Source organism: Taurulus bubalis (assembly GCF_910589615.1).
Source record: "Taurulus bubalis genome assembly, chromosome: 14".
NCBI classification, from domain to species: Eukaryota; Metazoa; Chordata; class Actinopteri; order Perciformes; family Cottidae; genus Taurulus; species Taurulus bubalis.
The window spans coordinates 26,044,941-26,104,940 of NC_136602.1; the positions used below are offsets into that span (position 1 = coordinate 26,044,941).

A 60,000-nucleotide genomic window follows, 5' to 3' on the forward strand; every position below is an offset into this window, starting at 1 on the left:
TGTACCTCAACCAACTGCAGTATTAAAATGCTGCTTACATGTGTTGTCTACTTTCTGATATAATCTGAGGGAATAAAACAGACATGAATGTTACAAAAAAGTGGCCAGTATTGTGGTATGATCTTTATATTTGAACAATTTTCCACTTTGGGACAATATCAATATAAACCTTTAAAAAAAATCGTATTAATGAATTCACTGTATGCATAATACATGAGCAAAATTGAAATGCAGAACTCTCAGAAACTATACTAATACTATTATTTACAACCACATCATATTATTTCCAAAGAAAACACAACTCAAAAGGCAGTGAAAAGCCAGTCAAACTCTCTGCCCTGCTGTCTTCCACCCCTCCCCCACAGACAAGCTCGCCGCCGTTTTTCTATACCATTACCGTAATGGACCGCATGGCACTGGAAAGCTAAGCTTCTTAGCATTCAGAATCAGTTGGAATTACGCCGATGGCGTAAATATTTGAGGAGTTACGGTAATCTTAGTTTTGCATCCTGTTTGCATGTTACTTCCTGTGACGGCTCCTGTCGCCGGCGACAGAGAGTTGCGCTCTTTTTTTTTTTTACGTGTGATAAGTGACTGACAGGCTTGTCTGTCCAGGACGGGCCCAGCCGAGTCCGAGGGCGGGCCCGGCCCCCCAAGGCCCGCCCATAGCACGGGTCTGTATATATGACTAAATCATAGCGCCAGTTAGACTATTATTACTATATTATTACTATATTATTGTGATGTTCATTCTCTCTAACTGGACTTGAATACCTCTGCTGTAGACCTCGTTAAGCCATAAAAGCAAATACAGGCCTTTCACCCTGGTACTTATGTTACATGGTTTACGTATTTATTTATTTACCTAAACATAACAACGTGGTTTTGCTTCCTAAACCTAAGCAACTATTTAGTTTGAATTGACTTTACTGCTCCCCGAGCAAAGCGCCATAGTTCGACTCGCTCGGCGACCCAGTGTGTTAGAAAGGCCAGACTGCATCGGTCTGGATTTCCCCAATCCTACATTCCAGTTGGCAGCCTGAAGGCATCAGAATGTGGTTTGCCAGGAGTTCAACGCCATTTGGCAGTTTTTGCATTTGTGGGACGACAAATGAAATAGATGTGTCGGATCTCCTTGGACAAGCTCTCTTCAAAACAAAGCGCCAACTTGACTTCTTCTTCTTCTTCTTCTTCTTCTTCTTCTTCTTCTAAACCAACTGAAGGTAGAGCTGCTTACGCCACCAAGTGGACTGGAGTGTGGAACAAAAAGGCTGTTGGCACCTGCTATGTAGTATGTGTATGTGTACAGTATGTGTACAGTATGTGTACTTGTACAGTAAGTGTACAGTATGTGTATGTGTACAGTAAGTGTATGTGTACAGTATGTGTACTTGTACAGTATGTGTATGTGTACAGTAAGTGTATGTGTACAGTATGTGTACTTGTACAGTATGTGTATGTGTACAGTATGTGTATGTGTACAGTATGTGTACTTGTACAGTAGACCTGGGCAGATGATGACATTTACTGAAAGTGTGATCTGACTTTCATCAAAAAAATAACAGATCTACGTGGAAAGTCTGAACTTTAGTGGAAAGTCTAAACTTTAGTGGAAAGTCTGAACTTTAGTGGAAAGTCTAAACTTTAGTGGAAAGTCTGAACTTTAGTGGAAAGTCTGACCTGTAGTAGAAAGTCTGACCTGTAGTAGAAAGTCTGACCTGTAGTAGAAAGTCTAAACTTGAGTGGAAAGTCTGACCTGTAGTAGAAAGTCTGACCTGTAGTAGAAAGTCTGACCTGTAGTAGAGCCGCTCCCTCCAGCGGCTGTAGGAGATGCAGCTTCACGTGTCCTTCTATGTGAGCACAGATTGCCTTTAATCTCTGAAACAAGGAAACCTCTCCTCCCTTTTTCTCATGATTCCCTCCTCAAGCTGCAACAGAAGCGTGTTTGCGTTTCCCCGTTAGCTGCCTCTTTTCCTCTCTCCTCCCCTCTGACCTCTGCCTCTCAGATCTGCGGCCGTGTAAATGTTCTGGCAGATAGCCGATGAATGTGGCACTTCTCTGCTACGGGCTGAGTGTTTTGTCCCAGAGCGTTACGACTGGGCCGGCCGTCCTTCATGCTTTAGCACCGCGCTGCCACACAGACACACATATGTGAAGCATTTGAATGCCGCTGCCTCACTTCAGCACTTCCTCCTGCATGTTTACCTTCAGACTGGACCTCTACACACTGCGGCGGCGGGGCAATGAAGGAAACCTTTAAAGGTTGTATAACAGCGTGGACCCACCACGGTGAGATAAACCTGAGAGGTGGCAAGATGATAAAACAGATTGGGGAGGCTTTTCTCAGACTTTTCTCAAAATGATACAACCTTTGACTGAATGCACAGCCACAGGAACGCCACTAAAGCAGGTGTTTACTGGTTATGAACCAGTCTCGACGGAAACCGGAGCCTCTATATGACCTACGTAAGTTAGCGAGACCCTCAGCAAGAAGATTGGCTTTTTCTACATCGTCATCAACCGAAGAACAAGAGACCGCTCAAAAACACGTTTTCCAACTGATGTCGCCGCTTTATGTTGTTCAGAGGTTTTTCTGTGGACGGATTGTTTTGTCTGACAGCCGCAGACCACGTGTAGAGCAGCGGTCAAGTCACGTACATTTGATTTACATATTTTACATCACATATATAAAAATCGCCAGGACCCCGTCGGCCCACACCACCTTCAACAGGGAGAAATGGAGCAGATTGTGTGTACAGAATAGCAATGTAATAAAAGTATAGACAATCCAAATGAGAGAAATGATGCACAGAGTACGTTTTGTCCGATCACTGTTTTTGAGGAGTGAATGTTTGACAAACAATGTGTTTTGTAATCTAATGATGATGGGGAAAATACTGCAGGAATAGTTTTAATTCTGGAAAGCCGGATGATCGCGAGGTAAGCGGTAGATATACAGCGTTCAAGCTACAATTTTATTGGCCAACCAGATGAAGGAGAAGCCAGCTGTTGTTGTTTTGTTTGCTGGTCGGTTCAAATGAACAGAAGGGCCCTGGCTGCTGGCGGTCTGGACGTTGCCATAAGGACCCACAGCTCCAGTAGGTGCTTTAGCAGCTGCATCAATAGCGGACGCCTATGACTTCTCATTTTGAACACAAATATTAAACACAGAATGACTAAAGCTGTGCTATTTCAATGAGTTTCATTTAACAGCAAATACATCAACAGTGACAGGGTCACAGTTACAGTATTTTCATGCATATTAAATGACACTAACAGACACGTTTGAAACCCTTGACAACATGTTTTTACAGTATAGTTTGTTTTTTTTCCCCAAAAATCTCACCGCCCTGTTTTGTGTTATTGAAAGCTGGATGTCTACGAGAATGTATGAAGTAGTTAAATGTTGACCTCTGTCAGACGGCAGTGAGTAACGCAGAAATGATATGTACTAAATCTCAAAGAAACTAATAAACGTCTCCCATAATGTCGCTGGTGGGGTAAGAGGTGGACGGGCTGGTGGGGGTGGTTGGGGGTGGGGGGTCCCGGGCCTGTTTTAAATGTAAATCACTATTGCCTTGCCCCAGGGGCCACAGACACGGCCACAGATGCCGGTATGCTAACGGCGCCCGGCCAATAAGCATCCGAGGCCGCTCCCAGAGTGAGGCGGGTTTCTGCCGACCGCTCCGCTACTCACATGTTTATTCTCCCACATCATTAAAGCCAGTCACATGTTGATTCGGCCTTTCAGGCCTCAATGTGTGTTAGGGCGTTTTTTCCACCTGTTGGGCTTTGATGTGGAGAAGCAGTGTGCGCGTGGTGCTAAGTGGAAATGAAAGGCCATTGGCCCACGGGGTCAAAGGTTAATGATTAACCATTTGATAGTATCCTAACTAAACTGACATGCATCCAAGGACATTCTTTTTTTATTAATAATTTTGCTGGAGACGTTTTGGGTTTGTTCCAGCAGAAAATGTTATAAACATGAACAATGAAGGGATTTTACAAATAATCACTTTAACAAATGTTGTTTTTAAATGACTGGCGAGAGGATAAGCATATGCATTCACTGCATTACTTAAAAGATGAAAGGATTTGAAGACACATCCCTGATGTATCTAACAAGCATAGTGTGTGTGTGTGTGTGTGGCTCAGCCTGCTGTATCGTCTTCCTCTGTGACAAGAAGCTCCATTAGAAACATATCAATGTCACACATTGTGCGCGTTGTGCTGCACCAACACATAATCTATTTCCTCTTGTTTGAGTAACGGGAGCAAAGAAATACGTGTGAGCTGTTTTTATTAATTTTTAAGATTTGCATCGTCAGTAGGAACCAATTAGCTTGGAGTTGAGAGCCACAGAAGTAGTAAAAAGTCAGAAAGTATTGAAAGCATTGAAAGAAAGATCGACACATGATTGCTTTGGATCTTTAATCTCTTCTTCGCTTGATTGATCTATTCTTGAAAAGCCTGTATTATATAAGGAAACAGCAAAAACAAAGGAAGGCAGGAAGTAGGCCGACCTGGAGTTGTGAGCATAATCTATTAATATTACTATTATTCATTATTCTGCTTGTTTCTGGTCCTGTACCCGTATTTCCTTTGCCCTTCCTTTCTTGTTCATTTTCTTTTGTGGGTCGCTTGTCTGGGCTTCTGCAGACATCTGTGCTTTTTGCTGCACGTTTTATAAAATATATATATATATATATTCTTTAAATGGTCAAACAATTTCTTGGGCAATTAATGGTTATTGTAAGGAGACAGTAGATTATTGAATTTAGTTCGTCCACTGGCCTGCACTTGACAGAAGGCGCCACTAGAGGACACTACTGATGTATTGAAACCTGCCTCTTGACACAGAAGACAACAGCAGGTGGAAGTAGGACATAATGTGGTAAACCAGTTCACTCGGACTGTGGGCCCAATGCAGACCCTCAGACTGGCCCGGGGCTCCCGTGCAGCTTCCCTCTACTTGATTTCAAAACACCGCTCTGCGGGGTCACAAAAACATCACCCCGGCCCTCCTCCAATTCACTGGCAAACGTGGCACGGACATGTCATTACTCCGCTCATTTACGACTCTACCAAAACCCCGGAAAACAACAAATCACCAATACGCGGCTCAATACGCATGGTGGCCCTCAGTGTCTGTGACCTGATGGGCCCGAGCCCTTCCATTGTGCGAAAGGGAGTTTACCTTGAAACTCTTATTTGAAGTCATTGTAACTTGCAGCGGTCATTGTGTTATAGGCCCTCATCTCGACAAGTAGCGACAGTTCGCAACTACCTGTAATGGCGGATCCCCCCCAACAGCGCTCAAAAGGGAGCCCAGAGTGTCTGCCTCTACGAATAACAATACAACTGTTTCCCAGTTGTGGGACCTCTGTGCTCGGTCCCTGGGATCCCACAGCGGGTCTATTGGGCCCTGTGAAGCCTCTTTACGGTCACTAATACACAAAACACAACAATAGCAGCCCATTCCAGATGACACCATGATTGGCTGAGCTGTGACTTGAGCCCGGCTGTAAAAATACCATCAGCTCTTTGGGGCTTCGGAGAGCTGAATGGCAGTTTGATTGGGTGTTAATAGCGGTTAGGTTACTCAAAGTGCATGTTTGAGCTAATTGTTGAGAAAGGACTAAGCTGTGCTTTGTTGATTAGATGGCTGGGACTTTCTGAGTGGTCGGGATTAACATGTGTGTTTATTGTCGCACCACTAAAAGCCTCTCAAGTCAGCTACCAGCCACAGAGTTCACAGTTGTTGCTGCAGGATGACGACATGTTAACGTTGACGGTCAGTGTTGGACAGAGCCGAGCTTTCATGTCCAGCTCCCACAATCAAAGAGATTCTTCCTCTAGTGAGTCAAAAGAAAGCCACAACTTCTGTTTTTATTGTGAAGAGTGGGATCCTCCTCATAGATGACATCCTGATACAACCCTTAAACAATCTGACATAAAATAAAGTGTTCTCTTAAGAAGGCCTTTAGTGTCTCCCACAGTAATGTGGACGCATTACTTTGGGCCTTGTTGTTTCTCTCAAGGATATATTAATGTGAGCTTATATATATTCACAAAACACAGTAAGCAACGTCTTTGTTGCTGAGATGTGTTGCACAAGTGGTGTTTAGTGTCATTCAGACTATATTGTAGTTTTCAGCACAGCCTTCACTTATCCATAGTTTTTTCATTAACAACAATATCAGTCATGCCAGTAGACAATTATCAATTTCTAATTATATAGTCCAGGCTAGCAGCTAACCACCCACCCCCAATCATGGAAAGGTATGATTATTTTGCAGATGTATTCCATCCTCTACCTACATAGGGAGCGGGTTCAGTCTACACACAGTCCAGAACAGACAAACCAAAATACTGGCTCTAGAGCGGGCCATTTGCATTTCTTTGTTGCCTGAAGGCCACCGTAGTTCTCCGATACACTCGCAAAGGGGGGGGGGGGGGGGAGCGGAGGGGTATTCAGTTGGTTGCAATCTGCAACCTCACCACTAGATGTCATTCAATCTTGCACGCAGCTCCTTTAAAGCTAAAAAGTTGGCGTGGGAACATGGCAAAGTTTTTCGGAAACCAATGAATCATTTGTTGGGTTCAAACCATACAAAGCTTTGTTGCTGACACTCAAAAATCTGCCTCTATGCTCCTGAAGTCGCAGAGAAAAGATGTATATATTTTCTCCACTGACAGGTGACTCAGTAAACAAGAGTGTATCACAGACGCAAAGACGTGTTGTGTTTTAACAAAGGATGCAGGTCTACTGGGAACTTGGAAACCTCCTGTGGTGAAAGAAGTATTAAGATCCTTTACTGCAGAAAAAGTAATGATAGCACACTGAAAATACTCAACTAGTAAAATCCCGGCATTCTAAACCTAATGCCTAAGTAAAAGTATGTAAGTATTACAGCTAGAGTGGAATTATTCATCAGTAAAGTGCAGACAACATTACTACAATATGTTTGCAAAGAAGATTTCAGCAGTCAAATATGAACTCTTGTGCATAAATGTTTCTCAGAAGCATTTGCTCTGTACAGGAGCTCGGCCAAGGTGATCATGAGCTGGACAGTGCTTGGCCACGGGGAGCTGTGGTCACAAGGTGGACCTCGGTCCATGCGGAGAGCCCAGCACACACTGAACATCTATAACCTGGGATTTCAGCACATTCTGGACCAGGCCCGGAAGATCTGTGAGGTTGACCCAGGTCAACTTTTTACGTTTGAACACTTGTGTTGCACTCCCATCCAACTTACAGTATGCAGCCTGCCTAACCAAGCAGAGCATTTCAAGTAGGCGAGAACGCGTCTGACACCGAGATCTTCTAATGTGAGCTACATGTGTGAAAGGGAAACTGATGCTCTGGACATTGTCCCGAGTTGGGTTTTAGTTTATGTCCAGCAAATGACGATCGCAAAGTTCTCAATGATGACACCGAAGAAAGTCCATTAAATTAAAGACAAAGGGTTCAGCCAAATGACAAAACACACAAAGAGAGGCTTTCCCCCAAACTGATTCTTCTAGCAACACAGCAGCCCTGTCGGCCGGATCATCCAGAAGACCGACTGAGTTAGCGAGCACCTGCAGACATCTTGTGTATTCACAACTGATATGAAGTCTCAGTCAAAGACTCGCAAGTCTTGGCAGCAATTAACAAAACCATAGAGGTGTCGAGAGCAGACATGCAGATCTTTCATCAATACACCTATGGTGGGCTTTTTTTTCATGGTAATGCAGGAAGAAACTACGCTCCTAATCAATCTTCATCAATCTTTGGTTTCATTGTAAGATACTGGAGCAGGTTGGATAGCAGGCCTACATATTCTGTGGAGGCTAAATAATCAACGATAATATGATTGTCTGAGATTAGATGGAGCACTGTGAAAATGGTGGGGAAACAGTATAACACCTTTTTTGTTATTCCAGAAACTGTTCTAGTCTTAATGTGAGATGTTATTTAGCTGTAACTGCCAGCAATGAAGGCTCTGCAGACATTTTTCCAGCGTTTTGAAGAGCAGGTGAATCGGTGCTCACTCAGTTGCTACTGACGATGGTCTGTATGGGAAACACAGAAACTCAGAATAACATGGAATTAGCACATTAGCATTGCTGACCTTTACAATTCAACCGACTGACACCAGTTGTCCAGGGAAGCTAACTCCATCAAAAACCAATAATTATAGACCGGAATCATTTCTGACCAGACTACAATTTACACTTCAGGTTGCAGCTACATACATCGTTTTGACATTGTGATTGTTTGGCAGAGGTTCATGGAGAGGACCATGGAATGCATCTGGCCCGTGGAGTGGGTGGGGTGCAAAAGCATTTGGAGTGGGTGGGGCTCATATGCATTGCCACAGACAAAGGCCAATACCACAGAACACTTGTTTGGTCTGACACCAGAATGAAGAGACTGAGGGAAGATTAACTAAATTAATTGATTTAACCATGCAATAGCCTCAGAATGGTTAAGTAACAGCATGCACGTTACACACATATTTCTTGTAATTATGAATGATTATACGTCAAATCAGCAGGGGATAGCATGTTCATGTCAAATTGTATAGCAGCGGTAATTGGGAGAGGGCGTTGGTGACAGACATTGTTTGGCTCGTTTTAAGTTAAAGTTTTGTGGAAAAATAGACAATTGACCCTTTGCTAAGTCACGAAAGACCAAAACAGACCAATCATGGCATAGCATGGCATTCAGATTGTCTTCATTTTCTCTGCAGTTAGTGACAGTGTGGGCTCCATGGTGGCTCTGACAGCTGGATGGAGTAGCAGCACGCTGCAGGGCTTTGAGAAGAGTCAATTCAGGCTGTCATTCATACCAATATTATATCAGAATCCCCCTCCTGCTTTAGCGGTCTATGGACAGTACGCACAGATGCACATTTAAAAACATGTTTTACCTCACATTAAAGGGTGAACGTATTATATACTGCAGCGTTCTGTCAAACTCACCACATTTGCATACAACATACATACAGACATACAACAACCACAGGAGTTCATGCTTAAAATACATCACATCCCCCATCATTCACTGACATAAGAGAATATCTCTCCTCCCTTTTCTTGTCCATGTTCTTTTTTCCTGATCCAGCTCCATGTGTCCAACCAGTGTTTTTCACTGTTGGTGAAAACACTGTTTCACTGTTCACCCCAGACTTATAATGAATATTATTGCTGAAGGCAAGTGGTGGGAATACATATAATACATATCTGTGCTACAAATTCAGGGATTCCTTTTATGTTGATGATTGTATTGTATTCACAAGGTAATAAAGTGGCCCTTTACTGATTTTACATAAAGGTTAGTTTGCTTGTCACGAGGAGTACTAAGCACGTCAGAACATGTCATGTGATCTCATTGTGACATCATCAAGGTTACCAAGCCCGGTTTCCAATACGGTGTTATGACAGAAGCCTGAGCTACAAACTGGGCGTGTGCATTTTGAGGGATCAGGCAGAACATGGCAGTATGAAGAGCACCGGAAACAGACTTGGCCGCATCCACAGCCAAGTCGCCAGGAAAAATGTTGGCATAATACAATTTGGCCCAGAATATGTTGAACGTGGACGTTTTTGGCGTTCGGTTGTATTACAATGAGCGTGACCATGATATATTTTCTATCCAAAACCAAGTTATGGGATCCGAACCAATCGTTTTAAGACGTTAATCACGTGGCGTTCACGAGTTTCTGCAAGAGATATCAGGCTGATGTGAAACACCTTTCTGGTACCCGTTTGTACCCGTTTGTTTGCAGAAAAGTATAATGCCAAACTGTGTTTCCATCCATGGGCCAGCAGAGAACTCCTTTAACCCCAACTGTCCCTCGCTCTCTGGCTCATTCACATGAATGGAAGCATGGAGCTATTAGCTTAATGTATTACTTAGCCTTAATAATTTAGGACCGAAAGATTTTAACTTAATGACATAATGATATGTAGCCCTTTAAGCCCTAACCCTAATAACCATAACCATAACCCCTAATCCTATTTATTGTTTGAGTTGTATTGTTTGTTGGTTGTACATCAGGATTATATATTATTGTAGCCCTGATTTTTATGTTTAATTTGATACCTAACATGTTTGTTTTTTTGGGGGGGAGGGATTTATACCATGATTTTTTCTAGATTTTCCTGATATAAAGGGCTCAACAGGTCTCAACAGGTTAAGCGTTCATACTGGGAAGTCGATTTAACAAAAAATCAAATGATCTGCAGAGTTACTGACATCTCTTTCTCAATGTGAGTCAATAGGAACAAGTATTTTGGGGCTGCATGGCATCCCATAATGGTCCCAGAAGCTGTATGGTTGAGCCACTATGTAAAATGTGCTTCTTTCTTTTAAACGTTGTCTCGTATGATGCTTCCATTATCCCATTTCAACTTCAATTATGTAAATGATTTTGTTCTTTGTAAAAACCAGCAGCAGCTGATGCTCGGGGACAATGCAGTCCGCCACGCTGTCCACACAGAGACGTGTAAGTGTGTGTAACGTCAGTGTGTGTTACTTTAAACGCTATCGCCAGCGTTGGTGCTTTTATTCCTCAATATTGATACATGACGATACAATAAGGCAAAATGTGAATAAGACAGCATTACATGTTTACTCAAAAATGAAAATACATACAACCAATGTTCTAGTGGAGATTTAAAAAAATAAAGTTTGCTTTAAGTTGTAAATATCAAAAGAGGCGGTGAGTGAAGCTGAAGAGCCACAGGTACAGAGGAGGAGGAGGAGGAAGAGGAGGAAGAGGAGGAGGAGGAGGAGGAGGAGGAGGAAGAGGAGGAGGAGGAAGAGGAGGAGGAAGAGGAGGAGGAAGAGGAAGAGGAGGAGGGACACAACCCGGACACAGAGGGAGAAGAAGCCGGTTGGTGTCTGGAGGAGCTCCACAAACCTCAACACAAACACATGAACACACACACACACACACACACACACTCACACACACACACACACACGCACACTCCCTCACACGCTCACACCCACACTCACTCACGCACACACACACCCTCTCACTGCTATTTCATGATATCTCTCTCTCTCTAAATACAGGTCTGTGTTCGCAGTAACTGTCCAGTTTCTGCTTAATACACACATGCGATCTCACTTCAAAATAAACATGTCCTCTCCCTCCTGCCCCTTGTGGACTCTCTCGCTTGTATTACTCTTTATTATACCGTGCAACTCTCAATAACGGCCTCTCCATACACAGCACCACTTGCTCTGTGCTCAACTTGTCCGTGGTTTGTAGAAACGTACGATGCCGACATCATTTTCCAGGCAACCAGGCTGAATATATCTTGGAGAGTTTTTATGATAATTATCTGGTGATTACAATATGAAGGTGGAAGTACGTTTCCAATTTTGGTATCATATTTAAACTCAAAAGTCCATTCAGATTAAGGCGTTATAATTCCACCAGGAACGTAGCACTCACATGAATAAAAATTTCAAAGTACGAAAAAGTCTGAGAATTCTTCAAAATGTAAATCAGTCACAAATGTGTTCCGTGCAGCGAACAGCGGATAACCGCATCAGATGTATGAATTCATCAGAAATCACAACGCGCGTTCATTGGCTGGTTCGTCCATCGATCCCAAAAAAACCCACTTTCCTGACAGCAGCGGCTGAAGTGTGTGTGTTGTGTGACGCAGTGACTCCTCCTCATTAGCATACAGCTCCAGCGATGGATGGATTGTTCCCTCTGTTGGTCTCATCCTACAGGTGATTGATCTGTTAACAACTATTTCCCTTACAGACCTTTGATTGAGTGCTGCCTGTCTTTTCGCCTGAAAGGGCCGAGTGTGTGTGTGTGTGTGTGTGTGTGTGTGTGTGTGTGTGTGTGTGTGTGTGTGTGTGTGTGTGTGTGTGTGTGTGTGTGTGTGTGTGTGTGAGGCTGGAGGCCGGCCCGGAGCGGCCTCAGCTGGGTGTCTTTCAGCTCTCTATTTATGAGCTCTTCTTTACATATTCATTCCGCTACTGTTAAACAAAGGCCACACATTGCCTTTCTCCCTCCGTGACTGTAGTGCAGTGTGTGAGTGTTGGGCGACAGAGAAGAATGAGGAGGAAAGAGGGAAGACAAACAGACTTTTTTGTCGCTTTTCCTTCCATCATTCATTTTGTCGGTCAACGGATACAGTCAGGGGATCCGATCCGGGATTTATGTTGGAGATGATATTTTGGAGCGTAGATTTAATATCCTTTAATATCAGATCTTTGTCAATTCCTCAAAAAGCATTTGAAGTGAACGGTCAGGCTTTCTGAGGCGGGTTGTCAGCTTGTTAGGTGGGATTCACTGCAGGTTTTGTTCAATGAGGATGTTGTGGAGAGATTTATTTGACAAGGCCAATAAAAACCAACTGATTCATGCAAAAAGCAGCGCATGCTGAGCACACTCCGACTTTAAAATAACAAAACACTCCACATTAACGTGTCCGTGCTCTGTAGAAACGTACAATGCCGCCATTTTCCCCCCTGACAACCAGGCTGAATAAATCTTGGAGAGCAGTCATGAAAATGATCTGGTGATTACAATATGAAGGTGGAAGATAAATAAAGACAATGACATTTCTGTTTGTGTCATGTATCAATATGAAGAGGGACGCACCCTTTTGGATCTCTTCAGTAGAGCTACAATGCTCCTTATAGATCATCACCGTGACACATTTTTCAATGTTATGTCTACTTTTTTAAACTTCAGGTGCTTTCTTAGTTTTCACACTTCAGTTTAAACTGCAACACTTCAAAACTGCGGCGCATGCTAATGAGTTTCAGGTAACGCACTTTTTGAATGCAACATTGGAAAATGTTAACTCAATGTCTACATACTTGCTTGTTTTTGAAAATGTTGGCCACATCTTATGGTCTTCGTCAGCGAATGGAGTTTTTTTCATTGCAAAGCAATTTCTTTTTTCATGTCTTAGTGTTCTTACCATCAGCTCCGGGACAGTTGTTGTCTTTAATTTACAAATTTAGGCTTAAAAACTGAAGACAATTTGGTTGGGATTCTCAACTGGAACATAATTGAGGGATCAATCAGCTTCGTGGATTCATTCATAACTCATTCTTCACGCTGGTATCTTGGGAGTCTCTCGTCTGATATAATAAGAGCTGAAATGATGCGCTGTTTCTCTGCACATTTACCTGTCACATCATGATCTGCGTTTTGTTTCTGGAGCTTTTCTACCATCTAAGTGAATCCTATATTTGCATCCTTCTCCATGTTGGTTGTGTCATCCCATCCAGGTCCAAACTCATGGAGGTAGAGAGAGAGAGAGAAAGAGCTGACAGCTGTGAAGATAACAGGGCCCTGGTTGCCGTGGTGAGGGGATTTGATTGGCGGGTGGGGAGGGGGGGTTGATGGATAAGGACCCCCCTGCTATTCCAGTGACAGCTCCTGTCAGAGGGCCAGCTCGTCTCACATCAGATGTATCAACTGGTCCGGCCCGCTCCCACCCCCAACACCCTAAACACACTCAACATGCAGCTCACCCACCCCTCACTCCTGCCACTTCATGCAAGAGATTGAGGAGTATTGATAGTTCACTTTTCACTTTAGCGTAAACTTACATACAGAGAATGTGTGTAACTGTGCTGGAAGTATTCTGTGTTTTCCCCCCAACTAATAAGAGTTCAAGTACAGCATTTAGACCGGCGTGGGAAACTCAAACTGTCCATGAAAACAAAGGCTATCACGACGGTATTAGAGCCGTCTGCTACAGGGGACCCGTCATACTGAGGAGGACAATGTCACACATCCCTACATTTTTAATCGATTGAACAATTCAGTGCTGAGCAAAGGATTTGAGAAATCAAACGTTTTCCATATTTCCTAGATGGCTTTAGGGGTGGAGGTGAGGAGGGCTAGCTCAGTCATTGGAAGCTGATGGTAGTGACTGACGTCCAAAAAAAAAGGAGAATACATTTTCCCCAAACGTCCAGCACACATTGGATGAGCTTTTAGATCCAGATAGGCCAGGTGTCAGACTGAGCTCCTGCTGGCTATTTCAGTCTGCTGATAGGCACAGATGCGGGCGGAGGGTCCGACGATGTATTCTGGAGAGGTGAAGAGAGTTCACTGTCCAAATTAGAACGACGAGGCTGAACACAGACTCAGTCCCACTTAGGCTGAGTTCATACTCGCCGTAGTGAAACCGGTGCGAGGCAAGCGTGCCTGAGAATGATGTAATCACGGCCAGCGGCGTACTGGTCACACACACGCAGGCCGTTGTGGTCGTGCCCCTCTCCATTCTGTCGGATGAATAATAGATACGAGTTCACAGATATTTACAATCCCTCCTCGGCATTGTGGAGGTTGGTTTATGCCGTTTTGCCGGTTACATCTACGGTCTACGGGCGTATCTATGAGCTACACTCGCTGTCTTGTTGCATTCTTTACGGTTCATTGTGTTTGGTCGCCCTCTGGGGTTTTGGAGAGTAATGCAGCGCCGAGAGCGTAAACAGCTCCGTTAATGCTCGGAGGTCTGCGGAGGTGCTAAGCCAAGTGCCAAGCTCGAGTATAAACACAGCTTTAGTCAACGATCACTTAACTCACATTCCAAATCTCTTTGGTCCAGTATTGATTCAGGATGATCGTGATCAGTCGTGTGCGACCAGGACACACTAGGACCAGGTTGTTAGCTAGCTAGCTTTAGCTTCGCACTCACCTTAGGGTTCTATCCTCTAACCTCAAGGTTCTATGCTCTGACCTTAGGGTTCTATGCTCTGATCCCAAGGTACTATGCTCTGACCTTAGGGTAGGGTTCTCTGATCTCAGGGTTCTATCCTCTGACCTCAAGGTTCTCTGATCTCAGGGTTCTATCCTCTGACCTCAAGGTTCTCTGATCTCAGGGTTCTATCATCTGACCTCAAGGTTCTCTGATCTCAGGGTTCTATCCTCTGACCTCAAGGTTCTATGCTCTGATCTCACAGTTCTATGCTCTGACTTTAGGGTTCTCTGACCTCAAGGTTCTATGCTCTGATCTCACAGTTCTATGGTCTGACCTCAAGGTTCTCTGACCTCAAGGTTCTATGCTCTGACTTCAGGGTTCTCTGACCTCAAGGTTCTATGCTCTGACCTCAAGGTTCTCTGACCTCAAGGTTCTCTGACCTCAAGGTTCTATGTTCTGATCTCAGGGCTCTATACTCTGACCTCAGGGTTGTCTGACCCCAGGGTTCTCTGATCTCAGGGTTCTATGTTCTGACCTCAAGGTTCTATGCTCTAACCTCCGAGTTCTATGCTCTAACCTCAGGGTTCTATGCTCTTTTACTGAGTACGGAAGTTACTTGCTGAATAAGTCAACGTTGACAGCTGAGGACGGGTCCCAAAATTTCGGTTCTTTTAGGCCTCTGAGGCTGAACTTGAAAGCAGTGGTGCTTTGATGCTCGCGGTGATACATGAATGCTAATTAAGGATCATGCTTATGAGAAACCTTAACATCGATCATTAATAGTTTCCAGCAGGGTGGTCACATACTCATTCAAATACGACACTATACTAAAATAGATATATGTTCTCTTTTTGAGCTAAAACGCATTCCTTAAATAAGATGCCAATTAAAATGTATTTAGTTCAAACAACAGTTTGGGTCCTGTATGCTGACGTCTCCATGAACAAAGGACAATTTAAAACAAACGGACACCTGCTGTGTGTATCCATCCATTAGCTACACCTGCTTATCCTGTTGCAGAGTCGCAGGGGGCGGATCCCAGCTGGCATTGGGCGTGAGGAGGGGACACCCCTCAGGTAGCCGGCCAATCACAGGGCTGATACATTCACACCTACGGGCAACACGGAACCTACTTAAGCTACTAACTATCTATTTATTAAACTATCTGCACACAAACATTTTGCTCCACTTGCTCATTCTTATTAAACAGCATACCTATGCCCTGTCTTCAATAACTCTTATTTGGATACAAATGGATCTCTTTTTTTTATTAATAAAAAAAAGAAGCAAACATCATTTAATGATGTTCAATTGCGCAATAGGAATGCAACTTTGCTTTACTCCAAATCGTATTTGCCCTTATAAAAAACAACTTTTTGCATACAACATAAATGTATTCATAACATATATTACACGTATCCAAGGCCCACTTTGCTGCTTATCCCATTCAGATATTTGTTTGGATTGCCGAGTGCCAACCACATCAATAGACGTGTTCCATAACATGTCAATACTTCCACTGAGGGTTCCAAGCCCATATCTCCTGTCCTGTTGCTAGAATTCCAGCAAATCTATTAAGGCCCACAAGGTCAACAATGCCATATAATTGGGTTGAATTGTCTAAATCGGCTCTCAAATAAACTTTCCCAAACAGTTGCCATGCATCGTAGATAGAAACTGTCGCAATACGTTAATTTAAAAAGCGATAAAATTGAACGTAAATAGAAATGCTACCACTGAACATATTGATTGCATTGAAGACATTGAAGACACGGTTTCAGCATGACATTCGTATCTTCAAAATACGAAATATCTGCTTGAACCTTCTAAAACCAAACAGCTCGGCGTAGACTTCCTTTCAGTTCGAGCTCTCCCACATGGAAGAGGAGAGAAAGACGAGAAGGTGTGTGAAGAAGGACTGATTGCAGTCAGTCCGTCTAGCTGGACAGCAAAGGTCTCCGCTCAGTGGGTCCTCGGGGTTATCAGCCCTTCTCAGATATGAGCGACCTTCTCTGTCGCCACCCAGGGGTGATAGGCCCGCTGACAGGGCGGAGCGGAGATAATGCATCCGATTGACAGCCTCGTCTTCCCCCGCGTGACTGTGAGCCCTCCTGCCCCATGAACCCTCCCACACCCTTCAGGCATCCCCGTCCCACCACAGAACATTCCACCGGGGCTCCAGTGCCTAAATACGGACTGGTGACTGAAGTGGGCATTTGAAGGCAAGGCGAAAATGATTTTAAATACGCCGTGCAGTATATATTCTGATGGATATGGCACCTCAGTTTGCTGAGGGTCACACCACCATGTAGGGGTCAAAGGTCAAGGTTGTGCAGGACACTGATAGGGCACGTCATCGGCACCCTAATAATGTATTTTAAGTAGAATAAATCATTAAGCATTTAGCAAACATCACGTTCATCACAACAGAGAGAGCTTGTGCAAAATGAGATGCTGAAATGTGAATATTAAAATGTCTTCAATAGAATGTTCAACTACAATTTTTCTATTTGCATGCGATTAAAGCAAAACAGTGAAAGAAGAAAATTTAAACCTTGAACGTAAATGAATGAAAAGTTGAATTAATGACCAATAAAAGACTCTCAGGGGTGTTGACCAGTAGTTTATGTATAACAAACAGAACTGGATATGTCCTCAGTAATACTATTGTTTAGCCTGCAACAGAAAAACAGCATCAGCATACATGTGAGCCAGAATCGGAACCCGGAATCAATTCTGACAATTGAACACACAACAACCAGACATTTTGATGCTGTTGATATTTAAAGCTTGCTAACTCGTCTGGATGGCCAACACAACCCCGTTACACACGCATATTTGGGGATTTTTTTTTTTTTATGACCGACTGTAAAAAGGTCCATCAAAATGGCGCCTAAATCAAAAATACAAGGAAGCTCTATTAACCTGTTCAGCCCTAGGGCCCCCTGTTCAGGTGGCCCTTTTATATCAGGAAAATCAATAAATAAATCATGGTATAAATCCCCCCCCCCCCCCCAATAAAAACATGTTAGTATCAAATTAAAAATAATAATATATAATCCCCATGTACAACCTCTAAAGACAACTCAAAAAATAAATAGGATTAGGGGTTAGGGTTAGGGTGTGGGCTTAAAGGGCTAAATCAGCTTCAATGTCCACCATGATCTTTTGTCCCGGAAGCAGTTTGATTTTTTAATGAACACCTTTAGTTGTGGTTTTTGGATTTAGATTTAGCATCTTCTATGTCGGTCACGTGTCTTGTTTCATATGGCATTTTCTGGTGTTTGCTCTTTGTAATGTGTTTGTCTGCTGTGATCTGTGAACCTTGTCTGTTGTTGTCTGTTTGACTGTTTGACCTTGGTGACAAATGAGTTTCCCCAACGGGGGATTAATAAAAGTTTTCTATCTATCTATCTATGATCAACAAGATAATACACGGTTTGATATAAAACATTGTACCTTCAGATTCAGCATCTACCATTCCTCAGCCAGGAACACCAGCATGGCCAACCAAGATCTCTCAGCCTCAACTTCTGACTTAATGAACACCTCTTCCTCCAACATCTTGTTTCAATGTTCCTATAGAGTTTAGTAGTCGCATAACTGTTGTCATGGAAGACACAAAAGTAAGTTTTAGCATATGAAAAGGGTTAGACATATGCACAGTAGACATGTATCATCATAGCTCATATTTCCGACACAAAAGCGAGAAGAATTACATCTTTAGTTCAACTACTCTCTGAACAAGTTTGGAATTATATTAAAGAATTTGCTGCATGTGCATATATGAGTCCTGTGATGTACCATAACTCATAAGAAATACCACTCAGAACACAGTGTGCACTGTGCAGCGGGGGTTTAAACTCCATAGCGTTCAATTCCCCCGGGGACAATAAACCGTCTGCGCTGTGGGTATCAAGTCCTTCCATTGGCTGCAGATTCCCCAAACCCGTTGCGTCGCACCTTGTCAGCTCCTCGCTGCCGTCCTTCTTGAGCACGCACTCGATTCCAGGGGTCTTCCAGACCCTCTGTCATCGGCAGGTTCACCTGGAGTGCCACGCAGCCCCGCTCCTCCAGGTACGGCTGCAGCTCCAGCCCCTCAGAGCAGCGGATGGTAAAGCCATCAGGACCCGGCGTCCCCTTTGAAGAGGGGAACCGAAAGAAACACAACAGCTCTGAGCACGATGCCTGCCGCGGCTCCCCTTTCCACCGGCTCGCTTTTTTTCTTCTTCTTCTTCTTTTTTTTTTACTTTTCCTCTTCAACAAAATTCCAGCAAGACGCTGTATTACTTTCTGCTTTTTCAATTTATTTCCCCTCTTGCTCGCTGCCTGATCGCCTCCTCCCTATCGGGCTCTCACTCATTCACTTAACCCTAACCTGCCTATTGGTTCTGCTCTCGTTCGGTCTGGGTACCTTTCTATGTCAACACATCACTGGAACATTTGGACACTGTATTTGCCATAAAATCATCTCACAGCGTCGCTGTAAAACACTGTAAATGAATTTGTTCCTCCAGATGTACTGGAGCAGAAACTGGAACTGGAATCAAAGTCAGAATGCTCCATCGGAGCAACTTTCATTCCCAAATAACTCAAGTGATTGTCGTCCCGTCGTGAAACATATCTCCAGTGTGTGTGTGTGTGTGTGTGTGTGTGTGTGTGTGCCTGGTGCGTCTGTCAGAGGTGTCACACATGCTGCTCCACTCAGCATCGGGCCCATTTGGTGGTCGTCCTCTCAGGAATGTGAAGCCTGCAGTCAGCCCTGTGAGCTCATCATGTCACCGTCATGGCATGCCGCTCACTAGGGGACTCATACCTGTCAATAAGGTTAATACGTCTGTAACAGTGTGAAGGATTGTTGAAATTCACTGTGTTGGAATTAGCAAGCGTGTTTTATGCCAAGAAATCATTATGTATTTAAAACGTCAAACTATTGACACTGATTGTGAAAAATGAATGCTTTTGAAGTGGAGGCAGAACTCAATGCACCCAAAACCACCTGCTTGGACTTTCTATCGTTCTGTATGTATTACACAGGCGACGCAGCGCAAAAAAGTTCAGAGCCGAAAAATTCAGATAAAAATACACAAATGATTTACCATGATGCACCTCAGCAACTCCCTACAAGCGTTCCCTTTAGTCCCGCCTCCCTCGGTCTCATTCACAGGAACGCAGGAAGGAAAGTAACTCTGGAATTGGCTATTAGTGCACTTTACAGCTTTTATGACGTAATGATTTATATAAGGGATATCAAAGTGTTGGTGTTGCAGATGTCTCTTTCAGAATGTAAGTGTATGGGAGAAAGTGTTTTTGGGCCAGTGGACCTGACGGACACGGAAGTTGTAATTTACGCTGTTCGACTAGGATGAAAATGTGCTTCAACACCTGGAGTTCTTCCTGTGGGGCTTTGCATAAACGGATGTAATCCTTGACAAACCTTTTTAAATATTAAGTAAGAAGCAGTCCAACTAAAAGTGGGAGAAATCTGGGTGAACAGCTCTCATCAGGATGGATTGTATAAAACATCCCCCGGCTCCACGTGACGTTACTCCTCTCGATGCAGACCGTGTTATCAAAATGAATTCCATCTTCACAGGAAGCAGCTTAGTTCGGTTCAGGCAAAAGAAAAGATGGTCCGTGTTAGAATAACTACGGTAGTGTAATTAAGAACGGCACATACATCGCTTCTCAGGAGGCGCTAACAGTCAGATGGATGCAAGACCATCTTCTGACCGTCACACACACACACACACACACACACACACACACACACACACACACACACACACACACACGTTTGGCCCTCCACCTTTGTGCTTGGCAGGACTGACCATCCCATCGTGGGCAGACGACTGTAACCGTGGGACTTTCCTCTCTGTCCTCTTTTATGTCGTAAGGACGTGATGTCACACACACACACACACACACACACACACACACACACACACGCGTGTGACGATGCCATGTGGGGTGTCCTCTCTCCTGGACACGCTGCAATCTGCTTTCATACACAGGAGTGTATTAATATATATTAATCTGCAACCCAATTATCAGTGTCCTGCTCCCACAAAGAGCCACTGAATCCATTCCACTCTCAGAGTTGTGCGTTGATCAGAAACATATTTCTCTCTGTAACCCACCTCTCACACACACACACACACACACACACACACACACACACACACACACACACACAATGTGTCCATCAGTGTGAACGGAGCAGCTTCCGCCTTAAACCCACGCTGCTGTACTCACCAACTGTGGGAACAGTTTCCCACGCTGGTTTAGACTCGTCTACCTCACCGCCTCGCCCACGCCTGCACGTGTGTGTGTGTGTGTGTGTGTGTGTGTGTGTGTGTGTGTGTGTTTTGATTGAACCCCAAGTATCTGTGTGCATTCATTATTTCGTATTTGTGTGTTATGTACAACTTGTGTAAAAACTGTGTATATGCATTGTGATTCATATGTACATTTGTAAGTATATTATGTCATTATTATTATTATCTATATATATATATAGATAATAATGTAAGAGTTTACGAGTGTCTTTGGTGCATTTGAGTCTGAGACTGTGCACGTTAATGTTTTGGAGGGTCTTTTCTTATGCAGGTTCATTTGTTTCCACACATGTGCTCCTATATACTATATATGGCATTCATGTAAGTGTGTGTGTGTGTGTGTGTGTGTGTGTGTGTGTGTGTGTGTGTGTGTGGGGGGGGGGGGGGGGGGGGGGGGGGCAGACAACATGGCCAAGCCTGAAGCAGATCCAGAGCCATTCCCAAACGTGATCTTACAGAAGAAAACAACTCCTCCTCACTCCCAAGGGCGTCCAATACAGCCGCTTGGCCACGCCCCCTCGGCGTCTGACACCAACGCTCAGATCTCGTGTTCATGAGTATTAAATGTAATAATAATAAAGCAAAGGTTCAAAGGTTTAATATCCAAATCCATCTTATTTGACTGGAGGAATATTTCCCACAAATGGATTTTTTTACGATATAATGAGTTACGTCTTCATAATTCATTATTTAACTTCTGGATTTAAGTTATTTTCCTTTATCATAGAGTGGCAGTCATGTCTGATATTTTTGTGACACAAAAGGTCTACGTTGATGTATCAGTCACGTAACTTGAATACTTCATTTATGGCACTTCCGTAGTTATTCTAACCCAAACCACAATCTTTTCCTCAACCTCAGTAATAGTTTTGTGGCCGATCCTAACCAAATATTTCACAACTTTTTCCTAACGCATGAAAAGGTGACTTATCGTAAGATGTCATACAAACCGTTGTGTAGGGATACTTTGTACAAATCCAATGGAAAGTCAATTTGGATCATGAATTCCCAGGTTCAATATGAATATAATTTATTTGATCAAAGTCCACATGGGGAGGAGATGGAAGTCGGGTGGATGGATGGTCAAACACAGGACTTTCACCCAGGAGACTGGTGTCCGTGTCCTGTGTGAAACCAGAGGTTATGTTAAGCTAGTTTAAATTGTGTAGGCTAGGCTAGCAATGAATTTAACCCAAACCTATATATTTTCACCCTAAACATATCAAAATACTTTTGTTATATTATACAAGACCACGTTGACTCTGACAGTAGCAGAAAGGTAAGCTAACATTAAGCTACCGCTGTCATTTTAACAGCAATGTTAATGCTTCTTTCAAGCGGCTACCGTCCACATAGAGATGCTACCAGTAGGAATGAGGGCGGGACGAATGTCATCAACCAACTAAATCTTCCTTAAATTTAATTTGTGTGTTCTGGTCACGGACCGCAGACACCGAGGTCATCTGCTCCTCTTGTGGGCTCTCAGGGCCAACAGCTCAAGTCATGAAGCACATGTGAGCTCTCTGTAGAGACTCTTGACCTCTGCATCAACATGATCCTGTGCCACCAGGTCAGAGTCACAGTCCAGCTTTGGCTCTGTTAAAACCCCATGTGTGTGTGCGTGTGTGTGTGTGTGTGTGTCAAAGGACAGCCTCCATTTGAGGCCAGTGTGCAGGTCTGGGTGTGTAATTAAATGAGTGTGTGTGTGTGTGTGTGTGTGTGTCGGAGTCACCGTGGTGGTCCTTGACCCTCCCAGCAGGAACAAGATGACACCCACAGACTGGAAGAGCTTCACAAACGCTTCAACATGCATTTTTTCCATTAACAAGTTGCCAACACTGACTACGTTTGCATGCGCCGAATATTCCGGGTTTTTTCAGTTATTCCCAAATAAACTGGGCATTTTAAAATTAATATTCCACTTATATTCTTGTTTATGCATTTTCCAATGACTTAGCCAAACAAACCAGCTGGATACTAGTCGTCTCTTTCCCTAATCCCACGTTGACGCCAGCCTCGGCTGTGTTGGATGGTCGTTTAAAGTGGAGAGGCTGCAGCCGCTGGAAGACATTCATCTTCTCTGCGTCAAAATGTCTTTCTTTCAAAGTTTTTCCAATTGCCCAGTGGTCAACAACATGGATGCAAACTTGACCAACACAATCTCACTCCCAACTTGTTCAATACAAGGATTGCTTAGTGGCCCTACGCTTCAACTATGACACATCCCATGAATAATGTCTTTTCATAAGAAACTTCCAAAGTAGGTTTACTTGCTCTCTAGGTTTTCCCAGAACTAGTTGGTTTGGTTGCTTTGGCTTCAAATAAGCATGTTTATTCAAAAGTAAGTGTGTTGCGTAACGTTTTTTAATAAAGTTTCACGTAGCCTGTTTGTTACCTGACTGGTATAAATAGTAAAGTATGTAAGTTATGTAACAAAACTAAAGTAAAATAATATGTTTGTTATGTAAAGTAAGTCTGTTTGTTATATTACTGCCGTTAGTAAAGTACATAAGTTAGGTAACAGAACTAAAGTAAAATAACATGTTCCGTAAAGAAGGTCCATTTGTTACTTAAGTTCCATAACAAAATAAAGTATAATTATATGTTTATTACATACAATTAAGTCTATTTGTTAGCCTCTCTGCTACCGGCCTTATCTATTTTGCAAGAACACGACCAAGACAATTGCGATTGTTTGAATGAAATAAAAGCTGACTACCTCCAGACCAACAACAGACCTCCTGCATCCCGACAACAAGGCCGCACTACTTGAGAGGACACATTCCCAGGTGGCTGAACACTTTGGATGGAGATGATCTGCGGGGTCGTCTTCTAGCGAACATGGCTGGCTTCCCTGTCGGGGCTGAACAGATCCAGGTGTCAGAGCGGAGGCAGAACAGGGGTTCTGCGCTGGCTTTAAATGCTCATATGGAATGGGTATTAACTCACATGTGCGCCTTGAGGAGGGTGGATCGGTCCAACCCAGCAGGGCAATCAAAGACGCGCTGGATTTTGGGACTGGAAATGTCTGTAAGTTCATAAATGCCAGGCTCTCTCTCTCTTTCTCTCCATCCAGATGGATAACCAGTTGAAGGCACACACACACACACACACACACACACACACACACACACACACACACACACACACACACACACACACACACACCCTAGTGCCTGCGGCCTGAGAAAGTGACTGGAGGACCACAGAATTACTCGAGACTCCCGACTCGGCCCTGTCTATTACTTGGATGGTTTTAATGGTTTTTGAGGGTCAGACACAGAAAAGAACACAACGTTGGATCGTTGGTTTGGGATTCTGCTGACACGATATATATATATATATATATATATATATATATATATATATATATATATATATATATATATATATATATATATATATACACACATACATATACATATGTATAGATATACATACATATACAGACAGAGTAAAAATATAACTATGATTATGAACAGTGTATTAATATTAATATTGCACTGGTTGAAGTGATTAAAGTGTTTGAAGTGTTATTTGTGGTCTCCTGCCAGCTCAGCTGGTTGTGCAGCCTGGCAGCAGCAGGAAGGAAGGCCTTGCGGTTCCTCCCCTTCACACAGCGGGGATGAATCAGCCGGTGGCCGAAGGAGCATGAAGCACGAGTTATGAAGTGTATCTGTACCTCAAAGATCGCTGTCTTTCACGGTCTCGTCTTTGACACTGAAGAACATGATGCAGGAGTTCGGTGGCATCCACTAATCTTGTTTCCTTACGTTAATGAGAATATTCTTGAAATTATTTCATGTTAAATTGAACTTTTAATGTATTTCCGGTTCCCGTCGTGGGAGGTGTTGCTCTTTAGCTAAGCAACGGTGACGTAAGCAAGGTAGGTTGGCCGGGTAACGGAGGCATCCGCATGGACCCCACTGATCAACACAAAGCAATGCTCAGCCCTAATTATTCTCTTGTGGATGCGAGCAATCTGCTTCCGAAGGCCCTGGATGATGCATGTCAAAACACTTTGGACATACACTCCTGCTGGTGTCTACCCGCCATTAAGCAACACTTTGACCACGCATCCCCCCTGGGTCGTCACCTTGACTATTTAGAGGCTGCTCGGCCTGCTCCCTCCATGTATTTGCATGAGATGTTGGCGAGAGAGTCTGGTGTACGGCGTGGTGTAAGGCACACTGCGACCAGGTAGAAGCACTCCAGACGTGGCTGGATGGACGCGTTCATTTGAAGCTCACCTCGGCTTAGTGAGGCGTAGGGAGAGAGAGCGAGTGATGATCGGAGGGAGGATGACGAGCAAGAGGGAGGAGGGGAGATGGCAGATGGCCGCATGTTGGAAAGAGAGGTGAGCAGGTAGTGATCTGAAGGAAGGGGGACATCGAGGGGAAAGGTAGAGAGAGATCCACGAGCAATGGGAAACTTCTGTGTGAACTCATTTTGACTGGCATTTCTTTCGACCCAGTCGCCAAATAAAAATGTTGGCATTGTGGAAATTGACATTTCAAAAAATCTGAATCATAGATCTGTTTCATATCAGCCTCATATCACGCTTGCAGAAACACACAATGCCACATGGTTAACACTGAGACACAATTGGTAAGGTGGCAACATGGTTATGGTGGGAAAAAACATAGTTTTTAATTAATGTAACTTAACAATGGGTAACCACATAACAAAGTAACAATGTAAAAATGCAACAATGTAACAGTATGACAATTTAATGTAGCGTCAACAGCATTAATAAATCACAGCCTCCCTTTGTGGATTTTCTTAACCCTCCCGTTGTCTTGGGGTCAAAGTGACCCATCAACACATATACTTATACACGGGTCATTTTGACCCCAAGACAATGCGAGTAACACACGGGACACGAACAGTGGTCTCCTGGGTGAAGGTCCTGTGTTTGAGTGACAATTTAACGTAGCATCACAACCTAACGTGGTAACGTAAAGCAACATTGTAACACAACGACGTAGCATTATAACAACGCAACATAGCAACGCAATGCAACAATGTAACAATGCAACGTGAACAAAACAACATCATAACCTAACGCAGTTACCTAAAGACATAACCTAGCTACGCTACGAGACGATGGAACAGTGAGATGTCCGCACTGTAACAACGTAGCAGACGGCCTTTTGAGTGGCGTCCATCAGAATCAGTCACATTACCGTTGTGTCCTGCAGTCTCCAGTGCCGATGCTACACAACCATCAAGCAGATATGATGGTAACAGTTATGGATGACTTAACTCAAGACAGTTTCAATTTACCGCAATGTGACTGGAGAGATTATTAAAACGAAAGGACTCCAATGGATGCCAATGTTAGGTAATGAAAAGCACAGATAGTTCAACCCTCTGGTCTCTTAACGGTATGTTTAGTGGTGTCCCATGATGCACTGCATGTCGACATTATAATTCTGGAGGTAACACAACAATACTGAACATAAATATGTTCAAATATGATTATTTCTTTTCGAAATATGTGAAAATATGCTTTCCATAAGCCCACGCTGGTGGTGAGTGGAGGAGAGGAGAGAGAGAGGCGGAGGAACAGAGGGGGAGGGGTGTTTGCCCCCCGCAGAGCTGCTGATGGATGCAGGGCTCCTGGGGTTAAGGGGAGGGCAGCAGGGCCCTGAGCCAGGGCCCAGAGTGTCAGCTACCTGCCGCTTATCACACACACACACACACGCACACACACACACACACACACACACACACACACACACACACACACACACACGCACACGCACGCACACACACACACACATATTTTAACTAGCAGTTTTTAGTAAGAAAAAAAAACTCTTGTGCACCTCACCTTACACACACTGACCCACTTCCATGAGGAACTTTTATCCTCACACACACACACACACACACACACACACACACACACACACACACACACACACACACACACACACACACACACACACACACACACACACACACACACAAACACACACACACACACACACACACACACATATTTCAACTAGCAGTTTTTAGTAAGAAAAAAACAAACTCCCACACACATTCACAGCTCCTGTGTTTGATAACTGTCACATTACACCATCAGGGACGCCCCATGGAGCGCCCACTAGTGGCTGTACCCGGCATGACATGAGCCAGTCTTCACTGCTTGAGTCTAGATGAGCTCTAACGCGCCTTATAAAGATGCATCAAGGTCAATACTCACATCCTGCAGCTGTCTACGTCACCAGAGAGGCTCCTGGTCGTCCTGGTCCTGGAGTATCCTCAACTCTGCAGACTATTCCTTTTTTTTGTTTTGTTTTCTTTTTTGACACTACAAACAGCCTCTCCTGCTAATGTAACGACATTAATGGCGTCCTATCAATCAGACCGCGCTGAGTTTCTGTGTCCTGTATTGGCCGATACCGATCGGGTCTAATTAATGGCCAAAGCGATCAATAGTCTTAACTGATAACGATCGCGCTTACTCTGTAATAATAAAAAGGGGCGTGGTTTGCGGGTAATTAATTAATGTGGCGCATCTCTCTCAAACTAAACGGTCCCGTGTCCACGTCATGAACCGGGGCTCCTGCACGTGCACCGCCGCTGCAGAGCTCCATCCTGTCAGAGGATGAAGGGGTGAAGACGTCTTCTTCTTTTCTTTAAGCCTGTGTGTCTCTGCCGTTCACTTCTCTTTAAATTCAGGGAGGAGGGGGTTAAAAAAAAAGAAGCGCTAATCGCCTGTAATCCTTTTAATATGTCTCACACTTTGCTCTGTCAATACACAAAGATGACCCCCACCCTCCTTCCCTCCCTCCCTCCAATCTCACGAGCACTGAGGAGAGGGATGAGCAGGAGGTAGATGTATACTGCATTCATCCCCGAGGGGAAATTCGTTTGTCATAGTAGCAAGCAACTTATATATGAGACACAACAAATTAAATACAAAATATATACAAAAAAAATGTGAAAAAACTAATAAAATTAAAAAAAATGTGAAAATATCACAAAAAAATTATATAATAATAATCAATATATACAACAAAGCGTAAAGCGTGTTAATTTAGGAATTGAAACAATAAAGAAAGTGCAACAATGCAAAGTATGTGCAGTGTTACCATCATATGTGTATGAAATATATATATATATATATATATATATATATATATATATATACTTTTTTCTATCATATATATTACAGACTGTGGTGGTATCGTGCGCGTGCGGGGCAGCAGGCTCCTCCCCCTTCACCAGGCGTATAGGGCCGCTCCTCAGGTAGAGATGTTTTAAATCAAGAGGGAGGGGAGAGCGCTTTTGTTCCGCAAAGGGAGAGAAAGGAGGGGGGGGGGGGCGTGTAGAGAGAGAGAGAGACAGGCCAGCGGTGTGTGGGATGAGAGAGAGAGAGAGAGAGAGAGAGAGAGAGAGAGAGAGAGAGAGAGAGAGAGAGAGAGAGAGAAGCAGCGTCCAGCCCCTGCAGTCCTGCCACAAGCGAGCAGAGGAAGCAGCAGCAGCATCTCTCACGCGCACCTGAGGGCCGCGGAGGATTACAAACGACGAGGAATAGTCTGACAGCCCGGGACCAGCTTCTTACAATTATTATTATTATATATATACATATATATATATATATATTAAGTATAGGAAGCCCTATATTTATATTTTTTTATATATATATGTAATATAGGGAACAAAACCCTGCAGCGCTTTCAGAGGAAACAGCCTCCAGAGCCCTCAGACTCTGACAGAAGCTTCAGTATCACTGCTGTTTGAGCTGTTATGGACATTCATTTGACGAGGAGTGTGCGCGCTGCGCATGCATGAGCCCTCTGTCAGACCTTTGTGTGTGTGTGTGTGTGTGCGTGTGTGTGTCTCTGTGTGTGTCTGTGAGTGTGTGTGTTGTGGATTCCGGTGAATTCTTTGGACTTGAGTGTTTGTCTTACGGCTGCTGAGACTTTACTGGAAGAGCCTTTCTTCATCCAACATGAGACCCATCGCATCCCGGCTCAGCTATCTGTGTGTGTCTCTCTCTCTCTCTCTCTCTCTCTCTCTCTCTCTCTCTCTCTCTCTCTCTCCTCCTGCACCTTTACGCACCGCTCCGCCACTAACGTACCGTGTCCTTTCCTTCCTTGCAGGTGTCTCCACTTGTTTGCGTTCTGCTACTACGCTCAGGTATGTCACTGCCTTCTCCTCAATATGTCAATATTGTTGTCGTTATTATTTCATGTTGAAGTGGTGAAACGCGGATTACAGCATGCAGGAATCAACCATTAAAAAAATTTGGTGATAAAAGCGCGTCGCAGGGGAAACATATATAGGTGAAGGGTTGATCGCAACATTATGGGATACCACCAACGAGGGCGCGCGGCCCGCTTGGCACACCGGGGCCCTGGCACGGGGCGCGTGGGCAGAAGGGGACACGCGTGAGGGGTTTAAAAGTGAGCAGGGCCGACGTGTTGGGTCGGCGGAGAGTCATTCCATCACAGACAGGAGACCCACGCGCACAGCCTGTAATCACACGCGCGTCTGTTTTATTTTAGAAGTTGTTACACTTGTCAGTCGGGGAGGTAAACAACAACAAGCTGTTGTTGCGTTAAGGATTAATTACAGTAACCCAAACTCCATTTAGTATTTTTTTTTGTCAGTAAAATACATATATTTAGGGGGGGGGAATGATAAGACAATTTAAAATAAAAAGACGAATGAACACGTACTGATGATTGTGATGACGTCTAATTTCTGACAGGTAACCAATCAGTCCCCGCCTAATTTCACGCAGCATGTAAGCGAGCAGAGCAAAGTGACGGACCGCGTGAGCCGCAGGTTGATCCGGGTCTACCAGCTGTACAGCCGGACCAGCGGCAAGCACGTGCAGGTCCTGCCCAGCAAGAAGATCAACGCCATGGCCGACGACGGGGACGTGCACGGTAAGAGAGCGGCCCGGAGCGTGTAGGTGCACGCGCTTCTGTTCTGGGGTGATGGAGGTCTTTTTACTGAAAGTATAACCCCTAGATAAAAAAAAATTAAATCACAATTGGAGATTCAAATAATTGTATTTTAACTTTAAGAAATATATATGTATATATATATATATATATATATATATATATATATATATATATATATATATATATATATATATATATATATATATACATATATATATATATATATATACAATATCTAATGCAATGAATAAACTGGATTATTTTATGTTTTATTTTCAATCTACGCCATTTAAATCTGTAATTGTCCGTTCTGCGCGCGGGCCTTTTAGTTTCGGGTTAGATCAAATGTTTAAAAAAAATATTCCTTTATCATATTTTTTATCGCCGCTGGCTCCACATGTTACACGTAAAAAAGTAATAATTATGTATTACTCTACTTTTTCACCGATGTTCATTTTTACTTCTACATTTCGTTTTTGCTTCGTGATGGAAATGATTCCCACCATTTGTTTATTTTTTCCTGACTTGGCCCAAAGCCAATATTCTAATAATGACATTACACTATAGTGCAGAAGGCCTGAAGCATTACAACAACAAAAAACTGAGATGTGAAAATGAGCTAATATTATATTTGTATTTCATTCATAAAGAAGTGTGAGTGCATCAAAAAGGAGAGAGGCCATTAGAATGGCTTCCCATTCATTCAGTCTATTTCCGGCTGGTGTCTAGACCCCCTCCCTTATCACCAGCATTACGTGAAGCCTCGGCCTGAAGCAAGCAGCCTGGTGGTCTTTGTGGTCCGAAGCCTCTGCGGCCTCCGAGCTCACACACCGTCCTCCGGGCTGTAGACATGGAGGTGATCCTCCAGAGAGACCGCCCCGGTCTGGAAGAGCCATTACAAGTCATCTCACTTCTAGCCCCACACTACGCCCCTCCACCTCCACCCCAGAATACCTTTTCACATGTTGCATCAAAGTCTAGTTGTTGCGATGATGTCCCGGTGTGTGTGGCCTAAAGAGGAGCGTGAGATATTCAGGTCACCTGGAGGAATTCAGCGAGAGAGAAAGTGCAAAAGGGGGGGAAAGAATCCTCCCACGTCTTCCACTCACTCTGCTGAAGCTGTTCTGGCCACAGCCGTAACTCTCCACCGCGTGGCGGGTAGTCGGTGGGTGACCCCTGCGGTCGCCGCCATGGAAGCGTTTTCACGAGGTCACGCGGGTTAGAAAAGGTTTCCTGATGCTTCTGGAGGAACATCGACGAGAATCTCCCGTCGCTGCGTCTGTCATTCTGTCAAAAGACCGTCTAGAGTTCTTACTGCAAAGCAACAAAAGTCCTCTCCCTGTGAACCGCCCGCATGTCGGCAGAGAGAGATCAACGTGGAGCTTTATGTGTGAGGTCAACGCAGATTTATTCAGAGAGCGATCCTCCACGGGCCCGAGGGTCGCTCCCCTTTAGCTTTCAAAGAATCAGGAGACACGTGGTTTTGTCATTCTGCATGAAATTCAGCTCGCACAAAATCCCCAGGAACGGTCCCACGGGCCCTGGTGTGTGTGTGTGTGTGTGTGTGTGTGTGTGTGTGTGTGTGTGTACAGAGAGAGAGAGAGAGAGAGAGTATGCATGCTTGGAAACACACTCAAGCATTTCTGCGTGTGTTTTTCTCGATGCTTTTATGTCCAGTGTTAAGCCATTCCTTTAGGTTTTTAATGTTTTAAAGAGTACGTCAACCTTTTCTTAACTTTCTCTCTTTGGTCCCTTCAGCTAAACTCATCGTGGAGACGGACACGTTCGGGAGCCGAGTGCGCATCAAGGGAGCCGAGACGGGCTTCTACATCTGCATGAACAAGAGGGGCAAGCTCATCGGCAAGGTGAGCACACGAGTCGGGAGTCAAGAGTTTTGTCTGGTGGACTTTTGTAGCTGAAGAGTTACGTTGGCGTGTCGTTGGCGTGTCGTTGGCGTGTCGTTGGCGTGTCGTTGGCGTGTCGTTGGCGTGTCGTTGACGTGTCGTTGGCGTGTCGTTGGCGTGTCATTGGCGTGTCGTTGGCGTGTCGTTGGCGTGTCGTTGGCGTGTCGTTGGCGTGTCGTTGGCGTGTCGTTGGCGTGTCGTTGGCGTCTCATTGGCGTGTCGTTGGCGTGTCGTTGGCGTGTCGTTGGCGTGTCGTTGGCGTGTCATTGGCGTGTCGTTGGCGTGTCGTTGGCGTCTCATTGGCGTGTCGTTGGCGTGTCGTTGGCGTGTCGTTGGCGTCTCATTGGCGTGTCGTTGGCGTGTCGTTGGCGTGTCGTTGGCGTCTCATTGGCGTGTCGTTGGCGTGTCCTTGGCGTGTCGTTAGCTCCGGGTCTCAGAGTGTATTTAGTGAGAAAGCTGTCAAGCAAAACTCAGATCCAATCGGTTTGCGGTTAAGTTCAGGAGGTTTGTGTGGAAATGCACAGTGAATATAAGAAATAAACAAAAAATAGTTTAAAAAATCATCCGAGCTGCATCAGCGTTTATGATTTTTTTTTTTATGATTTCAACAAATCTCATTAAATAACCAACACTAAATAGATCAAGTTTTAACAAGTCTGAGCCAAGTTTTTGAAAAATGAAGGAGCCTTTAAATTAATATATTTGTGTATCGCTGCGTTTTTTAAAGATTGAAGTTGTCCATAGGAACCAATGAGCTTGGAGCTGAGAGACACAGACAGGAAGTCGGAAAGTATAAAGACAGAACACTCAATTTGGTTTGAGTCTTTAAAACATTATTAAACAATAATTCCAAACTTCAGACCATATCTTCAAAACCACTGGGAGCTCTGCTGTTGCTTAGGTCACAACCTTTATGGGGCCAAACGCAAAACTCACAGTGGATCTGTTGCCGCTGCGCTGCTGAGCCGGCGGCTTGCCGCTAACAGCGCAAGCAACAGCAACGGTGCCGACGGAGCTACCCGTGGTCTACCTGGGGCTGGAGTTAGGCTCATGTGGACACCAGCGCTCAACACGGACACGCCAGCGTTTGGATCTTCATTTGCTCTGTGCAGAGTTATCCTCGCCCGCAAAACCGACATTCTCAAAGTTCCTGGAAGTTCTAAATGGTCTTCGCTCCTCTAGAAACAGACCTTTCAGAGAGATGACCTGGGGTGTGGTGATTTCCTCCAGGGCTAATGATAGTTTTACATAAGTAGATATGCATGAGGCTCTTGGTCACTTTAGTGTATCCGGGATGTGTATTCATGGCTGTCATGCGAGTGTGTAGGTGTGTGTGTGTGTTTGAGGCTCAGGCTACCTCACTGTGACGGCTAATAAACAGCGCTGCCAGCACCCCCCCACTCTCACACACACACACACACACACTAACCCCTCCACCCACCCAGCACGCTGCCTCGCACACCATCTGCCCCGAGCTACCGGCCCAGTCACAGCCTGCCCCGGCCCCTGTGTGTGTGTGTGTGTGTCGAAGAGAGAGAGTCTTTTTCGGGCGACTACTTTTAACACGCGGCTCGTTACAGTCGGCCGGCACAGCCCTGTTTCAGCTGACCCTCACTGTACACTTCCACTCTCCACCCGCAGCCCACACTGCCGTCCTCAACTGAACGCAAGGTGTGTGTCGGATCCATCGATTGCAGACCCGCTCGGTTATATTTAAACCACACATTAGCAACGGTTAGATCAAACTTGTGGGGAGAAAGTGACCCTTTGGGGCCGAGTGAGGCTTTATGGCTGCAGGGCCCCGCTGCTGACCCGCAGAGGGCCGCTGGGTGTTTGCTGGAGGGGGAAGAGTCATCGCTTACTGTTATCCCCCCTCTCTGATCTGTAATGACTGTAGCATATGCTGCATGCACGAGGGGGAGGGCCGTGTGTGTGTGTGTGTGTGTGTGTGTGTGTGTGTGTGTGTGTGTGCACAGGGAAGCCTTTTATACATGCGATCTCCTCTCCCATCTGTAAATCTTCCAACTAACCCCGTTTCCTTGTGTGTTTTTTCCCGCGCAGAATAACGGAAATGGCCGCGACTGCATCTTCACGGAGATCGTGCTGGAGAACAACTACACGGCGCTGCGCAACGCGCGCTACGAGAGCTGGTACATGGCGTTCACGCGCCGCGGGCGGCCGCGGAAGGGCTCGCGCACGCGCCAGCACCAGCGCGAGGTCCACTTCATGAAGCGGCTGCCCAAGGGCCAGCAGCCCGCGCACACGAGCCACCACCGCCCGTTCGACTTCGTCCACTACCCCTTCAGGCAAAGGACTAAGCGCACGCGCTACTCGTCGGAGCGCTGAGGATGCCGGGAGATGGAGGAGAGAGAGAGAGAGAGAGAGAGAGAGAGAGAGAGAGAGAGAGAGAGAGAGAGAGAGAGAGAGAGAGGTAGAGACTCACGGGACTGACAGTGTACCTGCAGCCCTTCACACTCCTCTCTTTCTCCGCCCCCGCAAAAAGACTCTAAAGGCATTTTTATACTGAGCATTATTATATCTTATATCGTAGGTCGTTTTCTATTGTTCTCAAAGTAAAAAAAAAAAAAAAATGTACATAAATGAAAACATGAGGAATCTATTTTTCTACTCCAGACTTAGTACTGACCTGTGTAAAAAAAGAGGTAACACTTTCTATAACCATGTCTGTAACGCATCATAAACACACTTAATGCGTTATCATCTGTTTATGTGTAAGATAATAGTTATAAGCACCGTTATAACGCATTATAATGTGATAATCTGAGTGGTCACTGGTTTTATTTTTACAACATTTTAATCAGATTTCCCCCCTTTATCTAAATCAAACAATCACCACTTAGAGTAACTTATAATCACATTATAATTTATTATGACAAATATTCTAATGTATCGTTAAAAAAATAATATACATTGTTTGTCTAATGTATTACATCTATGGGAGTTATAATACACTATTATCCTTGGAAAAAAGTAAGATACTTTACCTTATAAGTCATTATAAATGCTTTATAATTATTCTAATTATAAGCATTATGAATACTTGGGAGATCTTATAACTATCACTCCAGTGCTTACAAGCAGATTATAACACATTATAATAATAATGCATGATGCGTCATAGAACGTGTTACCGGGTTTGTTTTCAGATGCACATAATAACTAATTATCTGACTTATCGGGACATCTTAGTATCGTGTTCCATGTGTTTTTATTTGTATAATTTCATGACGACCACTGGAGTCTTTTGGTTGGACTCTCGCCTGCTGCTCAAGGACACCTGAAGGGCGCTGACTCAGCATCCCGCCTGCTTCTGTCCTCACACGGCGTGGCAGCTACGTTTCATCATGACATTACAACATGCAGCGTGTGGGGAACCCCCGACACACACAGGACCCTCACACACACACACACACACACACACACACACACACACACACACACACTCACACACACACACACACACACACACACACACGTGTTTTCGTTGCCCCCTGAATGTCTGTTAGTTTTTTTTATACATATATAAATATATTTTTATTTGAGGATGTGTAAAATAATTTTAAGGATGGAATATTTATTTAAAATGTGTAATAAATGTACATTAAAATGCTGATATTAAACTCTTGTTTGATACACGCTTGTTTTGGTCCATTTGTGTGAAAACCCTGAAAAGACACATATCGCATTAAACAATGTTAACGTTTTAAATACGGTGACAACAGTTGTATAGCGACTTCTGAAATGAACAGTGATATTGCAATTTCATTTATCATCATTCATGCAAAGGCTCAAAACAGTTCATTTGTTCATTATGTGTGTTTTTTGCTGGGCTCCTTTGCTTTCGGGATTTCCTTTTTTCAATGTGCTTTTCCTGAGTAAGAAGCTAACAACTGTTTGAAAAACTTTCCAATTCCAATTCCAGTCCTTGATGAATACTCTTCATCCGCACCGCACTCACAGCTAAGACTGCAGGAATGAGTCAGCATTTTTGCGCTTTGAGTTTCCTCATCTAAATCAATGTGTTTTTTTAATGGGCTTTTGGTTAGATTAATAAAGCCTGTGGTTAACACAAGTTGAAGAGATTTTAAAGTTTTGTTTTACAGCATAAAATACATCAGTACATGCAGAACTTCGAAGGTTGTACGTGTCCTGAAAGAAGCGGTTGCTAACAAACATGTTCTGTCACCATGGTGTTCATTTTCAGTTTTCCTTCATGCAGCAGCACAAGAGATTGTTCCAACATGAAACTTATTTATTTTACATTAGGGATTGAACGAATAAGCAGTCCAGTTCCCGGGGAGACATGTTGGTGTCACGGCTTTCTGCAAACCACAGACATGTGGAATATAGACGTTTTTTGCATTCGGTTTGAAAAACGCGTCGTAGCTTATTGCGTCACAGCGTTCACCACATGGTAGCTTTCTGCAAGCGAGATATGAGGCTGATGTGAAGCACGTTTATGTTTTGGGTTCAGAAATGTCATCATGCTGCCACCCCCGAGGCTTCAAAGCAGCAGTCCACAAGCCAACGGGCGACATCACTTATATATACGACTCCTCCACTTCTGATGTACAGCCTATGCAAGCCAATAGCAGGTGAGCTATTAGTAATGCTAACCATGCTAACCCCGGCTGCTAAATGTGTACATGTGACCCCTGCCAGTCTGACAGCGCCCTCGGTTGTAGTCTTTATACACCGCTGATGATGCCTTCAGTGTTTACCTAATGTCAGCGTGTTTGCTAGGCAGCTATCCATCACTGTCTTCTTGTCAGGGTATGCTCGTGGTTAGAGGTTTACAGGTCTTCACGTGTGTGAATACTGGAGCTGAAGGAGTCAACGATAACACATCACAGTATGGAGGTAGGGCTGTCACAACATCAGTAACTATCGTCGCCAAAAGAAATCACGATAACAACATTATCGCGATATCTATCGTAAATGAGAAAGAAAAATAACAAAGCAATCAACCAAATGTAGCTTCAACTTTGTTTATTGTGAATGTTGCTTCTTTTCTGGCAAATTAATATATATATATATATATATATATATATATATATATATATATATATATATATATATATATATATATATATATATATGGCTACACCTCACTGCACTCATATTTTGAGTGTAATTCATTTCATATACATATAACATTATTTTAGAGGCACTGGATTATTTACACACTACATTATGTGTATTATAAACATGAAATTAATATTTAATTTTGGCGCTGAACCTTCAAATCCAACTCATTGAGTGTCTCATGAATTAAGCATTCACACTATGGTTATCAGCAGACAGCCTTACATTAAGGAAAGAAGTCGAGTCCACTGATGTAGATGAAGGCCTGACTCAGGGCTGAGCTTTGGTCTGCAGGACTCTGGTCAGGAGGACCTTCTAAACTTGCCTTGTACGGATTTTAAAAAGCGTTTCTGATATTTTAGGATATTTTGATTTCCATAACATTCCTTCTCTCAGACTAGAGGAAAGAAAACATCCAAAATACTCAGTTGACTGGATGTTGAATTCACTCAAAGTTAGCATCAGATAACGCCTCAATTGCATATTTTGCATTTCAGAACAATTGGATACAAATAATACTTGTCTTAATGAAACTAATCATCTGGGGAAGTTCATTTGTTGACCCTATTCACCTCTAACATCTTCAAAATGTATGTTTACAACATTTTCAATGACTGTTTGTAAAACCGGAATATTTCCACAGAGGAGTTTGCTCATATATTATTCATAGATGGATTTATACAACAATTTATTCTCAAAAACATGTCAAAAAATGAGTTTTTATGGCAGCTGACAATATTTTCTGATTATGGAATTGTAAAAAGAGATATCCGAAATGCCTTCTGTTAAAACCTTTGAAACGAAACAATCATTTTGAACATGGCTTCATCAAAAAGTTTCGATGTCTGTTCTGGAAACGTATGAAAATGAAGTATTACGTTACATTTTGGGATGTCTCGTCTTAATTGCAGCGTTTCACAAAACATTGTAGCCTTACCCTAATCCGTCCTTACTTAGGACATTGTTCATGGCGTCTTTTTAAGCTTGATTTGATTGTTTTCTAGTAGGTTTGTTTGTACAAACAAACTGGTGCTTCTTCTCCATAGTGTTGCCGCTAACTTTCTTCCACCAGCATCTTCCAAACGGAACAGAAGGGTCTTCCTCCCCGTATGAAACCTGACCAGGGAAAGCTAACAGGGAGGGTATTCTTAGTCTGATCCCAACAGGGATAACAAGGTCACCCACCCCCACCCCTCTTTCCTTTTTAGCAGATAGCAGCATGTCAGTGTCAGAGCGCTTTGCTGTTGTGGGGATGATACCGCCTGTGTTTGTCTTTCGGCTTTAGCTTCCATCGCTTCTGTAACTCTCACTATCTCCACTGTTATTCTTTCATCTCCCGCCTTTTTAACACCCCGGCGTGTAATCTGATTGGACAATCCCACCAGGCACTAGTGTGTGTGTGTGTGTGTGTGTGTGTGTAGGCATGTATGTTTCTGTGCGACACAAAAAGAAGTCACTATATGAATGAATTTGCCGCTCCATCGGCCTCTTATTGGGTAAACGTCATCCACCTGTGATATGACGATAATATGCGCTTTGATCGATATTCAACTCTGTGAATATACTTTAACCTGATCGCGTGTGTGTGTGTGTGTGTGTGTGTGTTTGTTTGCCAGCAGGAGAGCAGATAGTTCCTGCACTGCTGACCCGATACATTTGCTTAGACTGTTCGTTCTCTTCTCTCTCACCATCACACTCTGAATACTTTAACGACGGACAGGACTTTGGGAGTCGGTGTCTAAATGCAACTGTCACAGCGTTGAGGTTGTATTCGTTTTTTTAAACGTGTTACAAGTTTGGACCATAAATACAAACTTGGTGTGCATGGGCCTTAACCAACCCTGAGAATAGACATATCAGCTAAAAGTCTGAATATTTTTTATGTTTAACTGACTGTCGAATGAACATGTGAGGATGGATGCAACTAACGGTTATTTATTGATGAATTGTTTTGGTTATAAAACGTCAGAAAAAATGGAAAAAGGTTAAAAAGGAATACTCCCCACGCCCAAGAGGACGTCTTCAAAAGTCTTGTTTTGTCTAAAACCCAAAGACATCCAGTTTGCCATCACAAAAAACAGAATTTGTTGTCATGGCAATTCCAACTTTATCCCATTTCCCCAAAATGATCTTTGTCAGATGAAAACCCTTTGTGACCCCCGTGCTTGTGGACGAGTTCCTTCACTAGTTAATCCTGACCTATCAAAGGCCGTCCGACCCAAAGCACTGAATTAAATGATCTTGACAATACATGACATTAATCTGCTTAACTCCTTCCACATTGGATTAACAGAGGGATTTGTCCCTCAGGACTTCCCTTAGACAGACACCAAATCAATCAATTACAGCCCGTGGCACTGATAACTCAGTGATGCAGCCTGGAGCTAAGGGGAAACAAGCTGGTGAAATACAGTTTTGACTAAAAAAAACAACAGTATGCAGATGACTCTGTGAGTTTCTTCTCAAATCCAGGATTTACGGAGCCTCTGGAAGGCCAGTAGACTTTGTGTAAATTGATTCAATTAGGCTTCCAGTCGCCCCTCTCCATTACAGCCCCCACCACAGTCTGTAAAGTCAGAGTGAACCTCGGCGAACCTCAGTGAACTGGCTTGTGGGAAAAATCACACCTTCTGTGTCGCCAATGCTGCCATGCAAATGTGGAGCAATTCCAGTGCTGAAAGCGGGGAGGGGAGCGGGGGGGAGGGGGGGGGGGGGACGTCGCTTTCATCCATTTTATTGAGCCACAACCATCATCCTTAACCCCAGATAAACAAACAGGGCTACCTTCTTCATTTGCTTAGGGAGCAATTTAACCTCTGCCTTGACCCCCCCTGTGGAGGCCGTAGAATAGCAGGGGTGACCGGAGAACGCGACCCTGCCTCCCTAAGCAGTCTTGGAAAAGCCACAAGCCGACACAGAAGCTGCCCCCATCAAAAAGCACTTACAGCCTCCAGCCACCTCGGATACGCGCAGAAACATTCAGGGAGATTTCTTGTTGACCCTTTGCCAAGAATAGCAGTGGCTCATCAGGTGTGGAGATATCTCCAAAGTTGCTCTTTTTTAGATACATGTGGAACCTCATTTGCTCCTTCAAAGCAAAATGATGGATAGAACGTTCACTATACTCAGACTCTACTTCTCTTTATTAAACTCAGCTATTAAAGTCTATCAAGTGCTTTCAGAAGTGATGAATGGTAGAAACTGGTGTCAAAGGGATATAACGACTTGTATTCACTTGGGATGTAGCTTGATCTTCAATCCAATCTTACTTTCTTTGATCTGAAAATATGGCCAAATGAATCTTTGTAATTAGATTTTTTTTGTTTTTATCTTGGACACTTACATTTCTGAACCCTAAAAAAGACTTTCATCATACAAAGGAGAATTCAAAATCACATAAATAGTTTGCAAAAACTAGTATTTAAATTTAGTTTATTCGTTTCATTTCTGTACAACCACCATCAGAAACATTTAAGTGTGTGAACATGTAAAGATGCATGTATTGCTTCATAAATGCATTGCTCAATTGTGAAATTTAAAAAAAAAAAAAAAAGAATAATCTGTATGATGTGTTAAAAGGTTTTCTGATATATATATTTTTAAATGATATCTGAGTTTCAGGACAGTACTTATATTAATTATATTAGAAAAACACCTTCATATCTATATGAACCTTTTCAATTTATTAATTCCTGAGTTTAAATTCTACAGACAAATTACAAATGATTTTTCTTTTTAAACAATCTTTTTTTTCCATCAGACATGTTATCCCGCAGTGTGGGAAAACATTGAAGCAACACTCAGCCCTTTGTGCCGCGATGAGGCCAGCGGATCGTCACACTCTTCTTTAAAAAGAAGAAATTTGTCCTTCTGTCCTGTCTTCAGCAATTCTAAAATCCCGGTTCCATCTGAATACATCATACGCATTACAGGCTGCACTCAATGCACGTTGACTTTTCATACTCTGGTGTTGTGACAGTTGGAGAGAATCATACAGAGACATTACGCTTATAAAGGATGGACTGTTGAGGTTCTTCTAGGTTTATTTTCATGACCCAGCTCACACGTTCATTATATTATACGGAACTATACGAAATTACAAAAATGACCAAACTAATTTACACATTTTCCAAACTGGAAAACAAAAACAATAAATTAAATCAATTTTTTTAATTTTTTTTATCTTTGATGGAATTGCAATTTAACACTGTTTAACTTTTTTTTTTAAAGGATAAAAAATCCGTTGTATCCGACTCGTGACGAGTGAGTTCCTACTGTACCGAGGCCGCTGACCGACATTTGTCTGAGGATGTTCAGGAGCGAGGTGGAGGGATTCTCTATCAAAAATGACAGGCAGCCCATTAAATCCAGGCCCCCATTCAGCAGCGCTAACAAAAGCCACCAGTCCGGCCAGGCTGGATAATTGAAACGCAAACAACTGATCAAAGTGAAGCTCCAGCTCGACAGTTTCATTGTTTGTGTACGGGCCTTGTGCGGGACCTGTTGACTTTTCCAATTGGAGCTGTAAACTTTTGTTTGTCCATGCATTTCCAAGACTGATTGTCAGTCTGATCTGAACAATTACCAGCTAAATGTGTTTGCCAGTGCAGGCAGAGCACCCCCTCTCTCTTGCTGCCCTAAAAAGATCAAAAGGGAAGAACCCCTCCCTTACATAGCCCCCCTGAAACACCCCCCACCGCAACCCCCACACGTCCCCTCCACTCCCCGTAACCCTCCTCCCAACCTCTTCATTTCCTTTTAGCCATGACAGTTCAGCTGGAAAGCCAACCATAAATGATTTTTTTCGACGGCCCGGTGTTTGGGACATGGCCTTTTTAGAGAGAGCACGGCTTTCACAACAAGGGGACATGTCTTTTTTTTAAAAAAGGAAGAAAGAAAGAAAGAAAAACAATCTGCATATTTCAATTATGTGCGGTCGTGCTCAGCTGATCAAAGAGCTTTGGGGATGCCACTCGTAACTGCAGGCTTGAGGACCCTCATGATGTGAATGAGCACAAATTGATGCTACTGATGCTAAACGGTTAAGCGCCTCACAGAATGTCATAAGGTCAATCAACTTTTGGTAGTCATTTGACCGTGACACAACCTTGGCAGTTTTAGTGGCTAAACAGCCCTCAGGGCTGTATTCCACTTTCATTGTATTGCTCAGTGTCTGTATAAATCACCATATGAGGCGAGGAGGGGAAGCTGGTGCACATTTGGGCCTGGAGAGACACAAACTAACTGAAATGATTCACTGTATGGTCATACACTGAAAAACACCACAATATAATTTAGGGAAATCAACGAGCCTGACTAATTATTGTTAATGTGCTCAAGACGAAGACATTGAGTGCAAATGAAGGCACTGGGGAGAAAACAAAAAGAGTTTAAAGTTGTTGTTTTCATGTTTACGGGGTTTTTATGGTTTAATGTATTTCGTTTTTCACACTCATGATGAACACATACTTAATAATAAACACTAATTTAATTTGTGTGGACTGACCCTTTAAAACGGTTACTTCTTCTTTTCTTTTTAAAGACCCCTGTAGAATTTGAAATGATGAGTTCAATGAATGCCCGGCTGAGCGATTCCAGAGCTCATTCAATTATTTCTATGTGGGTTAAAACTCTCCTGGAAGCCATTTCTTTTCAACTTCAAAGTTATTTATCATGATTATAAGATAGTTGTGAAACTAAAGCTATCTATGTCCCGATGCCTACCTCTGTTTAGTCATTTTTGCTCATTTCCCTGTTATTCCAGTCATTCAACATGCAGACAATGCAATTTATAGATAACTAGGCATCACTCAGCCTGAATTAAATGTGGCCACAACTGTATTTTAATTGTTTTTTACATACAGGCCTCATACTTAATTTAGAATGTGGTCCATAACATAACATTAAATTAGATGTGTTGATTTTAATGCAATTCTTTTTTTAAGTAATCTAAATCAATGCGTTAAATTTGACACTTTCCCCTTCTCAGCTTTGAATGAGCTGTCCCTGCATTGTTTACGTGTCGTTGGCTTTCTAGTTTGGAGCTCTGAGCGAGGGATGTTAGTACCTCCATAGACTGCATGGTTTTGTATGACGCACTGATCTAAAATGTGGACATAATTGTCTGCAGAATTGATAGTTTGTTGGTAGTTGCCGGCAATCAGAAAACACTCATAAGTACCGGTGGATTTAAAAAAAATGAGACCAAGGGATCGTCACAGCAACAAAGCTACTAAACTTCCTCTTTGTTCAGTTTCAAACATGCTGAGTTAAATACGTTCTCCCACTAACAATGTCTCACTATCCCTTTTAGGTGAAAAAAAGACTTTGTGTTATCGTTTATATGCAGGTTATAATGTTATCATAAGATGATGCATACAATAGTTTATGGAACACCACACAACTGTGAGTGACCTAGAAGTGTTGATAGTGTTTTAAAATGGTAATGTGACAAAATAGTTGATTAAAAAGATGATAATCAAAAACATGACTCAGACAAAAGGGACCAGCATTCCTCTTCCCACTGAAGGGTTTCAGCATCTGTAACTGAAGTTAAATAAAAGAGTGAGAGTGAGAGCTGAGTCTGGCATGACAGCGCCAAAGAGAACACATCACATAGCAGACAGTTGGGAGTGGTGTATCGTAAAATACTTTGTTACTGTACTTAAGTCGTTTTTTGTACATCTGTACTTTACTTGACTATTTATATTTCTGTTGACTTTTACTTTTACTTCACTACATTTTGCAAAGAAAACTGATACTTTGACTCCGATACGTTTCCCCTGAAACCTTCGTTTCTCGCTACAAAATCAAATCTATCTGTAGAATAAAAATGAATCATGATCCAACATCAGGGATTGTGGTGGAACACAGACACAGAGTCCCAGTGATGCCCAGGATGCTAGCTAGCGAGCGACTACATGACTCTACGATGACTGAATCCATGATGGAAGCAGGAATGGAAGCACCTGCTACTCCTGCAGCAAACGACGGTGTGACGAAGACAACACCTGTGGCCATTTGCGAGAAATGTTTTCTTATGTTGGAGTGAAAGATTCTTCGTACCGGATGAAGTGCCTCTTATGCTAACCCAAAGCTACTGAAGCTTTCAAAAACTCCCCATCCAACCTCAGGAAACACATTGAGGTAAATTAAGATTAATCCCATGAGCCGCAACGTTAATGTTTAGTTATCATAATTATCATAAACATGTTAAGATATGTTTCCCACAGGATTGGATTATATCTTTGGCAGGGGAAGAGACTGGTGTCTGATCTTCTAATTTAGCGTTAGCTAGACGTGGTGTATGCTAGGCTAACATTCGCTAGCTATTGAAAAGAACACCTTGCAAACATGTTTAATTTAAAAAAAATGTTTAGTTAAAAGAATGGTGGAATCCTATAATATTCTTATTGTCAGCAAATCCCATTTAAAGACTAGAACCAGCAATGTTTTCGTCCATCTCTCAATACAATCTCACCCTGTCTGTGGCTCTCAGCATGCAAGCCCATTGGCTCCGATACTGAAGACTTGGATCTTAAAAACACTCAATATAGTTTCTTAAAAACAGCTCGGTAATTTCCTAAAACAAATGGTCAGTGAAGTCTTTCCGTTGCTCAACCAAGAGGAAATAGTCCATTTGTGGCAGCAGGACGGTGTATGTGGGATCAAGTCTAAATGAACTACAGCGTATGTGTTCGTGGTCATGAAGGAAGATGTCATCCACATGTCATTCATGTGTTTTTAACCATTTTTGGACAACAATGGAGCTCTATGGCAGAAAGGAAAAAGATATATCAGGCTTTGATACACACATAACACTAGTACTAGTAGATAGATATACATTCATTTGGATCTGCACATTGGATTTAATGACAGGAGGAAAATATACAATATCACCATCCATATCAATTCAAGAATGTGGATGCCGGCTTATGAAATGGACCGTGTTGGTTCCACAGACTGCTGGTTGTGGAACTCAACAGGTCCATAGGAGGATCTGCTCTCGCACTCAGCTCTCTGTTCTCACCGTGTTAAGTAGATGTGTTAAATGGGATGGGATCACACAGCTACTTAGGCCCAAACAAAAAGCACCAACTAGCAGCTGCATTTCTGCCAGCTTTCTGGATTCAAGCCAGGCAGGTAGCTCCGGTAACTTCTGTTCATCGGTTGCGATGAAAACAACATGGCGAGGGCCGTAATCCAAGATGGCCACGGAGAACATTGCGAGGCTTCAAAACGTCCACACAAACCAATGGGTGACATCACGATGGCGACGTCCACTTCGTGCGTACCGTCTATGATAACTACGCGCTGATGACACACCATAATCCGAATAGCCGTCAGCAAACCTTCGGGTTACTTTATTGAAATGTTATGATATGCCACAGCCTTTAATTCCCCGTCTATTGTCTTATTATTTTAGCATTTTTTATTGTTTCATTGTCAGTGCTAAAAATGAAAAGTAAGTGCTATATCATATATAATATAGGCACTTACACAACAAACGAATTTATTTCAAGAAATAAACAGACATGACGTCAGGAGTATTTGGACAGACAGAAGTTTGGACAGAGAACCCGTGACGTCATCACGTCCAGTAGTCGTCGTCATCAGAATACAGGAAGTTACTTCCTGTTTCCTCCGCCATGCTCACTATGATAGTCCCGCTGCGCTCTAAAAATAAGATACTTTGTTTGCTGCGTTCGAAGCCCGTGTTTACAAAGTAGCCCCGCGCGCGCGTGCGCCTTTGCGCGTGCGCGGCAGCACGGCCGCGACCCGCCGGCAGCGCCGTCAGCTCAGCATGCTGCTGACGCAACTGCCGGAAGATGTTCTCTATCACGTCTTGTCTCTTCTGGACTACAAATCCCTCAGCCGCCTCTCTCAAGTCTGTAAAAGCGTTCACCGGCTGGTGAACCGGGACGCCGTGTGGCGGAAGATCGCCAAAGAGTTTTTAAACACCGGAATCACTCGGAACGGGACGGACATGTAAGACAAGAGTCGCACACTGATGACGAACCGGCGGCGTGTGTGTTTTTGTTTTGCCCAGCGTTAGCCTGGGCTGGTGCATTGACAGTGTTACTGAGTACTCCCTTGGGGCGTGTGTGTGTGTATATATATATATATATATGTGTGTATATATATATATGTGTATATATATATATATATATATATGTATATATATATATGTGTATATATATATATATACATGTATATATATATATATATGTATATATATATATATGTGTATATATATATATATATATATATATATGTGTATGTATATGTATATATATATGTATGTATATATGTGTATGTATATATATATGTATGTATATGTGTATATGTATGTATATGTGTATATATATGTATATGTATATATATATATGTATATATATATATATGTATATGTATATATATATATATATATATATATATATATATATATGTATATGTATATGTGTGTATATGCATATATATATGTGTGTATATATGCATATATATATGTGTGTATATATATATATATATATATATATGTATATATATGTATATATATATATACGTATGTATATATATATATATATATATATATATACATACGTATATATATATATATATAAATATATATACGTATATATATGTATGTATGTATATATATATATATATATATATATATATGTATATGTGTGTGTGTGTGTGTTAAAATGTTGTTGCACATTTGTGAAGGAATATGCCAGATATGAGTACAAAGCTGTGGTAATAGGCAGGGTGATTTTCACAACCCACCACTGTCTATATAGCAAATCACCATTTTTATTTTGTAATTACACACAACAAATCTTTTTGGAACATGATGACAAAAGTCCCAAAAAAAATGGATGATCCTGAGTTATGAGACCACTGATTTTAAAAAGAGATGTTACTGTTTTTCTTTCATTTTTTTTTAATACTGTGAGCACCACAAAATAAATTCCATTCACCTAAATTGTATTGGAAAACATATAAAACTGAATTGATCTTCTATTAATCGCAGTGTTTCTGTATGTCCTCTTACGTTGCTTCAATTCAATAATTATTATTTTTTTAGCCCAAAATCCCAAATTACAGATTTAAGGAGCATTCCGATGGAGTGGGGATGTTTTAAATCGTAAACTAGCCGATATTTCAAAATCCATAGCGGCCATAGGATATAGTGTTAAACTGTTGCTGTCGTTGCAGATATCCTTCCATCCCACTGAAGGAGAGGGTGAAGGTCGCTCAAAACTGGTACCACGGGGTCTGCAAAAAGGCAATTCATCTCAAATGGAAAACAAAGTGCGTGAGTATTCTGCCTATAAAATGTTTAAAAGCTGAAATGATTTAACCTTATTTTCTTCTCCATATCACCTAGACAATATGCAGTGTAACAAATGAGAAAATCTATATAAAAAAGAGAATTCAGAGCTGTGTGTACGATGATGTGTTCTCTGATGCATGATTTTGCCTAGCTTTCTTTAAAGCTATGCTAGCCATGTCATGTTTCTGACTCCATACCTAACACACATGAGATTGATATCAATCTTCTGATGTCACGCTCGCAAAGAAAGCGCATCACTGTCCTCTCAAATCCTGTGTCTTGTCTTCAGACTGTTGCCGTGGTTGCAGCTGGACGGGAACGTCCTGTTTCTGTCTCAGGCTGCCGATATCGGAGCGTACCGCCTGAGCACGGACTCCGGGAAGCTCCAACCTAAAGCGCTGGAAATCTACTCGGGTCACAAGGGCGACGTCTGCCGCTTCGTCCTGACGGACTCTCACCTGATCAGCGGCGGAAGGTGAAGCTCGAGCTTCTATTTGTTCCTTTTGAGTTTATATCACTCACACAGTGGGATCAGGGCTCGCTTGTATTTTCTTTCTCAATGAAGGCTGACGTCCTCCTGAGAAGTATCAGACTCGTCCTAAAAAACAACTCCTCTTTTCTCAGTGACGGCAAGATCGTGGTTCACAGCAGGAGGCGGGACATGTCGATGGAGTTGTCGGGTCACAACCAGGAAGTCAACTGCCTGGACTCTAAAGGCGGACTCATCGTCAGTGGATCCAGAGATCAAACAACCCGGGTCAGAACGACCTCCCACGATCCAGATTTAAGGAGCGATGCACAGCTCCATGACGTGTAGAGTTCACATTGGTTTTCCCAAAGAAAGAGGAAGACTGTAGGACGTAGACTTTACTGCGCTCAAACATAACTCTACAATTCTCCAGAACAAGAAGGTTTAGCTTCAGATTCAATTCACCAATGTCATGATTACGTGTGGAGGCAAGAGTTGTAGGGTAAAGTTATAGAATTTATGTTTGAGTATGGCTCCAACTTTACCACATACCTTTTACGATGAGAAAACTATGATTCCAGACTATATCGCTAATAGTTTTTAATTCAATTCAATTCAGTTTATTTTACATAGCCCAACATCACACATACAAGTTTGCCTCGGAGGGCTTTACAATCTGTACACATGACATCCCTTTAGACTACGTTGCTAATAAATTAGCTAGCCTCTGCTAACCGAAGCGGTGAGCTCGCTGCTCACGTAAACGACTGAAGGAGAGAGATGGAGAGAAAATGTTCCTCCTCGTAGAGCCTTTTGCGAACCAAAGTCTGTGATAGGTGGGTCTTCCTTTTTGGGGTCGCTTAGCATTTTGGCAACTGTTGCCAATGCTGGATTAGCCACTTTAGCAGGTCGATTACAGGCATCCAAAGATTTCTAAACATATCTGTACGATGCACGTTGCCTTCTTTGTCGGGTGTGTAGATGACTGGCGTTTTGTCGTAGGTTAATGTTAACTTTCTCAAGTATCACTCAGAGGGAGTGACTGGACATATTCAAAGAAACTCGTAAAGAACAAAACAACAACAGGAAAAGGGGTCTATATGTCATGAGCATAACATAGTATGGTCCTGTGATGTACTGGTTTTAGCTCCAGCACCCCACAGCCCTATATAGGACAGGTGGTTACAGATAATGGACGGACGGACAGAGTTTTTGCAGACATTATTTATTGTGCTGACTGGGGACTTTTGTTTCTTTAGATCTGGACTCTGAACTCCAGCTGCCCCAGAGACACCATTCCCATGTATGACAGAGTGTGGTCTGTTGCTATTAGCCCCACATTGAGGTAAGCATCAGAATCACGCACACAAGTTTGGTTCACAGGAGTCGCAAATAAAAACATGTTAGTCCGGTACAATCGGAAGACGAGCAGAGGGACAGACAGAATGCTCTTCTTTAAAACCAGTGATTGATGTTAGGGGCCGGTGGATTTTCACTTATGATTTTGGTCTCCAACAATTATGAAAACCAAGAGAATCGTGATGAAATGTTTACTGTGCTCTCGTTTTGTCTTGTGATATTTAAATCCAGCGCACCCCTTTGATGTTAGCGTTCATATTAATATCCTCTATGATTAGTCTGACCCCTGTTTGGCTGCTAAGATATTTAACACAGAGTAAAGAAAAAAAGAAGTTCAAAAATATAATAGTATTTACCTTTTTTTCATTTTGTTCTTGGTAGCATTTTCTTTGACGCTCATGTCATTATTAACATACTTATAATGTGTTATATACCATTCATAGTATTGTAAACTTAAATATTCATAGTATTTATTTATATAAAAATAAATGATAAAACCACAATCCATGTAAACCTGTAAGGTGAAAAAGCACAAACACTCCGGGGAAGAAGTAGAGTTAATAATGTGCATTAATGCGACATGAATTCACCCAGAAGGAGATAGAGAGAAGAGGAGCTCAGTGTATCCTAAGATGTCCCCAGCAGTCTAGGCCTATATCAGCATATCTAGGGGCTGGACCAGGGCCAACCTGATCCAGCCCTAACTTTAAGCTATCAAAGAGGAAAGTCTTGAGTCTACTCTTAAATGTGTTGAGGGTGTCCCCGGACTAAAAGTGGAAGCTGGTTCCACAGAAGAGCAGCTTGATAACTTGATCCTACTTTTTAAAACTCTAGGAACCACAAGTAGGATTTAATTTACGTGGGAATCAAAAGGCAAATCCTGATCAAAGATATCTCTGAGACTCTTTACGGAGGTGCTGGACACCAGAGCGATGCCATCTAGAGAAACTATATCACTGGATAACTGATTTCTGAGGTGCTCTGGCCGAGTAAAACATCTTCACTTTTCAAAGTACCCAACGACCTCTTGCAGTAATCACACTATAGTGCATCATAACAGTGATTGTAGTTATAATATAATATGTGTGAATATTTATAATTTATGTGTGAATATTTATTGCTTATAATTATACAGTGCTTAAAGCAGATTATAACACATTATAAGCATGTTTATTATGCGTTATAGATCTGGACTGCCATATTTTCTCGCCAACTGAATATATTTTGAAAGACATAATTATGTTTTATATTTTGGAAAATGTCTGCGTTTTGATGCATTGTCACCGATGTCTTTTGACATCGGTGACAATGCATCACAATGTGTGTGACATGGCTTCACTTCTACCATTCAACATTGATTAAAGTGCACATTCCTTCACAAACTGTAACTTTCTTCTTGCTTGTTCAGCTTCCGCTCTCATATTGCATTCACACTGATTTCCCATTTTCTGTTTTATTTTATAATATATATTTTTTAAATTGTTTACTCTCGTTTGTAACGCTGCATTTCTCACCACCGTTGTCCAAGTTATAGAAATAAAGTACACGATTAATAGAATACAGTCAAAGTTCCCAACGCCGTGTCGGCACATAACCAGTTAAGCTATCCATAAAGCCACTGGCTGAGATGGAGCAGAACCGAGCTCTTTGTAGTGGTGCTTTCCTTTGATTGCTCAGCCGTGTTTACACGCTTAATAACACACAGCATTGACAACACTGAGGCGGGCAGATGCAGAGCGCTGTAACCGTAGCCTGACTTCACCCACCTGCCCGTCCAGAGCGGAGAGGCAGGCCATCGTCCATCTGGCTGCAGAGTGGGAAACATCACAGGTCAGCTTCAGGAACCGTTCCAAACAAAGCTCAGTGGTTAATGTCAGCGCCCACGGCTTTTCTTTGTGGTGCTAAATTAGGAACTGGCTACGTGACGGACATTCTCCTGATGTGTGCTACATGCCTGAAAGGGAAACGCAAGAAATTTATCCGAAGCTTTTATGACCAAAGGGATTGTTTTTGTTTATAGTGTGTACCGTGTTTCACAATATAATAAATCGTAACATCTGATAGCTGTTGGATTGGGTTGGATGCAGTGTTCCCTCTAAGCTGCGCGCGTGCGCGGCCGTGCAGGCCAGTCGAAGTGGCCGCGCAATAGATTTTTCAGACGGCGCACATTTTTCAGACGGCACAAACGATTTTTTTTCAGGAGTTAAAAATATTTTTTGCGCCAGTGTTTCTGAGATAGGAGTGAGCCATCTCCACAATAGAAGATCTTTGACGTGTCGAGTCTTCTTGGCCAATCAGCGTCCCGTTTCTCGACATGCGCTCTCTGTACCTCTGCTAGCGCTCTGCCTCCGTTAGCACCCCCACCCCGCTGTCCTCCTCCGGGCGCCAGGAGCGAAGCTCGCCCAGAGCGCCACATGAGCTCGGGCCGGCGCTGTTTGGGCTCCTCCTGGCGGGCCCTGCTCCAGCAGCTATAGGCCTCCATGGCGAAAAGAAAGGCAGAGCAGGCGCCCCAGAAAAAGGTCTGCCTAACGTTTAACATGAGTGGCTAGATGAAATAGTCCAAACTGACACAGGTAGGATGACACTTTCAGACATATTTAAATATGAAGTTATTAAATTGTTTATATAGGCTACCTTTAGGAAAAATGACACCATGTCAATTTAATAGGCCTATAATTATTGTTAAGCACTGCATTAGCATTTTTCTTTCAATGAAGTTCCACTTAAATGTTGTACCTGCTGAGAAATTACTTTTATTTTTTTATATATATCATTATCAGTCATAACCAGTGAACCAGTCATAACCTCCCCTTATTGAAGTTCAACAAAGATCCTTTAAGTTCAACTAAACTGACTGGTAAAACACCATCATTAAAATGTTCCCAAAGTCCAGCCATTATAAAGGATATTGAATAAATATCAACCTTGTATACATATTGATGCATTTGCTGTCATCTCTTTGAGTCCCCTATGGCTAACCAGGCTTGTGGTCATTTTCGGCAGGTCGCGTGGTTGAGAATTGCTCACAGTGCTGAAAAAAATGTTTTTGCTCAGTGCTGAAAAAAATTAGAGGGAACATTGGTTGGATGCCCTACACAAACATCCATATAACCCCGAACTCTACACCTGTACCTTCTTCCCTTACACCTTGAATAGGGAAGGTAGCACCGTGGTATCACTTAAATAGCATTTACTAATAGGCCTTTGGGGTTTAACTTTGTTGAAGAAACTGTACTTTCTCGATTCTTGTTGTTCTGAGTTTGTACTCGCGGTTGAATTGCACTTATTGTAAGTCGCTTTGGATAAAAGCGTCAGCTAAATTTAAACAATCAAATGTAAAGGACACAGTCCTGCATTGTAAAGTCATCCAATATGGACAGAAACTCTTCAGTACCGAGCCGTATAGGAGCAGGTCTAACCAGAACCCATTTTACTAAAGATGTTTACCGCTAACCCTCAATTTGAATCCTTGAAACCTAACATAGTCCAGTCATAGCGTGGTCCTTAAACCGTGTAAATAGTACTGGAAGCTGATAAAATGTCCTTATTTCCAGTCAAAGTGAAACTGAAGGGACAGAAGGGAATAGATCCAGTGCATGGTGGCCTCGTCCGTCTGATCCCGGCCTCGCAGCGTCTCTCAGATCTGAGAGGGGCAGGCAGATTATCCACATCATTAATTTCTCCAATTTGCTGGCTGAAATAGCAGGCTCAGCACTGCTGCCCCCTCATAATGGTTCCTACCTCTCACTGACCAACGGCCTGGTTAATTACAATTTCTTCTGGAACCCAGGTGTCAACTCACTGATAAACCTGTTAAACTAACTTCTGCCCAAAACACCAAGAAAACCTCCTGGTCTTCACCCCAGTTGTTTAAGCACAAGCCGGGCTAAAACTCAAAAAGGATACGACAACACACAATTATGATGCAGTAATTATACGTGTATTGCAGAACTGAAACCGGCTTCAAGCTGAGAACGGTCTTTTAAACATTCTGAGAATTTCTGGCATTACCGGTTTCCACTGCAGAGTGGCGCTGTGGAAGATAGGCATTCAAGGACTCGCATACATTAAACGGTATCATATTAAAAGTGTACAAAAAAGCTTGAAATGGTGTTGGCCCCCACAAATGGGACTTATAAAACCATGTGTGGTAGACCTGCAGGCAATGTTCCTTTTAATAACTCATAGTCCACCTCAAGGCTCAGCCACCAATACCATTGTGCTTGAACTAGGCCAGGTAGGGATTCAAAATATCCAAATCTGAGGAAAATAGAGAATTTAAAAGTGCATTACCAGATTTGTGTGCTCTCACCGCCAACATTGGTCGCTTACCTGTAAACAAGAAAGGTAATGGAAAGACATTTCCAGCAGGAGCTCCAACCAAATCTTCTTGGACGTTTCTTCAATGTCTGCCTCCCATTCGCAATTGGGTCCTCGCTGCATTGAACTTAATGGGCTGTGTTACCTTTATTTCATGGCTCAAGTATGTTTATTTTTGGCTTTATTTCCCCCCCAGCGCCAATGAAAGCCGTGGCCGGAGGCATTATGTTTTCTGGTTGTGAATCTGTCGGTCTGTACGTTAATCCAGTCCACTCTCTTGAACTAGACGTCTCAGGGACGCTGTAAGGGACTTTCTTCCAATTGGACACGTCCACTTGGACTCAAGGATGACCACATTATATTTGAATCGGTAATGGTCAAGGCCACTGTGACCTCACATCCACCTCATTCTGGTGAACATAATATCTCAGCAACGCCTTGATCTCTGAAAATCTGGCACAACCGTCCACTTGGACTTAAGTTTGAACTGATTCGAATTTGGTTGTCAAAGGTCACTGCAACAAAACACATTTTTAAATATTGACAATTTCAGACAAATGTCTAAAAAGATAAAATGATGAAGTGATAACATTTTGGACAGACATGGCTGTAAACTCCATGAGGCGTGCAACAGTGATTGTAGATGTATTTTATTTCTGGCCAAAAATGTCTCTTTTGATAGTAAAGGTTGTTGACCCTGTTCTAAGCCAATGCCTTGATGATAGTCAAGTCAATATAGATGTCTTAGTATGATCGTGAGAAATACTGGAATATTAACAAAACGGAGGATGTGTGTGAACATCTGTCTTCGGTGTCTTGTCTTTAAATTCAGAATTATGATCTGTGGGATGCAACCTTTTCTGGAATATCAAACCTACATCGTTTTTAAGTATTTTGATGTGCACAGTTTGAGTGTTTCTTCCTGTCGGCTTTCATTGAAGACAATACTTAAAATACTACTACAAGACTTACAATATTTTTGGGAGATGACTGAATCATTATTTTATCATGTAGCCTTAGTTTAAAATGATGTTTTTGAACATCTGCTGAATATAGATACGATGTGGACAGTTGAACCCTGGTTTCCAGCCACCATTTCATTCCATTTCCATTCAAGAGGCTGATTGTCTTCCCAGGTGTACGACTCAAGGCAGGTGTCGTAATTCACTCTGTAGCACTTTGTGGCATTTGTTCGTGCCATGTGCCACTTTGACAGAAGTCTGAGATTGTTAGTTTAAAGGCTTCGAGTGAATGAGGTAAATCACGGCTGCCTTCTTCCTTCCACAAGTGTGTTGAAAGCAGCTTGTGTTAAACCCTTTTCCCACCAAAATGTGTCCGTTAATGCAGGCTTTTTTAAATACAGGAAAACTACTGAAATAGGCCATAGACTCCTTCCCATTGCCAGTGGACTAGTTTGCCAAAATGTCCTTTTCCTGGTGTGTCTCGTTCAAAAGGTTTTAGTAAACAGTGAGGATGTCATGGTTACTTGTTCTTTTACACCAATCTTATAAACCAAAGATGGTGATTGTTTTAACAAAGGAAAGACAGTTTTATTTTGTTTTTGTCACGTTTGAATGAAGTGTGTTTTCATTGATCAGCGAGGTAAAATAACAGTTTCTGTCAATGGAGACCATTGGCTTAGAGGAGCGCTTATAACTGCTGTTTCTTTTCACATCTAACTCGGTGAATTCAGAATTAATTTCTACCATACTTGGTGACAGTTGGAATCGTGGAAAGACGAACAAAGACGGTTTAGATGAGTTTTATTTTGTATCTGTCAAGTGTTTCCTTGACCAGCGAGGTAAAAATTGCTGTTATCTGACTGGAGTCTGGTGGCTTTAAGGAGAGCATATTAACTGTATTGTCCAAATTCCTGTTGATAATATGATCGTAGATTTCCTTCAACTCGCATCACGCCGGAAAATTGGCCCGTGCACCTGTGTTTCCATCACTGCCGACAAGATACCTGTTAATACTGAGTCATTTGTCCCGGCATGCTGACGGTTCCGTTTCCCATGAAGACAAACCAGATGTCAGCGGGTGGTGGTGGTGGTGGTGGTGGTGGTGGTGGTGGTGTGTCCAGTGGAAAGTAGAAATGCAACTGTCCCTGCTTCACACTCCTCCGTCCTTTGATCACTTCCAGGGAATGAATACAGAAACAACACTATTAACCAAGCAATTTATCGCACTTCTACAACCCATTCCTAATTAATAAATCATAATGTTCCATTGTGAAATATTTATTTTGAATACCACATATTGTATTATCCATCTCCAGCAGATCATTTATTTTGGGCTTCAGACCTCTTTGTTTGCCTCTGTACTTTGTTATATTTGTGCCTTGGTTGAGACAACGGTTAAGTTTGATATCGACTAAAAATAACTTCAATGTCAATAATATTATCTGTGCAGTGTGTGATACCGGCATCAGCTGGTGCACGGAAAATGCGGTTAATTACGTTTATCGCCAGCCACCTGGGGAAAAATCCATTTATCAAACTGATAATCTATATACTTAACATGAATCCATCCACCACACACACACACACACACACACACACACACATCCCAGCCCACCTCTGTTTCCATCCCCGTGTTTCTGTTGATCCACTGGATATCATCTCAAGGTCTGCGAGTGAGGATTATGTGGCTGCGGTGAAATGCCAAGGCTGCGGTGCTGCCGCCCCCGTCCCGCTGCCTCGGAAAAGACATCCATCCTATCTGTGTCTTTGGACCTTGGCTTTCTCTTCCCCCCCCCATTGAAATTGCTTTTCTCGATCATATTTCTTTTTCCCCACCATATTGTGTACTCACACACTCCGCCCACTGACGGAGCCCATATTGGACAGGTTCAATGAACTATGACGAGGCACTACAGGAGGTTACAGGGGTGAAACGGGGTCAGATAGGTTTTTTTTCTCACGATGTTATTGGTGTTCCCTCCAACGCGTTCTCGTCACAGACTGACGTCTGGTCAGGACTCTTGGTGACACCGCAGCGAGTTAAACTCTTAACCCAAACTCAAAAATCATTCTTCATTTACAAAAATGGAAATATATGAAATAATTACTGTGCAATGTCTTGATTAGCATGTAGAAGACAAAACAAAGTGCTCAACATGCTTTGTTTTTGGGGTCCAAGGAGGAAATCCAAAATAACACGATTGTTTATATAAATGGTGTTTTTCAGTTTTTGTTTAAATAACCCAACAGCGTTCCATAATTGAAATTGCAATAGTCTCCTTTGTTGAGCTGCACTGCAGAGAGACTCCAGCCTTAATTTAGAGCACGCTTATGAATAATGCAAACTGAAAACATCCTCCATGTTTAACCATTGTCTGGTTACATTCAGTACAATCTGCATTTCCACAGCGCCAGGAAAAACAGGGTCACATTATACTCGCCATACCTCTCACTGACTGAATGTGGGCAAGTTGGATGAAGTTTGCATGTTGAAGCCACGTGATTCTGGGCTGAATGCCATGCTGGTGCAGCCATGCTTTAAACCTTTTAGCAATTCTGACCAGTCCACTGCTCACAGGTTCATCTCTAATTTGAGAATATAGATTCCATTAGTGATGAGTCTCCTGCTCGTGTCTCTCTCTCTCCTGCTGTGTAGCTGGTGTGAGCGGGTCCAGGCAGTAGGAAGTGGGGCAGGTGGTTCGCTAATAGTTGACTGAGGTGTTTCCTGCCGACCCTGCTGTCATTCAAACAAGACCCAACAGGTGGAAGTGGGCCGGGCAGCTGCAGATGTGTGGCGGCAGGTCAGCGCTCACACCGAGTCACGGGCGATTAGGTTTCTTTGAGCCGGGCTCGTTCAGCTCAAAGTTGTCTTCTGTGGACATGAGTTTTAGATTGGTTTAAGATCTCACCTTTGGTTTTTTTTCTACATCCATGGTGCTGCTGATAAATATAACTTTGTGTCCGATGAAGTACCAGTCCTGTGAAATATGAAAAGATCCCCAACAGTTGGGGATTGGGATGTATGTCTGCAGGATTCCCTTCACAAGAGTGAAAAATGTTCTAAAGAAATACAGAGATGGGTTGATGCTCGCCACAATGTCTTCCCGCCGCAGCCTCAGAATAACGTCACCACATAACTTGCGTGACGCTTGAAGGCTCTGAGTTATCAAGTATCATGAGCCCAGCCACCGTTCATCTGGTTCACAGGAAGTCTAGAAAGTGATGGAGCACAAACCATAGGGCTTCTGCTGCTGAACTGTAAACGCTGAGAGACGCTTTGGAAAAAGAGGCAAGTGTGTGTTCATCTTCCAAGAGGAAGGCTGTTTGTGAGGAAGTATTAGTTCAATAACCTCTTACAGCTTTCAGCTCCATTGAAAGATCTTGGAAAAATTACTTTAGATTATGGTAAAACCAAAAGTAATTGGTTTTACCAAAGTTCACCAATGTAATACTCCTAAATACTATAGGAGTATTTACTATATACTACTGTAGTAAATAAGGTGTCGGTCTAACTCCTTGGTAAATATCCTCATTTGACTCCAAAGTAGTTCCTTTGAAGAATACTAAAGCCTTGGAAGCTGGAGACACAAGGTGCTGCATATAGTAAGTATTGGGATGAAGGTGTCTGAAATGTTCTAATTACAGTTAAGAAACTCTTACACCTTCTCACGATGAGACTTAGATGGTAACTCAAGAAGCGTAGAGCCTGCAAGCCAACAGCAATACGGCCATGTGCAGAGTCCCTCCCGACTAGGCGAGTATGTTGATTCCTAGCTTGGTTAGGGTCTGGCGTTTTGGGAAAGGGGGTACGCTACACTGACCACTAGTGCAGAGGAGGGGGAGGGGGGCTGGGCAGTGAAGGGAGAAGCTACCCTGAAGAGAGGTGAGAACAGGGAGGGGGGGGGGGGGTACAATTGTTTTGTGGAGAATTCCTCAAGCACAACTACAAAGATGTCGCAGGGGCCAAAAGCGCTTTTGAAAGTCTCCAAAAGAAAATGATTGTTGGATAAACCGTCCCCGATTCGCCACTTTCTCACCACCGCCGGGGGAGGACGACCTTTGACCTCTGGTATCAAAGTACAGGGTGACGCCGCAGCAGCCACCCAGCCAGCCAGCCAGAGTCGGCTCTCTCTCTCTCCGACTGCGCCCCCACCGCCGCCGCCATCACCACCACCATCACCACCACCACCCGGCCTCACACACTCCAATCTCACCCCCACTGCTCTGCCCCACTCAACCGCAAGAAAAAAAGCCACCGAAATTCACGTCTTTCTCTCTTTGGTCTCTCCCTCGCCGTCCCCGTGGCTCAGGAGTCAAGAATTCAATTAGTTAAAAAAAGAGAAGAAAAGAGCGAGGCTGCAACAATGCAGCGATAAGGGGGCAGAATGTGCGTTCCCACACGCTAAATACAGGGCGCTTTCCCTGGGGCCCACAGAGCCAGAGGACCCGCACCGCAGGAGGCGAGAATAATCACAGCTCCCTCCGAACCCCCTCATTACACACTCACACACCTTGCATTCCTCACACACACAGATAACTTCATGCGGACACGTATTATAGGCAGACATTCCCTTCCGAGAGAGACACACCTTGCAGACTCCCCACACTTACTGCACACATAAACACACGCTGAGAGGGACATTCATACTACACACACACACACACACACACACACCTCGGCACATAAAGACCTCTCATTACGTGCTGGCCTCATACAGGTGTTCTCAGGTCTCAGGTTTACCAGGGAAGAGTGTTTTCACGTGTAAGAAACACCGACATCGGTCCAAGTCGCGGCTCATACGTGCAGAATAGTGAATGATAGAGATGTGCTTTTGTCTTGAAGTGTACATGTATGGCATGTCATCAAAAAATAAACAAGACTGAGATTTCTCCTCTTGTTAAACGTATGTAATGACCAAGTAAAACCTCCCCTTTGTTTCTGTTCATTTAAAGAACAAGGGATTTTCATAAAAACGCAATAGATAAAGTAATCCCTCTAAATAAGATATCGGCGTCAGGCCGATCTATTTAATAAAATGTTATGTTTTTATACTGAGTTCAACACATACTAGAATTTTGATCCCTGCTCAGGTTTTGGCAGATTTATTGCGACATTTAAAAAAAACACTTTAATTGCAATGCATGTTCATTTTTAAAGATGTTTTTCTAATAATATATAATGATTGATATATATTTATTTATTACATTTTGTTCAGCAAAGCAATGTTTAAGTCAAGCCTGTTGATCCCAGTCACTTCCACACAGCGAGGCATGCAGCTCATTGATCAATAAGCAGCTCATTGATCAATGAGCAGCTTATTGATCAATGAGCAGCTTATTGATCAATAAGCAGCTCATTGATCAATACGCAGCTCATTGATCAATACGCAGCTCATTGATCAATAAGCAGCTCATTGATCCAACACCGGGATCGGCTCTGATACCTAAAGGTGGAGATATTGGGACTGAAAACAAATGGGATGAGTTCATCCCTACATTCTTCAGTGAATCTGGGGTTGACAGACACGGGTTCTCTCACATCGCACATCCAACATTTTAAACTACGGGTGGGCAGAGAACCA

The 60,000-nt window shown here is 42.9% G+C and overlaps 2 protein-coding genes across 2 annotated transcripts in view; both read left to right on the forward strand.

The window, feature by feature from the left end:
• Positions 1-28,998: 28,998 nt before the first annotated feature.
• Positions 28,999-34,212, forward strand: fgf8a (fibroblast growth factor 8a; the record flags this gene model as incomplete). Its single annotated transcript, XM_079229678.1, has 5 exons — positions 28,999-29,030; positions 29,150-29,186; positions 29,761-29,941; positions 31,721-31,827; positions 33,928-34,212. The coding sequence occupies 5 exons, from the start codon at positions 28,999-29,001 to the stop codon at positions 34,210-34,212; spliced, it is 642 nt and encodes a 213-aa protein (XP_079085804.1).
• Positions 34,213-45,672: 11,460 nt separating this feature from the next.
• The window catches only part of fbxw4 (F-box and WD repeat domain containing 4), a 57,952-nt gene continuing 43,624 nt past the window's right edge, over positions 45,673-60,000 (forward strand). Inside the window, exons 1-5 of the mRNA XM_079229612.1 lie at positions 45,673-45,960; positions 47,191-47,286; positions 47,598-47,783; positions 47,933-48,065; positions 49,037-49,122. Coding sequence (XP_079085738.1) covers positions 45,776-45,960; positions 47,191-47,286; positions 47,598-47,783; positions 47,933-48,065; positions 49,037-49,122 — 686 coding nt within the window. The 5' untranslated portion in view covers positions 45,673-45,775. The remainder of the gene's footprint in view (positions 45,961-47,190; positions 47,287-47,597; positions 47,784-47,932; positions 48,066-49,036; positions 49,123-60,000) is intronic.